Source organism: Lolium perenne, chromosome 2 (assembly GCF_019359855.2).
Source record: "Lolium perenne isolate Kyuss_39 chromosome 2, Kyuss_2.0, whole genome shotgun sequence".
In the NCBI taxonomy this organism is placed as follows: Eukaryota; Viridiplantae; Streptophyta; class Magnoliopsida; order Poales; family Poaceae; genus Lolium; species Lolium perenne.
In genome coordinates, this window is record NC_067245.2 from 230399962 (window position 1) to 230472050 (window position 72089).

General features: G+C 42.9%; 1 protein-coding gene and 2 long non-coding RNA genes across 4 annotated transcripts; 1 reads left to right on the top strand and 2 right to left on the bottom strand.

Moving 5' to 3' along the window:
• Positions 1-4060: 4060 nt before the first annotated feature.
• Positions 4061-5760, bottom strand: LOC127330487 (uncharacterized). Its single transcript, XR_007869298.2, has 3 exons — positions 5433-5760; positions 5285-5333; positions 4061-5071 (listed from the first exon to the last, which is right to left on the bottom strand). It is a non-coding gene; the product is annotated as an uncharacterized lncRNA (long non-coding RNA).
• Positions 5761-7481: 1721 nt separating this feature from the next.
• On the bottom strand, positions 7482-13625 carry LOC127335169 (uncharacterized). 2 transcript variants are annotated; one of them, XR_007872630.2, is made up of 9 exons: positions 13485-13625; positions 12928-13098; positions 12505-12618; positions 11981-12046; positions 11845-11905; positions 10581-10646; positions 9697-9745; positions 8714-8940; positions 7482-8101 (listed from the first exon to the last, which is right to left on the bottom strand). It is a non-coding gene; the product is annotated as an uncharacterized lncRNA (long non-coding RNA). The 2 variants fall into 2 exon arrangements; XR_011752438.1 differs by having other exon boundaries at positions 12505-12629.
• A 534-nt stretch (positions 13626-14159) lies between these two features.
• Positions 14160-15560, top strand: LOC127335168 (uncharacterized). Its single transcript, XM_051361762.2, has one exon. The coding sequence runs from the start codon at positions 14697-14699 to the stop codon at positions 15558-15560; it is 864 nt and encodes a 287-aa protein (XP_051217722.2). The 5' UTR covers positions 14160-14696.
• The last annotated feature ends 56529 nt before the right edge of the window (positions 15561-72089 follow it).

Below are 72089 nucleotides of genomic sequence, written 5' to 3' on the forward strand. Positions count from 1 at the left end.
CTTCGAAGTTGATACTGGACCATGTGAGCAATGGAAAGCTCAAAAAATTCTAATCATTTCCTTTCACTTATGTAGCTCAAAGCTTCATAAAGCCATTTATCTTCCTTCATGCAGCTCAATGCCTGTTCTCGCGGAAGCATACACATAATGTGGGAAGGATCGTTCCATGTAGAAATTCCATGTAGAAACTGAAGAAAGGAGGAATTTTGACAAATTAAAAAAAAACTAATGATGATAAGGACGGTATAAGTTGGTTCCTAAGTTCAGAAGAAGCGGGGTTTAGTACCTTTATTGTAAAATTTTAGTTAAATATGTTATGTTCGTAAGCATGGCAAAGTTAAAATAGAAACCCCACTTTTTCTGAAGTTAGTCAAAACGCTATAAGGCACTAAGTCCTGCTCCCTTAGAAGTTAGTTAAAAAATTAGTTTCTTATGTGTACATGTTTATGAAGGAAAAATATAAGAAACGCTGATCCTTGTGAAGTTTAAACAGATGTTCTGGTCCATCATGTTTATATAAGCATTTGCTACATTGTTTATGATTTCGTGTGCTTTATCCTAATTTCATTCTACTGACTTTATTTTGTAAAACTTAAGAAACATATTATCTTTTTACACCTTATTTTATCGTTGTTATTTAAAGTGTAAATTTGTGAGATTTTTACGGGGCCGTGCGCCAAGGCGCACATCTAAATCTAGTGTAAAGAGAGGGAGGAGGTCGAGGCAGGATGGACGGATGTTCTGCCGCAACCGCAAGCAAGCGCGGTGAGTTTTGTTGGAACTTGGGACGTGACATTTCTTAATGCCATGGTCCGGGGCCCACAGCAGTGAATGAAACAGAAACACGGTCTGCATCTCGCGCTGCTAAAAATGATAGTACTAGTACAGTATAGTACACTCTGTTTCGAAATGTAAGCTAAATCAGCTTTTAAAAGGGATAAGGATTTTGTGCACACGAGAGTCAGTGCTCCTTCACTTTTGAATTTTTGAAAATTTCAGATTTTCATATTTCTCTGCTTTCAAGAATTATGATATTAAATATGTAGATAGATGTGTATACGAGGATTGGAATCAAAAAATACGTTATATTTTGAGAGATGCAGAAATTTGTCTTTTTTGTATTTTCCAAAATACAAAGTATTTTTAATGGGACCTTTTTGACTACACTCCTCGTGTCTAAATGTATCAAAATATTTAATGCCATAATTTTTAAAAACATAAAAGAGCGAGGTTTTAAAAAAAATTAAAAATCCAAAAGTCCAAGGAGCACTGGTGCTCATGTGCACGTGGTACTTTCCGTTTTAAAAGTTGCTTATATTTTGAAATAGAGGTAGTATTACTACAGGTAACGACGAAATTACTAAAATTCAAGTTTGAACGAGAAAGCCGTTTTTTTTCCTTGTGAAACGAGGCAAAAGACTTGTCATTTTCATTAATAAAGCAGAAGTACAGAAATTGGCCAGTTTATTAGCGGGAAACCGGCCGAAAACCGAAACAAGTGCCCCTGTGACCGTCATGGAGCACGACCATCGCGGGGACACAGAGCCACGCTGTCGACCCACACAAGATACACGGGCCATCGAAGTGAGAAGTCGTCGTGGCTAACCTTCAACGTCATCGTCATCACTCTTCAGCGACTCCGACTTCACCGAAGAACCAATCACCAAGACCTCGCCGAAGCGGCACCGTGGAGCTCAAGCCGGCCAACACCAAACAAGCGACTCCTCGCGAAGAACCAAGCAGCTCTGACTCAGATGAGGAGCTCCGAAGAGGATAGGCGCAAGACCTGCGCCGAGGAAGATCATCGCCACAAGGCCACCATGCAGGTCATCGTACGCTGCTCAAATGAAGACTCGACAAAACATAGCAGCTCCGACTCCACCGCAAGTGAAGCACAAGACGATGAAACTCACACATCACTCAACACCGCCATAGTTGCCACACAAGCCACCACATGGAACTCACACATCGTCGGCAACCCGCCGCGATGCCGTGCAAGTCCAGTCTCAGGAAAGCACGCTGGGGAACAAAGTCTTCAAGAAGACGCCCCCAAGAGGGACGCGACGTGGGTCGACGCCATCGTCCGGCCCTGCATAGCATGGCCTAGGCTTTCACCCGAAAATTGTGCCCCGGGTGCGGAGGAAGTCGAAGGCTCCATGACGGCCCCCAAGAGGATAGCGACATCTGCAGCTGCCGCGTCGTGAGCTTTCGCTCGGAGCAGCCGAACCTCCACACTCCCACGTTGCCGAACGGAGATGAGGGAGACCCACAGCGCCGCAGGCCTGCGAACCACTGGCCCAAGCACCTCCCGCGTGGCGACGACGCACACCACGTAGGACCACCAACCTCACCGCCGGCAGGAGCCGACGGGCCAGATCGAACCGAGCCCGCCACGGTCAAATCTGACACCTCATGACACCGCCGCGATGAAGCAACCAGCAGCCGGTTGACCACCGCCCGCAGAGGAGGAAGAAGCAGGGGAGAGGGACTGCCACCCCGCCCACCCTCGCCGGACAGTAGCAGGGAGCCGCCGTCGACGCCGCCACATTTGGGAGGAGCCGGAGCTCCGCCCGCCGCCGCGCTGCTTGTACCACCGAGGATGCGAAGGGGAACGCCAAGCTAGGCTGCCGCCATGCCGGCCAGAGCCACCGAGGACGAGCCTCCCACCACCGTGGGCTCCTACCGCAAGCCTAGGCCATCGCGCGCGAGAGGAGCCCTGCCACCGCCTTCCTCTAGCGCGGGCTTCACCCGGTGGACTCCTCCATCGGCGGAGGGAGGGAGGGAGCAGGGGTAGGGGGCCACCGCCGACGTGCTAAGGTTCTCCCGAGTCGCCCTGGGAGGACGACGCAGGGGTCGTGGCTCTCCAGGGTTTGATCGGGTGAAAACAGTGCTCGTACATTATTACCTTCCTGGATACGTCACTTTGGATAACCTTTTTGGGAATCTAGGTGTCGTCAAGCTCATGCTGCTGTGAGCCTCTGGTCGCTTCGGCTTGGTCATTTTTCCTTTCACTAGATGACCCGGTGCGCCCCGGCGCGAAGGAGAAAAGAGGAACCGGTGGAATTCACGTGTACATTCTACACAAATTTAGCAAATGTTCAATAATATTGCCTTGCAGGCAACAACATTTTGTACAAACTCAGGAGGCAGAGGTGGAAGTATAGCAACAACATTTTGTACAAACTCAGGAGGCAGAGGTGGAAGTATCCAATTCAAACTTGAATTTATTGCATGAAAACTCATATTTACAACACAAATTACTACCGGATGGTCTCATTATGTACAAACTCAGGAGGCGGTAGCCAAGAAAACCTCACTTAAACCCTATCCCATCCTTGAGCTTGGTCTTGGGCAAGACAGGTTCTCTATTGACTGAAAGCAGCTTCCTATTCATGTCCATTCGTTAACAAGTGCAAGCAGCCATGCATGCTCCAGTAGCAATCCTCACTATCTTCACATATGGCCAGTAAACAATGTCTAGCGCATAAAGAGATTGGTCTGGTAAGAGATCTTGAGCTGAAAAGATGGAACGACAAAAAAAACCGCTGCATGTGATCAAAAAGTTCACTGCAAAGACATTGTATGAAAAATGGATACAAACATATAAAGGGAAGGTGAAGCACCATAATAGCATGGTTCTAAGTGCCACAGCTACTGCACATGTGTTTTTTCATCGCACATCATCTCATGAAACTGAAAGCCGATGGGACATCAGTCATTATAATGGAACCTCATACAATACCTATGTCATAGTGTAGGCTTGCTCCAACTCAGAGTTCAGCAAAGATATCACAATTGGTGTGCCTTGACATGACAAAGGAAATAGAAATATGAAGTTAAGGAGCTTAATTAGGTAACACCATTGAACTGCCAAAGAGGAAATCAACCTATCAATAGAGTAGAAGGATTCAAACAAAGACTTTGCTATACCCTAAGATATATATAAGAAACAAAGACTTTGCTCTATCCTATTAGACTGAGTTTCTGGAAATTATAGTGCATCATCTAGACAACGTAGTGATGCTTTGTCTATGGAGATTCGGACTAATAGGGCTGATCAAACAATGCACGCCATGAACAAATAGCAAATCAGATTAGGAGTATACCCAACATGACAATGTCCTTGCGTAAATATTGGACGCGTCTGGGACACGTTTTGCCGAAGAATTATCCCACATGGAAACAATAGAAGAATGCCCGGCGCAATGATAAACAAGATAAGGATGCGGTAAAGAATACCACCACCACTTTACTATTAGAAGAAAAAAAAAGACCTATCGGGACAGTATACACTATTTATAGAGTAAAAACCCAACAAATTTGTACGAAGATTCCTTTAGCTTTTCACTTTGGTTACACAATATAAATAAGCACAAAGATGATGCATTACAAAAATTAGTAGGGGAGTGAAAGTAGGCTGAAGATACTCATGTCCATGCCCAAAGGTATAGTAAACTGAATTATTACAGTAATACCTTGCTTTCACTCATGCTCACGTCTGTCTCAGAGAAATATCCAAACACTGAACTCCTAATCATAAAAACCATGCATACATAGGGCAATGACCATCTACTTTACTCACCCAAGGACACGGGAGACGAGCAGGGCAAAAATCTGCAGGCAAGAATTCATGGCACCACTGTCCTGACCACGCCAGCACGAACACTAACTACAGCCATCCTCGCACCAACAGGTGTACGAACAAACTGGATTAAGCAGTAGCAAATACATGTGAGATGCTCACAAAATTATCTAGACAGTGAGCTGGTAGAGATAAACGGCAAATTACATGTGAGAGAGCAAGATGCATCTATATTCATCACAAGCTGAAAGGATCAAACAGAGGTGGGAAATGATCACCTAGTGTACTCATCAAGGGAGATGGGAAACGAGCAGAACAAGAAGCTGCAGGCAAGAATCCATGGCACCGCCGTCCTAACCGCGGCAGAACAAACATCAGCTGCAGCCATCCTCGCACCACAAGGAGCTATCCCTTCCTCCTCCACCGGGGCTTGGCAGTCAGCTGCGGTGGCACCGTGGTCTTCATGCTAATTTGTACATGTCTCGCAAACTGGGCAAAATAAAGCCAGTGCAAAGAATAAAACATCCCATCTCCAAGACTCCACTCATCCTGAAAATACTCTTCTCATAAACTAAATGAACACAAGTTCTCAACAGATCTGATTATCTCTGATTTGTTAATTACATTTCTATTGTTGTGTACTGGTAGCTCTACACTATATTTCTCTAGATGATTTTAGTAAATTCAGAAGCAAGGGCATACCCAAGATGGTCCTCAACACAGGAATCTCAACAAAGCCGTCCAGGGCAACCTAACCATCCCGACATATTAGCATCATACAAAAATAATCAAGCACCTTGGTAGTTACTCTCATCTAGGAAGCAAGATAAAACGAGAAAGATAAGTATACCAGTTGAGATCGAGCAAGCATGGGGGCTGGTAGCAGTAGGAGTTGGCGGTGCGGACGCGATGCCCATCTATCTCCTCTCCCCCTCCGCTTCCGACGAGGGATCCGGCGGCGAGGATGGCGTGGCCGCAAGTGACTGCAGTGTGCCGCCTGCAGAAGTCCGCTGCCACGGCATCCGCCTCCTCTGCCACCACCGCCCCTGGACGGCTCGGCGGCCGCCGTCCTCGACACGCCGTTCTCTATGCATCTGCGCCGCCTCCATCGTCGGGAGCGCTGGGAACCTGAGTGACGAGCCGTGGCCTCTACCCGCCTTTGTCCCCTGCCTCCTCTGGACGCGAGCCCCGGCACATGCTGCTTCCACCCTCCTCTCTACACCGTGCAATAGCTGGGGAGGGGGGGGGGGGAACAAGAGGGGCGGCGGATTGGAGAAGCAGGGCGGCCGATTGGGGGAGACGAGAGAAGAGAAGGCATGGGAACCGCTCATGCACCGGGGAGACGCAAGAAAGCAGCCTCTGTGCCTCTGTTCGACGGGCCCCGCAAACGTCTAGCCCCAGTCGTCAGCCAACCACCAAGAGATGCACAACGTGAGAAAAAATTCGACTGCATCCGACGGCCCAGGTGAAAAGTGGGAGTAACCATTTACTGTGGCTGGGCAAATGAACGAATCGGATGAAAACCCCCCTTCAGATGCCCTGGGAGGCCGAGTTGCCCAGGCTCCTTTATAGGAGTAACTAGATGACCCGTTGCGCTATCGCGCAAATGGCAGAATCAAAGCATAATTTAAACTATAAGATTTAGCTTATTTTAGTATTAAAAATTAGCTTAGAAACCATTTCATTGAGATGCTGCAGTAAGTTATGACAATTTAGTATGATTTTTCGCGCTACTTTTTCCAGCTTCTAACACACACTAAAAGAAGTATGAAAGGATAATTACTTATTCCAAAAAAGAATGCTTATACTTATTGTGAGCAGGAAGACAAAAAGTTTGGTTCAAGATTCTAAGTCACTTAACCGATATCACATAAACCAAAAACTATTACAAATGTTTGCCCTTTCCACCACTATTTCCGGATGATACTTGCTGTGTCTTCGTGCAAAGCCAAAAGTGAGACGCCAATGCTGTGCCTCAGCCTAAAGGTAGAAGCGAAACAAAAATGTGACATTCATCCTATATGGTAATTTAGGGACGACGGTATAAGTAGATTAGTTCTGTGTTTATTGGCTTTAGGGTCATAACAACTCTCTCTATCGAAGAGGTTGGAGCATGACGGCTAATATGATCTACTTCGCCTCGATTTTATCCTTTGTATGGGCTTACATCATGAGCCACTAACCATGTGCTTCCAGAGCGAGAAATGCCTAAACCAGTTCTATGCTTATGGGCTTTTGGGTTATAGATGACCCGTTGCATCCCGGCGCAAAGACAAAACCCGAGCCAGAATTGAAGCCATATGTCTTGACAGTAAGTGAATACATGGTGGTGATCAACAAGAAACAGAAGCAAAGAAACCGACAGTAAATAAACATGTTTTTTTGTTGCACACCAGATTGATCAGAAAATCGCCAATATCAATACACTTCATACAACAAATACAACAAACATGAACGGAATCAAACCCATATTGCAATAATATGTTTAGCTCTACTCTTTTCCTGACGATTACAGAGCAGGCATGCATGCTGCACTATCTGCGTGCTTCAGCTGCTTGGTCAAATTAAAACGATGTATTGAGGAAGACAGAAATACAGTAAGAGTGCTTAGCAAATAACACTTTGACCATGTTTAACAAATACTCTGATGGCATCTAAGCTAAATAGATAATATAGCCCAGGAGCTAAAGAATAGTACATGTCAATAAGGCAAATGGGTTAAACGAAAATTAGGATTTTGGCATTCTAAATCCAGACCATCCATATCAAATGTGTGTTCAATCAATGCAACGACAAAATCCAACTGAAGCATCTAATGTTAACTGAATGGGCAATTATGAAAGTATATGCATATAAAACTTAGTATAAGCATATAAAACTTAATGTGCATAACTGGACAGTAGGGAGTCATATGATCAAATTATAAGCTATGCAGAAATTTCATATTAAGAGCAACAATATATTCAAGTATGACGGCATCAATCCCTGAATCAGATATATTTCCAAATGCGAATAAAGATCAGGCTTGGTGCAGAATATCTCATATACTCAATCTACAGTTTTGAGAACAAAATTGTATAATGTGTACAGATGAAAACTCAAAAGTATGATTGAGCAATCAACATGATATATTTGCTCACATTCCAGGCAGTAGAGAAGAAAAGAAGATGCAAGGAAATTTTTTAAATTTCAAAACTCCATACATGTCATGGCTAATTTAGTCTCATGATAGTCATTATATTGATAAATTACGTTTTACTTTTTCAATCAGCAATTGTGTGCATGGTACAAAAATATATTCGTAGTAAAAGGATCCAAGAGTTCTAAAGCAAAACCACTTTGGTGGACACATGATTGTATGGCTCCTAGCAACACAAATAGCCCAAAAGCGGACATTAACAGTGCAGGGATAGCATGATGAACATGCAATTGGATACGTCAGTGGGCTTTGTTGTACCATGACCTGTGTTTCGACTCGGCAGATATCACCTAGGCCTTCTCACAGCATGCCGCTTCCATCTTGATGCCAAAGGTAAGAACAAGAAGAGAAAACAGAGTTACATCAAAACGTCAATACAAATGTATGCATGCACTACTTGGAGGAGCATTAAATAATAGCCTCAAGAGAAGATGGTCTATACGTATGAACATTTAACTTCACTTTTTTAGCATGTCCTGGTCTCATTGACAGATCAGAGTTTTATATGAAAGAAGAGCCCAAGGAAGCTTTAGTAGTTTGAGCTCGTCGGTGCATGAAAAAGGAACGATTGAAAATATGAGATGTCTAGATGCAACAGCGTTAAGGCAGTTGCATCGACTGACGTAGTATGCCGTCGCATGGACCGCGGCGTAGGGAACTCACATGTATGTTGTCTAAGAACATGTAGTGTGCATGTCGTGGAACCGCCAAGCACCCATATCGGTGCTAGCCCATGAACTCTAAACCTGTAACATAAATCATGACCATGCATGCCATGTTGATACCTATTGCAAACAATCTTTTCTCATGTAAGGCAATTTTTAGTTTAGCAAGCGGACTGAAAGAAGACCAGCTGGAAAAGTATGCAACCCAAAACATGTCCGAAAGAAAGGTACAATATCTTGTCTCAGTGAAATGCGCCTAGAATGTACCTGTTTTCGGAAATAAGTGTCATCTGTGGACGGCTGCTGCAGCTCTCAAAGGTGACGCTGGTGCTCTTTTAACCGAGGCAAACCAAATAAGCCAACATAGGGTGCATCTTCACAGTTCTTCACCAATGTTCTTCAATAACATAATTTTATAAGCCAGATCATCTAAGAAATAGACGCCTTCCTGATAGCATCCCCCTGGTCCAATCTCATCAGCATATACCTCAATCCTAGGGAAGAAAGACAAAATCATTTATCTGATGTATATTAGCTAATCAGCATCACTGAAAATATCTGAAAACAGAATCTCGTAAACAGTGTAACCAGTACCAAAGAACTATTTTATATTTTGTACATGAACATAATGTAAGCAATAATAAAATTTCACCACATATAGAGAAGGTTCTACAACAATACAAACGTTGACAATATAGATTTTAATACAACAGATAAACCACATTAAGCACTACAATAGGCAATCCTATTGTTCCATAACTGCATATCTAAATATGCATTATGTATCTCTCCTCTACAGCTTTCATTAGGTTGTTGCAATTATGCTATTTGCAAGAGACGTTCAGAAATGCAAATGGAATGCTTAATTATGAGGTCAGGCATCGGAGAGAAAAGTGAAAAAAAAAACAACCACATGGCACAATACATAGGGAGGCTGAACTGAGGAAAGATCAGTATACACAACAAAACATATTAAAAAATGCAAAATCAAGAGCATACAACAGGAATGTAGGATGATTAATTTGCAACACACGAATGTGGATGCTATTGTTTCCCCAATCAAGCTGGAAGCCTTTCTCGGTGTCACGTTCATATGTTCAAGAAGTGCCAAATACTGAAGAGAAAATAGAGATACGAACTGAAATATGATTCCATGTTTGTATAAGTTCAACTTACTATTAAGCAAAACATTTGTATAAGTTTACCAAACCCAGTGTACACTTCTGATATCTAAAACAAAGGCCACATACCAGCAAGGCATTCCACCGACCACCAGCTCCACACCCTCGACGTGACAAACTGCACAATGAAAGCAAAATTCCATGTATCAAACACTTAGGGTGTATCACTGCAAAGTTGAAGTTCGAAGGGGTAACCAATAATTAATTGAGGTAAACTTGCACAGAATGGACATCTTTTTAGGGATATAAATTCTTGACAATTTATTGGTTAGATCAAACTGGCAACCTGTAGGTTTCTGATTTTGGCCTATGCAAACCTCTAGATGGTAGTAGCTATCCAGAGGGAAATAACACCAATTCATCAGCAAACGAGGATAAGCAATTAAGTATTATGCTATTCACATGCTAACACAACAGGCAAACCTGTAAAGATAGCAAAGTGTCAACCATCCCACTATGTGAAAAAGTGCATTGGTTATTCCATAATTTGACGCTTTAAGGTTTAGAGCCTTCCAGTGATGCGGCAAGTGATCTTACGGTGCATAACAATTAAGTGTAATAAGCATTGGAGCTCCTGGCAAAGGCGTCAGAGCTCTAACCCAGATCTGAATACATCACATCACAGGCTCAGGCTCAGGCTCACCATTAACCACACTACTTCAAACAGAACAAATCAAGTATAATGGGAGTAGCCTATCATAGGGTTTAACCGAATCCCAATGTGAAATATTTGCTTGTTTAAATTCCAAACTATATATTCTTTACAGTAGCATGAATCTTGAGATAAAGAAATATATGAAATAGTGAAATGCAAATGAGTTCAAACATTCATGTTACTGTCAACACAAATCTTCAGCATAACCAGATCTGGAAACTTGACCCACTCGGTAGGCATTGCCGACACATCCAGAACCAAACTTTATAAAAAAGGGCAAGAGAAATGCATAAAGTACCTTCTAGCTTCGTAAATAGCTCTCCTACAAAAATCAGGACTTGAGCTGAAAGTTCTTTTCTAACTCCTGCAGTGGAACAAGGACTAAATGGATCACTAACAGGGTGAACTTATCTTTAGCTAACACTGGTCACAACATGTACTGATTTGGTTATCAAGTCAATATAAAACAATATTATACTGAAAATTGATGCAGATCAACCTCTACATGGAAGGAAAAGAAAATGATTCATCAATCATACAAGAACCATGAAATATACTATTGCCAGGAAAGGAAAAGAAAATGATTCCTGACAAAACAAACTTAAGAACCAGGTATAGTAGCACGTGTTATCTCATTCCCACAGAAGCATCCAGGATAAGTACATGCATGCAGAAAACAGAGTACTGCACCATGAATCTTCTTTTCCTCTTCTCAATTTCCCAATCCAACATCTAGAAAAATCATTCACTTCATAAGCCTAAACATCTGGAGATAACTAAAACTGAAATCACTCTCCTATTTTGCATCTGAAAAGAACACTTGAGAAAGAAAATGGCATTTGCTATGCCGGGCATATTATGGAAGAATTTGCAACTCAAATAGAGGAAAGAACTCATCATTACAAATATTCAGATTCTTGATGTTCTGAATAGTGCATGCATCATCCACAGCTCTCTTTGGTTTATACATGTCAAAGATTACTGAACCAACAAAGCAACTTCAAGTCCGTTAAGGTAAAAATCAAGCAATCAAATTGCTTCTATTGGTATGCCAGTTGCCGGTGGACTAACCGTGAGTCCACAACTTAGCAAAATAGTCTCTGATTGGAACTAAGCAATCTATTTAATCCCCTAGCTTCCACCTGATCAGCTATTCTGGTAAGTAATATCTTGTTATTTATATATCTGAGCTACCCGGCAAAATAGTTTAAACCATGCATTCAAAATCTGTAGGTGTACCATTTTTCTTACAAAAGTATCACCATATGCAGCAATTGGAATGCCACCAAAAAGCTACGGCCATGTACTGCAATTAATAACTTTTTACAATCAGAATCAAAATGGAACAGCTTGAGTAAATAATGCATACATCCCCAAATCTCAGTACCTTAATTTCAAAGACTAATTACAACTATCGTAAATTCATCACCAGACCGGCAGATGATAGAGACGGGAGAAACAAATCGGTAATGCAACAGACATTCACTGAATTCAAGAATATAGAACACACCCGGAAACAATTATGTCGAATAAAACAAACATGAGGACAATCTATGACTCACCATGCAAAAAATGATCTTATTGGCAATGGATGTGGCTCCATGTCCAAAACTTATATGTAATCTGCACTTACTTCATATAAGAGGATGTGGCTCCAAAGCTAAATAAATTTATCGCCTGGCATATTCTTGATCATACCTTGCATCCCGTCATCAACAAAGCTGCGAGGTACCTCCATACCTTTAGGATGCTAGTCTACCCAACCTTGCCATTTAGAACAGAATCAAAATTAATTATTGCAAGTCAGTACATAAAAGATAAAACCATGCAAACACCCAACGATTTTTTGTTGTCCTCTCTCTCTCCGATGCAACGGACATCAGCTACATACACCATAGAGCAAATTTTAGCAACAATACATATGACATATCCTTCATTACTTCTTAAACAAAAAACTGAAAAATGAATTGGTTCTCACAAAAAAAAATCAGTTTAGCTACGATGCACCCGTTGCAAATGCTTTTGCAGAACTTAAACATGGGACTATGGGAGCTGAACTATTTTTTACTTTTACTTAAAATTTAGATTCAGCTACCACCGAGTCACTTGAGCATAAAGAATATATGCATATCTTCAGAATATAAAGGATACATGCTAAATCTGGAAAACAAGAAGCAAACTAAATATCTGACAGACAAATGAGCAAAGACAACATCAATTACCTCGCGGCTGAAATTATAATTAGGTCGCACATTTACGTGTAGGAATATTACATCTCTTCTTATTTCTCCAATCCCATGTACTGAACACCTTCTTATCCATCCGCTCTCGATGCTCTGAAAGAAAACTAAATCATGATTTGCATCAGCATAACAGAATGTTTTTAGTACATGGTAAATCTGTAATGCATAACCAATCTACTTAACTCCAGGAAATAGGGCAACTGGCTACCCATATTCAGTGGGAAGGAACTGTGGGAAGCAAAGAAATATACAGTGCAGAAACTACTTCAGCACAGTTTGCCATTTTCCAACTTGCAACACTACAGATAATCCCTTGTTTTCTATTCTCAAGTAACGCTATTAAGCACTTGGAACCTGCATATATTACATATGATTTGTTGATCATCTGTTAAGCCATATTACCTTCATGGAAAAATAAGTACCCAAACTTTCACTTCTTGTTTCCCCTTACTTCAGTATATGCAGATGAAAGTCAATAAAAGCCAACGACCTGCTTCTTGTTTCTCGGTACTTCAATATATGCGGATGAGAACACCCAATAATAAAAATTCCAAATTTGGCTGAAACGCATTGCTGTAGGTGAGAACAAATATTTTCAGTGAGCTCTAACGTATTGCAGCAAATAAAATAAACATATAGATACTTGGGTAGAAGTTTAAAAGCAATTTGAGAGTATTTAACCTGCACATATATAGACAAACTTCACATAACATAACATGCTCCAAACTTAACTCTAGGAAATAGGGAAATTGGCTACCCATATTCAGTGGGACCAAGAAATATACAGTGCAGAAACTACTTCAGTACAGTTTGCCATTTTCCAACTTGCAACACTACAGATAATCCCTTGTTTTCTATTCTCAAGTAACACTATTAAGCACTTGGAATAGCTTCCCTTCAATGCAAAGGTTCTTAAATTTCAAGCCACAGGTGGAACGCTCATGACTTCATTTATTTACCAGGATGGAGCTGTATTTGTGTTTCTTCCCAGAAAGAATACCAAGAAAACCACTCAACCTGCTCCGTTCAGTACCATTCCTGTGGTTTGATTCCGATCTGTGCTACTTCCCTTAGCACCCCAACCCCTACACATTGTTCTGATTTCACCGTGAATTCAAGAACCAGACCAACAAAAAGAGATATAAGTCGGGCAATGAGAACCAAATTTATCCATGATAACTAAATGGTCATCGAGTATCAAAACCTCTGTTAGCTAACCATGGTATTTTCATGGCTGGAGGGGACGCAATGAACTTATCTTTGGTTTGTTTGGGAGGCAAGATGCTGGTGCAGAGAGGGTGATGAGGAGAAACGGCGAAGAGGGCCACAGGGCTCTGAAACCTAGCAAGATAACCATCTTGTCCTGGAGCTGCAGCAACACAGGTGTGATCAGAATCTGCAAACCATATTTTCTTTATGCCCAAGTTTTGGAGCAGATCTGACGATTTGGCTTACAAAAATAAGAGGATGTGCTGCTACCAACAAGAGGAACTAATGGTTCATCATCGCCGGCCTCCTCCCCTCGGGCTGTGGAGTGCATGAATCCACCTCTTCTCTTGCTTTCTCTGCTTGAAGCAAACCATGTAGAGAGGTTGGACGAGGATAATGATGAGGAGAAAGCACGAGAGGACTTACGACGGGTGTGGGCTGCTGACGGTGAGGGTGCTGAACCCTGTGGTCCTGCTGCCCCGCCGTCGCGTGGTCTTCCTCGGCTGGGAGCTCTCGCGCTCAGCCACCTGCAGCTCGGTGGCGGCGGCGTTGCCCAGCCACCGGTCACCACCTGAGGCCGCCGTCGTCCACCAACAGCGGTTGCCGTCGCCCCCCGCAACCACCGTCCGCTGTCCGCTGCACCAACCCGTCGCGCCTCCTCCTACCTGCTTCCCCACGTCGCCCCTTTTCTTCCCGACAAAGGATCCATACCTGACGCTCGTTGTGCCTCGCAACCGTGCGGATCCATACCTGGCGCTCGTTGTGCCTCGCAACCGTGCGGCGGAAGTCGACGAGCAACGCGAGGCGGCGGTGCTCCTCCCCTCCTCGTCCAGCGGGCCGGGGATCTCGAGCCCTGCCGGCTGTGGATGAAATTCTCAAGGCGGCGCGCCGCCACCACTCTCCGCGCCGCCGCTGCCTCCGTGTGCTCCTGTGCATCGCCTTGATCTCGAGACCCGCCGGCTATGGACGGGCTTCTCAAGATGGCACGCCGCCACTATCCGCCCTCGCTCTTTCTCTCTCAAGCACAGTCACACGCGCTGCCCGCCCGCCCGCGCCTTCAGATCCTTATCTCCTTCCTGCTCTCTGCTCTGGGGGCATTTGCTGCCTACTCGCGCGCCGATGGGGTCTGGGGAACAGCGGGTGGAGCTGGATTCCGCAGACACCCGGACGTGATCCGGCCATGGGGTAGACCCACTGCTCGCATGGACGCCTCCCGTGCTGCCGCTGCTCCTGCCGGCGGCGGGCGGCCGTGGGGCGACGGCGGCGGAGGAGGACGGGCCGCCGAGGACGACGAGGGCGGCGAGGTGAGCCTGCGGGAGTGGCTGGACCGGCCGGGCCGCGCGGTGGAGGCGCCCGAGTGCCTGCACGTCTTCCGCCAGGTCGCCGAGGCCGTCCCCGTGGCCCACGCGCAGGGCGTCGCCGTCGGAAGCGCGCGCCCTTCTTGCTTCGTCGTCTCACCGCCCTTCGCCCGCGTCGCCTTCATCGAGTCCGCCTCCGGATCAGACGCCTCGGGCTCCGACGCGTCAGAGGAGGACGGCGCAGACCACAACGACGCCAACGACCAAGACGCACAGCCGCCGCGGCGACCTAACAAAAACGGCGCCGCCCAGGCCCGGGACGGCCAACACAAGGGCTTCCCGCTCAAGAGCGTGCTGGCCATGGAGCTCAACTGGTACACTAGGCCGACGCCCGCCTCCGTGCGGTCTTGTGCACCGCCTCCTCCTGACCGCCACCGTGGCCGTGCTCGCCATCCCGGAGAGAGGCAGTGCGGGAAGAGGAGAAGAGGCGGCGCAGCGCCGCCATTCGGGGGAGGAAGGAGACGGTAAACGGGGATTGGGGGAGGAAATGAGGGTCGCGGATTGGGTAGCGAGGAGGGGGCGATCTAGGGTTTCACCGTGGAGAGGAGAATGAAGGCGACCGAGCGAGTGGGCGTGCCTCCCTCTCATCGTTGGGCCCCGCACGTAGCCGGTCCTACACGTCATTGACTCTTTCAGAAGCTGAACAAGTGAGAAAATTTTTACTACATCCGACGGCTGAGGTAGAAAGTGGGATCTGAAATTTACTGTGCATTGCCAAATGAACGAACCAGATGCATTTGCCCCTCTCAGACCCCCTAGATGGCTGGGTAGTCTAGGGACATTTATAGAAGAAATGTTTCCTTTTCTTTAACTGTGTGCATTTTTGATGTTGTAGAGTATATGTGTATTTGGTATCATCTTAAATCTTCACAAAAAAAAAAGGTACCATCTTAAATTCTTAATATTATTATGTTTCTTTTTAAAAAAACATACAACATTGTTTTTCGTTCGATTCACTATGTCTTTGATTGCGAAGAGGCTAGCGAATAGATTAAGTAATTAACGATGAACGAGAAGGAACCTTCGGGAGGCCACACAGCGTGCCACATATGTTATTGGTCCTCCTCATCCGGTCTACTGATGTGGTCTTTGTTGTAACTTGCATGACATGCCCTACAGTACACATGCACAAGAGTACTCCAACTGACTGGTCAACAAGAAAAAAAAGTACCCCAACTGACTGAAAGCTTTGTTGTAGGCTTGTAGCGTGGCGGTTTAACCAACTTTGCCAGATCCCGTGTCCAAAGCAGCCAAGCATCCATGCTTGCGACTTGCGAAGATTGGATCTCACCTTATTTGTGCAATTTTTGGCCCGATGCAGCAGGCAGGCGATTACCTGTCCCGAGACAAGGAAAGATCGATCGCAAAAACATGCAGATCGATCGATTAGCATGACAAGGAAAGATCGATCGCAAAAACATGAAGATCGATTAGCATATCAACTTTGCCGATCAATTTATGGTGTTATGGTAAATCAAGACACAGGCATACGTATCACCTAGTAGTGAGTAAGCTGGTAAAGTCGTTTTTAAGGGGAAACTCCACTCCACAACTAGTTGTGGGTGCACCCATTCTTTTTGTGACACTTTCAAGTTTTCAAAAAAATTAAACTAAAATTCTAGACATATATTGTGTTGTATCTTGTGCATCTGTGAAGTTTCATCCAAAAATATGACAATATGTGATCTACACAAAAAAGAACAAATGGTGTGTAAATAGTATGTGACACTATTTATGTATGTCTTCTCTTTTTTACACGGGTCACATATTGATATATTTTCGACCGAAACTTTACAGATGCACACGATACAACATAATGTATGTCCAGAATTTTAGTTTACATTTTTTGGAAACTTAGAAGTGTCACCAAAAAATGTGGTGCACTCGCAACTAGTTGCGGAATATCTCCATTCGTTTTTAAGGGAAAGAAAGTCTATTTTGAACGCCGGATTCATAGTGTTGGACAAATCGAACTTTGGACTCGAAATCCCTGTCGTTGGCAGACTATAAACTATTGACTTCTTGTCTAGGTCAAATCTTTGGGTCGTTTTAGGTTTAAAAAGGTGACATGGCAATGGTTAACCAAGTTTTTGTCGGTGGATGGGCCATATAACGGTTGGGGTTAATCATTTCGCTATTCGAATTAAAACATAGAGGGACAAAGTTGGGGAACAAAATTAGGGTTCGCGGAAAAGTGGGCGAGCCGGTGGAAAAGGGGATTTGGGGCGGCGATATGTGGCAACGGTAGAAGGGGGATGTTGTGGACTTGTGGTCGTCCGGCGCCTCTTCCGTTCCCAACTTCCGACGATCAAGAAGGAGAGGAATGAAAGTAATGTCTCTCGTGCCCTAAATTACTTGTCTGATCACACCAGTTTCATCAGGTATCAGTACATCCGTGTCTGATATTCAGCACATTCAGCGGAAGTGATGACAACTTCTGGTTTTTTGTAGCTCAATTCAACGATATTGTCCTCAAAGTCACTCCTGATGCTGCTTTAATCAATATCTTGCTCTCCATAGTACTTCATACACATCAACTACTTCTCCAACACAAATATAACATGTCCAACTAACATCGAAAAAATACCAAAGCATCAATAAGTTCTTTCTTACAATTTCACTCGCACCCAGGATTTAACCAAAACAAACATACCATGCACACCAATATAAGAAAAAAAACACTATTTGGAACCGAGTTAGTGGCAAAATCGCGCAGATAATCCGACCTTTTTCGTCATCGAGAACCGCCAAAATTTCTCGCACTGAATCCTAACCATACTGGCACAACTACACGATAAACCTACAACGACCGGAGGAGGAGAGCGTCGCCATGATATTTGCTACCCCATCGATCAACCGCCGTCACCATGGCCGTCGCCAGAGAAGCTTGTGAAATGTTAGGGAACGCGAATGAGATGAGCTGGACTGACATGCCTTGATAGGGGACCCAATCTTCTGCATGATCGTGCGGTGCCACTGATCCAGGTCACTCCTTAGCGCATTGACATCCCCTTTTTGGGGCATCGTGAGGGTTTGATGAGATTAAACGGTCTAGTGTGTGAGTGTGTAACACTCCGTGCACCAACGGACAGGCTGTTACCCTTGGCAGCGCTTTAGGATCTCTAGACTGGCACGCTTAACCACAATTTTTTTGGAGATGAGCTTTCAAAAAAGAAGATGCAACCTATTCGTATGAGTATTTTAGCAATCATATTGAGTTTTGGGCACACACCGACCGGGATTTTGAGGTCATGGCTGGATTTGTCTACCGTATGCTAGTTTAAGGTTGAAGATAAAGTTTTTCTATTTTATTCCCTCCGTGCACTAGTGTATGATGTTATAGATATTTTTAAATAGACTAGATATAAATTAAAATGACTGAACCTACGCACTAAAAGTAGACTAGATACAAATAAAAATGAATGAACTTATAAATGGAGGGAGCATAACAACGACATGTGCACTAAGAAAGATAGATACATGCACAAGGCAGAGTGCACTCGCCTGCATCCTCAGATGGTTCAGGCGATGGGTCGAGTTGCGCTTAGGCCGGTCCATAGATTTCAGGGACCCTAGGGCGAAATAACATCAATGGCTCTTTTTTCACGGTAGAGAAGTTTTCTTGAGGCGGCGGGGGGGGGCATATGCCCCCCTACTCTAGAAATTGTCTTAAGATATTTATTTATGCTAAATTTTTATTTTTTACTTAAAGTTTAAGCATGATTGGTGTTCTAAAAAATATTATTCGGCAAGTGAAATATTAGGGTAATCAATAATAAACTAAATAATTTATACATTTGAAAAATATATGGTCTTCGTAATCTTTGTAAAGACGTTTGAACTATTTATTTCTATTGACCCCCCGAACTATATACCATGCTATTGAATTGGAAATAGGAGGTGATGGTAGGTTATTTTGTATTTTCAGCTTTAGCCTTTCATGTTCGAAACTATTACCACAGTTGCCACCGTCAAAGTAAAAGTAGCGGCTCGGTTCGTTGTTCCCGTTGAGTAGAAAAAATAATCTCAATCGTGCCCATCCCAAGCGAGCGGCTCCGCTTGTGGAGCTCGAGCAGGCCGCCGGGCGCGAACGCCTCCTCTGCTTTTTGGGCAAACGCCTCAGCTGCTGTGAGCGTGATTTAGAGCATCTCCACTCGTGCCCCCGTCGAGGCCCCCGGCGAGCGTTTTTTCCATCCGGACGGTGTAATTCGGCCCAGTCGCGTCCCCGGTTCCTCGTTTTCGTCCGGATTTGGCCCTTCATCCATCCGGCGAGCCCACGCCACCCCCGGCCCCCCGGGGAGCGCTCGGGGACTCCGGACGAGTGAAAAGCGGGGAAGGGCCCGATCTGTCGGTGACTCGACGCACGAACCCCACCGCCACGTCGCTCAAAATCTCCCCCACCCCTCGTATCTCTCTCGCCGCCGGCACCACCCCGCCGGTTTGTTGCCCAGATTCCGCCGCCCCTCCTTCCCCACCTGCCTATATTCCGCCGTCTTTGGACGACGGCCTATCTGGCTGCTCTTCCGCCGGCCTGTTTTCCGGCCTGCTTGCTCCTCGTCGCTCGCGGCTCGGGTTGCCTCGACCACGCCCGTCAGGTGTTCGTCCATTTGCCTCGCCGGCCATGGACTCGGACGAAGAGGAAGAGGAGCAAAATTGTGAAATTGTGTGCTTCATTTGTTTCAGCACTTGTTAAACATTGTACTGATTATCGCCGAATTTGTTTCAGCAATTTTCGTACTCTTGTTTGCCGAACTTGTTAAATTTATGTTGAATTTGTTTGAAATATGTCAAATGGTCGAGGTTGGGGGTTTCCTGCCGGGGGGACGGCTGGAACTTCGGCGCTCCCCACGCCAAATCTTCATCCAATCCGGACGAAAATTTCGCCGGATTTGGGCGTGGGGAGCGCCAACGAGTGGGGATGCTCTTACTTAGAGCAGGTCTAACAGACCCCGTAAAAGGGGCAAACCCGTATAATAACCGCCGATTTAAGGGTTTCGGCTTTACCCGGCCATCTAGCACGCCCCGTAAAAACGGCCCCCGCATCATTTTTTGCTGTTTTGGATTACGGGGCGGGTCGTCACCCCCTACTTGTGCGGGGTGGGAGCGGGGATAGTGGGCGAAACCAGTATCGCCCACTCCACTGCGCGCGAAGCATTTCGCTGAAGCCAACCGCCGCCGCCGCCGACCGATCTCCTCCCCTGCGCCCTTCCCGGCCGGATCCCGCTGCCATGGATCGTCCGCAAGAGCCGCCTACCGCCGGCGATGCATCTCCTCCGGCTGCGGTGGTCGATGTCCCCGTCGGAGCTGCGCCGAACACCGGCGTGGTGTCGGCCATGATCTCCGCCACCATCCCATCAAAGAGGAAGAGGATTCCGAAGCAATTATTCGAAGCTCCTGCGGCGGCGGCAGCTTCGCCGGCCGCCGCTTCATCGAGCGAAGCCCCGCCGGCTGCCAAGAAGGCGGGCCGGATGAAGACCAAGGCGGTCGGGCCGAGGGGCGCCGCGCCGGCCAAGGTGCGGACAAAGGCAATCAGCCGCATCGGCCTCGCGCCTCCACCGCCCTCCAAGGCCACGCCCTCTCCTCCCTCCGTTCCGTCCGATGCGCCGCCCGTGCCACCGCCATCCACCATGGACGTAGACAAGGTGTTCGATGTTGAGTCCACAACATCCTACTTGGACATGCTCAACGGTTCCGCGGTGAATTTGGACGCCGGTATCGATGCATTCGATGCCGAGTGCAACGTCGAAGAGATTGATGAGGAGGAGGAGGATGAGGGTGACGAGGAGGAGGTTGTTGAGGTTGATCCGGCTGCCGCCGGTTCTACGTCGACGCCGAAGCCACGCACGGCGAACTACAGCGAGATCGAAGACGCCATCTTGGTCCGTGCTTGGAGCAAGGTGGGGATGGATGCGTGCACCGGAGTGGACCAAGGCGGCAAGCGCTATTGGCAGCGCATTGAGGATCTGTACCACCAGCTGAAGCCTCGCACGAAGAGCATGGCGGACAGATCCTACCGCTCCCTTGAAGGCCGATGGAAGATCATCAAGCCGGCTTGTTCTCGTTGGAGTGCTGCCATGGATCAAGTGGCCGACAACCCCCCTAGTGGATGCGTGCCGGAGGACTATGTAAGTTTTCCTTGTGTTGATGATGTGGAAACATCACAAGCTATCCATATTATGTGTTGATGATGTGGAAACATCTCCTCATACTATTGTTGTGCAACCCAAGTATGCTCAACAACGGTACAATGACATGGCCGGCTCGAAGAATAAGGAATTTCAATTTCAACATTGCTTTTCCATCCTTCAACATCTTCCTAAGTGGAAGTTGTGGGACAACGAGCCAAAGTGCAAGAAGGAGACACTTCTCACCATGGATGATGAAGCGGAGGACATGAGTGGGAGAAACACCGGCAAGCCCGAGGGCAACAAGAAGGCCAAGGAGAGGGTCAAGGTAGAACTTGAAGCAGCTAGCTTCCGGGAGAAGTTGGATCAACTCATGAAGTCCAAGGAGGCATTGACGATGAAGACGTTGGAGACCAAGCTCCTCATCACCGACAAGAAGAGTGAGGTGAAGCTTGCCAAGATGCAAGCAAGGAGGGAAGATGCCAAGTTGAAGGCCGAGCTTGACATGAAGATGATCGCAGCCAAAGAAGCCAAGGCCATGAAGGAGCTCTTGGCCGAGGAGAGGGAAATCATGATGATGCGCACCGACGGCATGGACGAGGATCAGCTGGCGTGGTGGAGAGAGACCAAGGCGGACATCATTGCGAGGAAGAAGGCTGCGCGTCAAGCTCGTGCTCAAGGTGATGAGTCTCCGGCGAGCGGTGGCGCCGGTGGCGATGGATCCGTTGATGGTTGATCACATTTGGGAACTTCCGTGGCTTGAACATTGCCTATGATCGCGTTGTGATGTTAAAACTATGAATTATGCATCACATATTTTGGATGTGCTATGTTTGATGTGAAATTGTTGTGCAAATTGCTGTCTAAAACCCTGTTTTGAGGGGCCGGAGTTACGGGGTGGGGATACGGGTTCTGCTAGCTCGTCCGAGTTTTCGGCCGGTGAAAACCGGATACAGGACCCTCTACTCGCGTTTTACGGGGCGAAAAAATACGGGGCCTGTTAGACATGCTCTTAGTATAGGTGCTTTGTATTGCCTGCACATATCTGTGTAGCAGGAGAACAACGTTGGCGGCAAGCGCGGCCATGTATGCCCCGGCGGCAAGCACGGCACCGACCGACGCGTTCGAGATGAGCCCGTCCATCTTCCGCGACCTCTGTCTCGCGCGTGCAGCGCTGCCCGGCCTGCGAGCCAACTGCACCGACACCGCCACTCCGGCTGCATGCATTGGCAAGAGCAGGTGGAAAATGTTGAAACCGGCGGCGATCGTACACATGCCAGTCTGTGTACCGTGTACGCGCGTGTGTGTTGCACGGGTGAGGCACGAATACATGCCAGTCTGTGTTTCGAAAAAAAAATACTCCTTATCCTTGTCTTTGTCCTTGTGATATGTGACCTGATCGGCGCTGAGCGTGACGGCACGGGACGCGGTATTGGCGGCGGGACGCTCGAGCGATTGATGTCCCGTCCGTGACTCCGTGGATTAGGTTCGTCTCTCTCACCGGAAGCATCTGGCTCGCAACAAGCCAACAGCATACACAGCTGTGCTCATGCAGGTGTACGCGTGTATCCAGTTCCATTACCGTCAGTGCGTCTTCTTTCGAGGGTGGCTTTTCTAGCTAGCTCTAGGTAGGCACGCGCAAACGCAAGAGGAATACAAAGGGCGTGTTTGGAAGCTGCACCTAGTTTGGCTCCAGATTAGGCCATGTATGACTAGTCTAAAATTCGTTTTTTTTGCGAAATACTCAAATACTAGAGTATAAACGTATAGTTCACGCATATGACATACACTTACTCCCATGAACGCACATACACATACCTACCACTCCGAACTTTTTTATGAGCCTAAATTTAGGAAACTGATCCGTCAAATCTTAAGATTAACGAAGTCATCATAAATGCCTTGGCCTGGTAGACAAGCAAACCACAACTATTCCGTTGCAGATGAGGCCAAGTTCACTCTTAACTTTTTCTATATGGTAATCTTGTCCTCACCTTTTCCCTATCATAGATAGCACGCACCACCGTCCACAAAATTGGACATAAATCCTACCAAAACGGCGCATGAAAAAATCACCATGCATCGCCAATGATGAATAACGGTGGCCACGGCGGTTACACCGCCTACGTGCAAGACAAGGCTAAATGCGACACCATAAATCTTCTAGCATGTCACAATAAGGTCAACAACAATGCTGGCTACACCTACATGACGGGCCTTTCACACGACTGCTACTGATCATAACAAGAACGATGCCGTGGATTACCACCCTTACCTAACCACCACTACTAATACCGCTCTCCTAAGGTTGGCCAACACCTGTTACACTAAAGGGATGAAGTGACACATGTAAGAACTTACAATATACTAATTAAGTAGATCTATCTGTCTACATCTAGTGAAACAAAAAAAAAACTTACAACATTAGGGTTTTGCGAAATGATGAGTGAAGCTACTTCAAAAAGGACATTTTAAACGATCGAACATGTGCAATCGATTTGGTGAAATTCGTTTAAAACATGTACATGAAGTTGAAAATTTACATCTAACAAAATTCAAAACATGGTTTTAAATCGAAACATGGTTGTGTAGATTAGAAGGATGCATCGAAGGGGATTGGGACGGAAGGAGATTAGAGGAGACTAAGCGGAAGCAACCCCATCTACCACACCTAAAAGGTTACATCGCTGGAGGAGAGAACGAGGGCAGCCCGCAGAAATACGTGATTCGATCATGCATCCAATACGTAAGCCAACTCCTTTTATCCTAAACCCTAAACCTTAAGTCCTAAAACTAAACCTCAGCCGCCAATTCCCTCTCACCGAACAAGGATGTCCGACCTAACAAAAAGTCTCCCAAAGGAGGCTGACAAGGTTTTCTGCCTTGTGGATGGAGAAATTACTCAACAGACACGCTTCAGGGCACCGTGACATATCACCGTTGTGTCCCGTAGACTATCTGCCGAATGTTGAGCATTCACGCGCATAGGCCCAAAAAGGGGTCGCGATCCGTATACAGCTGTGTGGCACGTACGAGCAATGCACGTCGGACGTATAGCTCTAGTGCAGACCACGTAGCGACGTACAACCGGGGGCCGGGATAGCGAGCGGCATGTACAGTTTTTGACAAAGCTCAGCGACCCTAATAATTTTCCTGGGACGGAATATAAATGAGACTTCAGGGGACCAACTGAATACGTACATAGCACATGTGCAGACAAACTGTCATCTACAGGCAAACTTGCCTACTATCGTACTGCATGCGGCCACAAACAGGTCCATCAGTTTACTGATTATATCGATCAGGAGGCTGAAGATAAGAGATACTCCCTCCGGTCGTTCATAACCTTACCTATAGCTAGCGTCGACGTACTAAATCGGACTAGAGGGACTAGGTGGTAGGATTCCTGGAGGGTTTCGGGAGAAGCAGCTGGGCTACGCACAAACCTCGCCAAAAGGGCGGCCCACCTGATCCGCTGCTCACCTGAGGCTGCGGGCCAAGTTGCCTGGGGGCTGGACTGGACCCCCTATGTCTCCCTTCTAGCGAGTTGGAACGTCGCCTCGCTAACGTTCCTTCGCCCGGATGGGCCTGGCCCAGGGCGACCAGTGTCAGCCGACGTGAGCCAGTGTAAGAAAGGAAGCTAGCTTTCAAAATAAAAATCAATCAGCGACCAGCTTTAAAAAAAGTAGGAAACGGTCAGCTAACCAACACTAGTATGCCTATACAAATAAAATGGTTCAATATAAAAACTCTTTAAGAAATAAAAAAGGTTCACCAGAAAAAGTTCCAAATTTGAACTTGTTCAGTAGGTAAAAAATGTTTCCAACAATTGTTCCCAACTCAAAAAAGTTTCTAAAAAATTATGATTTCAAAAATTGTTCACAGGTTAAAAATTATTCATAAGGTAATACATTTCTAAAAACATCATGATTTCGAAAAAATGTCCGTGGGTTTAAAAATGTTCACGAGCTCAAAAATGTTAACGAGTTAATAAACTTTATAAAAAACATGATTTCTAAAAATTGTTATTGGATTCAAAAATATTTCCGAGTTTGAAAATGGCGACAAGTTAATGAAGTTTCTGAAAAAAGCATGATTTTGAAGAAAAAAAGTCTGTGTGTTCAAAAATGTTCACAAGTTAAAAAAGTTTCTAAAAAAATCAATATTTTGAAAAAGTTATTGATAACGCGTGAAACACACGTCCGTTGGGAAAACCCCAAGAGGAAGGTGTGATGCGTACATCATCAAGTTTTCCCTCAGTAAGAAACCAAGGTTATCGAACCAGTAGGAGATGAAGGCCACGTGAAGGTTGTTGGTGGAGGAGTGTTGTGCGGCGCAACACCAGGGATTCCGGCGCCAACGTGGAACCTGCACAACACAACCAAAATACTTTGCCCCAACTTACCAGTGAGGTTGTCAATCTCACCGGCTTGCTGTAAACAAAGGATTAAACGTATGGTGTGGAGAATTATGTTTGTTTGTGAAGAACAACAGAGAACAGAGATTGCAGTAGATTGTATTTCAGATGTAAAAGAATGGACCGGGGTCCACAGTTCACTAGTGGTGTCTCTCCAATAAGAAATAGCATATTGGGTGGACAAATTACAGTTGGGCAATTGACAAATAGAGATGCACATACATATCATAATGACTACTATGAGATTTAATCAGGGCATTACGACAAAGTACATAGACCGCTATCCAGCATGCATCTATGCCTAAAAAGTCCACCTTCGGGGTTAGCATCCGCACCCCTTCCAGTATTAAGTTGCAAACAACAGACAATTGCATTAAGTATGGTGCGTAATGTAATTAACACAAATATCCTTAGACAAAGCATTGATGTTTTATCCCTAGTGGCAACAACACATCCACAACCTTAGAACTTTCTGTCACTGTCCCAGATTCAATGGAGGCATGAACCCACTATCGAGCATAAATACTCCCTCTTGGAGTCACAAGTATCAACTTGACCAGAGCCTCTACTAGCAACGGAGAGCATGCAAGAACATAAACAACACATATATGATAGATTGATAATCAACTTGACATAGTATTCAATATTCATCGGATCCCAACAAACACAACATGTAGCATTACAAATAGATGATCTTGATCATGATAGGCAGCTCACAAGATCTAACATGATAGCACAATGAGGAGAAGACAACCATCTAACTACTGCTATGGACCCATAGTCCAAGGATGAACTACTCACACATCAATCCGGAGGCGGGCATGGTGATGTAGAGCCCTCCGGTGATGATTCCCCTCTCCGGCAGGGTGCCGGAGGCGATCTCCTGAATCCCCCGAGATGGGATTGGCGGCGGCGGCGTCTCTGGAACTTTTTCCGTATTGTGGCTCTCGATAATAGGGTTTTCGCGACGGAGAGTTTAAGTAGGCGGAATGGCAGAGTCGGGGGGCGCTCAAGGGGCCCACACCATAGGGCGGCGCGGGCCCCTCCTTGGCCGCGCCGCCTTGTGGTGTCGCCACCTAGTGGCCCCACTTCGTATATCTGATGACCCACAAGTATAGGGGGTGTATCATAGTATTTGCGATAAGTAAGAATGTCGATCCCAACGAGGAGCAGAAGGTGTTAACAAGCAGTTTCGATGAAGGATTCCCTGTAAATGCTCATAGACAAGTATTCGGGGGGTTTTGATGTAACAGTTGAATTAAGTACGAGTAAGTAAAGTGCGAGAGTAACAATTGCAGCGAGTGGCCCAATCCTTTTTAGCACAAAGGACAAGCCGGTTTGTTTACTTATAATGACCAAACGTTCTCGAGGACACACGGGATTTTAGTCTAGTGCTTTCGCTACATACAGCTAAATAATCTTCATTGTTATGATAAGTGTTGTGTGGGTGAACCTATGCTAATGTACCGCCCTTCCTAGGACTAATACATACTTGTGATTATACCCCTTGCAAGCATCCGCAACTACAAGAAAGTAATTAAGAATAAATCTAACCACAGCCTTAAACTCTGAGATCCTGCTATCCCTCCTGCATCGATATACCAACGGGGGTTTAGGTTTCTGTCACTCCGGCAACCCCGCAATTGGCAAACGAATACAAGATGCATTCCCCTAGGCCCATAAATGGTGAAGTGTCATGTAGTCGACGTTCACATGACACCACTAGAAGAATAACACTACAACTTAAATATCATACCATTGAATATTACTCAACCATAGTTCACTACTAACATTTAGACTTCACCCATGTCCTCAAGAACTAAACGAACTACTCACAAGACATCATATGGAACATGATCAGAGGTGATATGATGATGAATAACAATCTGAACATAAACTTGGTTCAATGGTTTCACTCAATAGCATCAACAACAAGTAGAAATCGATACCGGGAGAGTTTCCCCTATCAAACAATCGAGATCAAACCCAAATTGCTACAGCGGTGACGGTGTCCAGCGGTGGAGACGGCGGTGATGATGGTGGAGATGATGATGATGGTGATGGAGATGATGTCCAGCTCGATGACGGTGACGATGGCGTCGATTTCCCCCTCCGGGAGGGAATTTCCCCGGCGGATTCCTGCCCGCCGGAGAGCTCTTTTCTCTCTGGTGTTCTCCGCCCCGCAGAGGCAGCTGTAACTCTTCGTGAGGTACCCTCTATGGCTTAGGTTTTCGGGACGAAGGGTTTCGCGAAGAAAAGGAGGCGAAAGGGGCTGTGGGGCCCCCACACCACATGGTGGCGCGGCCAGGCCATGGGCCGCGCCGCCCTATGGTGTGGGCCCACCTTGGGTCCAGCTGGCTCCTCCTTCTGGCTTCCTTCGTCATCTTGAAAAATAGGATTTTTGGTATAATTTCCTTCCACAGTTGATCTTCCGAAATATTGCGTTCTGACGGTGCTTTTTCCAGCAGAATCCTGGCTCCGGTGCTTGATCCTCCAATAATGATAAAACATGCAAAATAGATGAAATAACATAAGTATTGTGTCCCAATATGAAATATATCAATGAATAACAGCAAATTATGATACAAAATAGTGATGCAAATTGGACGTATCAACTCCCCCCAAGCTTAGACTTCGCTTGTCCCCAAGCAAAACTGAACTCGGTAAACAGGACCACATGTTTATGGAGTGAAGAGTCGATAAATAAAATACGGACAAGAAGCATCATATTCAGTCACACAAGACATTATAGTAAACAACTTCCTCATATAACTCAACTTGAAACAAGTATAAAGTAATCACAAATAAAGGTGCATAAGAAATCATAGTTGGTGATGGCAAACTTCGTTCTTGGTCAGAGAACAATTAACAGATTATACTTATCTCATTGAGCAGCGCTCTCATGTTAAAGTTTATAAGGCACAACTTGCATACTCAATCATAATGGTCTCCTCATAATCATTGATAACTTGCAAAGCTATATTCATTCAGATAAAACTTGTACTAAACAAGGAAAAGTAAAAGACATGATGAAGCAAATCACAATATAATGGTTTGATCACAACTACTCAAATGCTTGCTTGAGATGGAGGGAAATAGGTTTACTAACTCAACATAAAGTAAAAGACAGGCCCTTCGCAGAGGGAAGCAGAGATTAAATCATGTGCTAGAGCTTTTTAAGTTTTGAAATCATATAAAGAGAACAAAAGTAACATTTTGAGAGGTGTTTGTTGTTGTCAACGACTGGTAGCGGGTACTCTAACCCCCTTGCCAGGCAACCTCCAAAGAGCGGCTCCCATATTATTTTCATTTTATGTGGCACTCCTTCCAACCTTTCTTTCACAAACCATGGCTAACCGAATCCTCGGGTGCACATAACAATCTCATACCATGAAGGAGTGCCTTTTTATTTTGGTTTTATTATGATGATGACACTCCCCCCAACCTTTGCTTACACAAGCCATGGCTAACCGAATCCTTCGGGTGCCGTCCATCAATCACATACCATGGAGGAGTGTCTATTTAGTTTAATTAATTTGGGACTGGGAATCCCATTGCCAGCTCTTTTTGCAAAATTATTGGATAAGCGGATGAAGCCGCTAGTCCATTGGTGAAAGTTGTCCAACAAGATTGAAAGATAAAACACCACATACTTCCTCATGAGCTATAAAACATTGACACAAATAAGAGATACTAAGTTTTGAATTGTTTAAAGGTAGCACATGAAGTATTTACTTGGAATGGCGGAAAATACCATGTAGTAGGTAGGTATGGTGGACACAAATGACATAGGTTTGGGCTAAGGTTTGGATGCACGAGAAGTATTCCCTCTCAGTACAGGTTTTTGGCTAGCAAGGTTAATTAGCAAGCATAAGAGTTGAGGGAAACAAACAAATATACATGTGATAGAAACAATCATGCATCTTCCTTGTAAGCACAAACAATTTTAACTTCAGAATAATAAGCTATGAGCTAACAAGAAAGAAAGACAATGAAACAACTACATGTATTTCTCTTTTCTACTTAAACCTCAAAGTGTTGTTGCTATTGACCAATGCTAAGTTTGCCAAAACCAAATAGATTTATTCAATGCTCCCAAAGTGATACCAATACTAATGACAAGATAAATCATATAATAGAGATTGCAAACTAAAATAAAATGTGCAATATGTAAATGATAAGACTTCTCATTAATATTCCATATCGATAACTCACACCAAGGGATACATAGACAACCAACTAAAGGAGAGATACTTCCAAACTGCAACCCATCTTATATGATAACTTCCCTACTCATGATATGACACTACTTGACAGTAAAAAGTAAAAGGTAGTGATGATATGATACCGCGGCACTCCCCCAAGTTTGGAACAAACCAAGGGATGCCAATACCGATGATGAGTTACTCCTTCGGCGATGGTGGTGATGAACTCCTCCCGCGCTTCTTACAGATCTCCTTCAGCTTCAGTTTCTCAGCTTGGCAATTCTGCACTAAGACTCGAAGAGATTCATTTTTATCTGAAGTTGGCGATGATGACCTTGTGATGTGAATCGAGTGGTATTCCAGCATTCTTCGGAGACGGCAATTCTCCTCCTGGAGTATCTCCACTTCTCTTCTTAGAGCCCGATATTGATCACAAAACTCATCGGTAGTTCGTAGAGCTTCTTCCAACACAGGGAAGGAGTCGAGGCTAAGAGCAGGTGGTAAAGGTCCCTGCAAGTTATGAGAAAAAGAACGACGAGTGTCAACAGATCCCACCAAGATTTGCTTGCTCCCAATGGCTTGCTGCTCTTGTCTTGATGGCACCCTCTTCACTTCTTCCTCCGAAAGCCCCTTGCCCTTGTTGTTGGAGGCCATGGTGCTTCTAGACCGAAAACAGATCCTGGCAGAAACAGCTCGAAACAAAACACGTCGAGAAAACGATATACGGACCTCCAGGGGTCCGGGGGATTATATAGCAAAAATTTTCACGACAAACGGAAAGTACCAGATCGAACCAGAGTCGGAAAGGGGCGACGAGGCGGCCAAACCATAGGTCGGCGCGGGCCCAGGTCAGGCCGCGCCGGCCTATGGTGGTACGCCCTCGTGCGTCCTTTCCACTCCGTTTCGAACTCGTAATTTTTCATATTTTCCAAAAACAGCAAAAATATTGTTCGGAAAGTAAATTGCGAACTTTTCATTACCAGTACTGTTACCTATTCAAAGTCGAGTTCTGGCGGACTGTCAATTTGCCCTTTAATGAAAGCCTCCGGTGTTTCCACTTGAATAATATCAACATCAACATTATAAGAATCACCTGAGATATAATGCTTGAGTCTTTATCCATTCACCACTTGCGTGGCATTGCCTTGGAGAGAGCTAATTTTAATTGCTCCTGAACGATACACCTCCTCGACAACATATGGTCCTTCCCATTTCGAGAGTAATTTCCCTGCAAAAAGTCTGAGACGAGACCGATACAATAGGACTTTATCCCCAACATTAAACTCTCTTTTGATAATCCTCCTATCATGCCATTTTTTAACTTTCTCTTTAAAGAGTTTAGCATTTTCATAAGCTTCACTTCTCCATTCATCTAAAGAACTTAATTGCAACAACCTCTTATCACCAGCTAGTTTAGGATCTTTATTTAGTTCTCTAACAGCCCAATAAGCTTTGTGCTCTAGTTCTAAAGGTAAATGACAAGCTTTCCCATAAACCATTTTATAAGGTGACATTCCCATGGGATTTTTATAAGCAGTTCTATAAGCCCATAGTGCATCCTTCAATTTACTAGCCCAATTCTTTCTAGTTTTATTAACGGTATTTCCCAAAATAGATTTAATCTCTCTATTTGATAATTCTACTTGACCACTAGTTTGAGGATGATAAGCGGAAGCAATTCTATGATTAATACCATACCTAGCAAGAGTTTTTCTAAAACCTCCATGAATAAAATGAGAACCTCCATCAGTCATAATATATCTAGGCACTCCAAATCTAGGAAAAATAATGTCTAAAAGCATTCTTAAAGAGGTCTCACCATCAACACTTTTTGTAGGTATGGCTTCCACCCATTTAGTAACATAATCAACAGCAACAAGTATATGAGTGTTACCTTCTGAAGACGGAAAAGGTCCCATAAAGTCAAATTCCCAACTATCAAACGGTTCAATAACAAGAGTATAATTCATAGGCATTTCATTACGTCTGGAGATATTACCAACCCTTTGGCATTCATCACAAGATAAAATAAACTTTCTCGCATCCTTGAAGAGAGTTGGCCAATAAAAACCTGATTGTAGAACCTTTTGCGCGGTTCTTTCTCCGGCGTGATGTCCTCCATAAGCACTACCATGACATTTACTCAATATCTCTTGTTCATATTCGGGAACACATCTTCGCATAATACCATCCACTCCTTCTTTATATAAGTGTGGGTCATCCCAGAAATAATGCCTCAAGTCATAAAAGAATTTCCTCCTTTGCTGAGCTGAAAAGGTTGGAGGCAAGTACTTGGAAACAATAAAGTTAGCATAATCAGCATACCAAGGACTGTCTCGCGAGCTCACCTTTATTACAGCCAATTGTTCATTTGGAAAACTATCATTAACATGAACAGGATCATAAGCAATATTTTCCAATCTAGACAAATTATCGAACGGGATTATCAAGCACCTTTCCTATCTACAATATGTAAATCAAATTCTTGCAAAAGAAGTACCCATCTAATAAGCCTCGGCTTAGCATCTTTCTTTGTCATAAGGTATCTAATTGCAGCATGATCAGTATGAATCGTAACTTTTGAATCAACAATATAAGATCTAAATTTATCACAAGCAAAGACTACAGCTAATAATTCTTTTTCAGTTGTAGCATAATTTCTTTGAGCAGCATCAAGAGTTTTACTAGCATAATGAATAACATTCAGTTTTTTATCTACTCGCTATCCAAGAACAGCGCCTACAGCAAAATCACTAGCATCACACATAATTTCAAATGGTAAGTTCCAATCAGGAGGTTCAACTATAGGAGCAGTTGTTAAGGCTTTCTTAAGAGTCTCAAAAGCTTCCTTACAATCGTCATCAAAAACAAAAGGTACGTCTTTTTGAAGAAGATTAGTAAGAGGCTTTGAAATCTTGGAGAAATCTTTAATAAATCTCCTATAAAACCCAGCATGACCAAGAACACTACGAATACCTTTAACATCCCTCGGATAGGGCATCTTCTCAATTGCTTCAACTTTGGCTCTATCAACTTCAATACCTCTCTCAGAAATTTTATGTCCCAATACAATTCCTTCATTAACCATAAAGTGGCATTTCTCCCAATTAAGAACAAGGTTAGTTTCTTCACATTTCTGCAAAACTTTATCAAGGTTTCGCAAGCAACTATCAAAAGAATTCCCATAGACGGAAAAATCATCCATGAATACCTCTACAATACTCTCGCAAAAACCATGAAAAATAGCAGACATGCATCTTTAAAAAGTAGCAGGAGCATTACATAAACCAAAAGGCATGCGTCTATAAGCATAAGTTCCATAGGGACAAGTAAAAGTGGTTTTCTCTTGATCTTTAGTTTTAACAGCAATTTGTGAAAACCCAGAATAACCATCAAGAAAGCAAAAATGAGTATTTTTAGACAATCTTTCTAGCATTTGATCAATAAATGGTAAAGGGTAATGATCTTTCTTAGTAACTTTATTAACTTTTCGAAAATCAATGCACATTCTATATCCTACAACTACTCTTTGAGGGATGAGCTCATCATTATCATTAGGCACAACAGTCATTCCTCCTTTCTTGGGAACGCAATGCACAGGACCAACCCATCTACTATCAGCAATAGGATATATAATACCAGCTTCGAGAAGTCTTAATACCTCATTCCTTACCACTTCCTTCATCTTCGGAATTAGACGACGCTGATGTTCAACAACAGGCTTTGCATCATCTTCCATATTAATAGCATGTTGGCAAATAGAAGGAGAAATCCCCTTCAAATCATCAAGAGTGTAGCCAATAGCGCCTCGGTGTTTCTTCAATATTTCCAATAGCCTTTCTTCTTCAAACTCTGTAAGCTTAGAACTAATAATAACAGGATATATTTTCTTATCATCAATATGAGCATATTTAAGATTATCAGGCAAAGGCTTTAATTCAAAAACAGGATCTTCCTTTGGTGGCGGTGTTATACCCAAATCTTCCACCGGTAAATCATGCTTGAGAATAGGTTGGCGGAGAAAAATTTCCTCAAGCTCATCTCTTTCTTTCCTAAAAACTTCACTCTCGCTATCCTCCAAATGTTGCTGCAAAGGATTATTAGGAACAAGAACAATAGATGCACACTGCTCCATTTTAAAATCATCACTAGGCAAATCAGCTTTATAAGGGGTTTTGGTAAATTTAGAGAAGTTAAACTCATAAGATTCACCAGCAAATTTAGTCAAAATTTTCTCTTTCTTGCAATCTATAATAGCTCCACAAGTATTTAGAAAAGGTCTACCAAAAATGATAGGACAATAATCACTAGCAGCAGAACCAAGTACCAAAAAGTCAACAGGATATTTAATCTTACCACATAAAACTTCCACATCTCGAACAATACCAATTGGAGAAATAGTTTCTCTATTAGCCAGCTGAATAACCACATCAATATCTTCAAGTTCACAAGAATCAATTTCGTGCATAATCTCCGTGTAAAGCTCATAAGGAATAGCACTAACACTTGCACCAATATCACATAATCCATAATAGCAATGATCACCAATTCTAACAGATAGCATAGGAACACTAACTTGTTTGGGTTTATTAGGATGTGAAACAATATTAGAAGCATCTTCACAGAAAATAATATGACCATCCTCCACATTTTCAGTCACAAGATCTTTAACTATTGCAACAGCAGGTTCAACTTTTATTTGTTCTTCAGGTTCTACAGGTTTCTTTTCACTTTTATGAACCGCACTATTTATAACAGAGTACTCCTTCATTTTAGCAGGGAAAGGAGTTTTTTCAATATAAGCTTCAGGAATAACATGATCAGCAATTTCAACTACAACGCATTTATTAATAGATGAATCAATTTTATCTTTATAAGGTTCATGATACTTATCAAAATTCTTCTTTGGCAATTCATAATGAGAGGCAAAAGCTTTATAAAGATTTGCAGCAACTTGAGAATCAAGACCATATGTAGCACTCATATTACGAAATTTATCAGTATCCATAAAAGCTTCAATGCATTTATAATCATAAATTATACCTGATTCTCTATCCTTGTCGTTCTCCCAACCTTCAGTATTTTCTTGGATCCGATCAAGAAGGTCCCTCTTAAACTCTTCTTTGTTGCGTGTAAATGATCCAGAACAAGAAGTATCCAGCAAGGTCTTGTCTTGAAAAGAAAGTCTTGCATAGAAATTATCAATAATAACATTACCAGGAAGCTCATGAATGGGGCATTTGAGCATTAAAGACTTCAATCTCCCCCAAGCTTGGGCAATACTCTCTCCATCATGAGGCCAAAAATTATATATGCGATTCCGATCCTTGTGAATTTCACTTGGAGGATAGAACTTCGAATAAAACCGGGGCACAATATCATTCCATTCAAGAGAATCCCCATTATCCAGTAATTTATACCAATGCGCCGCCTTACCAGACAACGATAAAGAGAATAGTTTCTTCCTCACTTCATCCATAGCAATACCTGCACACTTGAATAAACCGCATAATTCATGCAAGAACATTAAATGATCTCCAGGGTGGACAGTTCCATCCCCTTCATAGCGGTTATCCATAACACGTTCAATAATTTTCATAGGTATTTTATATGGTATCACTTCCTCACCTGGTGCCTCATCCACTACCGTTGCAGTAGTAGTAGATTTCCCAAATAGAAATTGAAGAGAAGATCTCTCCATAATGACTTATAGCAGCAGGCAGAAATAAAATCAGCACAAACAGTGAAGGTTTCCTTACCAATTCCACTTACCAATAGCGCTTCACTCCCCGGCAACGGCGCCAGAAAATAGTCTTGATGACCCACAAGTATAGGGGGTGTATCGTAGTATTTTCGATAAGTAAGAATGTCGATCCCAACGAGGAGCAGAAGGTGTTGACAAGCAGTTTCGATGAAGGATTCCCTGTAAATGCTCACAGACAAGTATTCGGGGGGTTTTGATGTAACAGTTGAATTAAGTACGAGTAAGTAAAGTGCGAGAGTAACAATTGCAGCGAGTGGCCCAATCCTTTTTAGCACAAAGGACAAGCCGGTTTGTTTACTTATAATGACCAAACGTTCTCGAGGACACACGGGATTTTAGTCTAGTGCTTTCGCTACATACGGCTAAATAATCTTCATTGTTATGATAAGTGTTGTGTGGGTGAACCTATGCTAATGTACCGCCCTTCCTAGGACTAATACATACTTGTGATTATACCCCTTGCAAGCATCCGCAACTACAAGAAAGTAATTAAGAATAAATCTAACCACAGCCTTAAACTCTGAGATCCTGCTATCCCTCCTGCATCGATATACCAACGGGGGTTTAGGTTTCTGTCACTCCGGCAACCCCGCAATTGGCAAACGAATACAAGATGCATTCCCCTAGGCCCATAAATGGTGAAGTGTCATGTAGTCCACGTTCACATGACACCACTAGAAGAATAACACCACAACTTAAATATCATACCATTGAATATTACTCAACCATAGTTCACTACTAACATTTAGACTTCACCCATGTCCTCAAGAACTAAACGAACTACTCACAAGACATCATATGGAACATGATCAGAGGTGATATGATGATGAATAACAATCTGAACATAAACTTGGTTCAATGGTTTCACTCAATAGCATCAACAACAAGTAGAAATCGATACCAGGAGAGTTTCCCCTATCAAACAATCGAGATCAAACCCAAATTGCTACGGCGGTGACGGTGTCCAGCGGTGGAGACGGCGGTGATGATGGTGGAGATGATGATGATGATGGTGATGGAGATGATGTCCAGCTCGATGACGGTGACGATGGCGTCGATTTCCCCCTCCGGGAGGGAATTTCCCCAGCGGATTCCTGCCCGCCGGAGAGCTCTTTTCTCTCTGGTGTTCTCCGCCCCGCAGAGGCGGCTGTAACTCTTCGTGAGGTACCCTCTATGGCTTAGGTTTTCGGGACGAAGGGTTTCGCGAAGAAAAGGAGGCGAAAGGGGCTGTGGGGCCCCCACACCACATGGTGGCGCGGCCAGGCCATGGGCCGCGCCGCCCTATGGTGTGGGCCCACCTTGGGTCCAGCTGGCTCCTCCTTCTGGCTTCCTTCGTCATCTTGAAAAATAGGATTTTTGGTATAATTTCCTTCCACAGTTGATCTTCCGAAATATTGCGTTCTGATGGTGCTTTTTCCAGCAGAATCCTGGCTCCGGTGCTTGATCCTCCAATAATGATAAAACATGCAAAATAGATGAAATAACATAAGTATTGTGTCCCAATATGAAATATATCAATGAATAACAACAAATTATGATAAAAAATAGTGATGCAAATTGGACGTATCAATATCCTTTGGTCTTCTGGAAGCTCCGTGAAAAAATAAGACCCTGGGCGTTCGTTTCATCCAATTCCGAGAATATTTCCTGTGTAGGATTTCTGAAACCAAAAACAGCACAAAATAGGAACTGACGCTTCGGCATCTCGTTAATAGGTTAGTGCCGGAAAATGTATATAAATGATGTAAAGTGTGTATAAAACATGTGAGTATTGTCATAAAACTAGCATGGAACATAAGAAATTATAGATACGTTTGAGACGTATCAAGCATCCCCAAGCTTAGTTTCTACTCGCTCTCGAGTAGGTAAACGATAACAAGGATAATTTCTGAAGTGACATGCTGCTATCATAATCTTGATCAATACTATTGTAAAGCATATGAGATGAATGAAGTGATTCGAAGCAATGGTAAAGACAATGATTAAACAACTGAATCATATAACAAAGACTTTTCATGAATAGTACTTTCAAGACAAACATCAATAAGACTTGCATAGGAGTTAACTCATAAAGCAATAAATTCTTAGTAGAAAGTTTTGAAGCAACACAAAGGAAGATATAAGTTTCAGCGGTTGCTTTCAACTTTAACATGTATATCTCATGGATAATTGTCAACTCAAAGTAATATGATGAATGCATATAAGCAAGTATGTAGGAATCAATGCACATAGTTGACACAAGTGTTTGCTTCTAAGATAGAAAGAAGTAGGTAAACTGACTCAACATAAAGTAGAAGAATGGCCCTTCGCAGAGGGAAGCATGGATTACTATTTTTGTGCTAGAGCTTTTATTTTGAAAACATAGAAACAATTTTGTCAACGGTAGTAATAATTCATATGTGTTATGCATAAGACATCCTATAAGTTGCAAGCCTCATGCATAGAATACCAATAATGCTCTCACCTTGTCCTAATTAGCTTGGATGTACATGGATTATCATTGCATTACATATGTTTCAACCAAGTGTCACAAAGGGGTACCTCTATGCCGCCTGTACAAAGGTCCAAGGAGATAAATCGCATTTGATTTCTCGTTTTTGATAGATCTCAACTAAGGACATCTATACCGGGACAACATAGAAAACAGATAATGGACTCCTCTTTAATGCATAAGCATTCAACAACAGATAATATTCTCATAAGAGATTGAGGATTAATGTCCAAACTGAAACTTCCACCATGATTCATGGCTTTAGTTAGCGGCCCAATGTTCTTCTCTAACAATATGCATACTCAAACCATTTAATCATGATAAATCGCCCTTACTTCAGACAAGACGAACATGCATAGCAACTCACATGATATTCAACAAAGGTGTGATAGTTGATGGCGTCCCCAGAAACATGGTTACCGCTCAACAAGCAACTTATAAGAAATAAGATATACATAACAACATATTCAATACCACAATAGTTTTTAAGCTATTTTCCCATGAGCTATGTATTGCAAAGACAAGGATGAAATTTTAAAGGTAGCACTCAAGTAATTTACTTTGGAATGGCAGAGAAATACCACATAGTAGGTAGGTATGGTGGACACAAATGGCATGGGTTTTGGCTCAAGGTTTTGGATACACGAGAAGTATTCCCTCTCAGTAGAAGGCTTTGGTTAGCAAGGTTGTTTGAAGCAAACACAAGTATGAACCGGTACAACAAAACTTACATAAGAACATATTGCAAGCATTATAAGACTCTACACTGTCTTCCTTGTTGTTCAAACACTTCACCAGAAAATATCTAGACTTTAGAGAGACCAATCATGCAAACCAAATTTTAACAAGCTCTATGGTAGTTCTTCATTAATAGGTGCAAAGTACATGATGCAAGAGCTTAAACATGATCTATTTGAGCACAACAATTTCCAAGTATCAAATTATTCAAGACAATATACCAATTACCACATGAAGCATTTTCTGTTTCCAACCATATAACAATGAACGAAGCAGTTTCAACCTTCGCCATAAACATTAAAAGTAATGCTAAGAACACCAGTGTTCATATGAAACAGCGGAGCGTGACTTTCTCCCACACAAAGAATGCTAGGATCCGATTTTATTCAAACAAAAACAAAAACAAAAACAAACAGACGCTCCAAGTAAAGCACATAAGATGTGACTGAATAAAAATATAGTTTCACTAGAGGTGACCTGATAAGTTGTCGATGAAGAAGGGGATGCCTTGGGCATCCCCAAGCTTAGATGCTTGAGTCTTCTTGAAATATGCAGGGATGAACCACGGGGGCATCCCCAAGCTTAGACTTTTCACTCCTCTTGATCACATTGTATCATCCTCCTCTCTTGATCCTTGAAAACTTCCTCCACACCAAACTCAAAACAAACTCATTAGAGGGTTAGTGCATAATCAAAAATTCACATATTCAGAGGTGACATAATCATTCTTAACACTTCTGGACATTGCCCAAAGCTACTGAAAGTTAATGGAACAAAGAAATCCATTCAACATAGCAAAAGAGGCAATGCAAAATAAAAGGCAGAATCTGTCAAAACAGAACAGTCCGTAAAGACGAATTTTTTTAGAGGCACTTAACAGGCTCAGATGAAAAAGCTCAAATTGAATGAAAGTTGTGTACATATCTAAGGATCACGCATGTAAATTGACAGATTTTTCTGAGTTACCTACAGAGAGTTCTACTCAAATTTGTGACAGCAAGAAATCTGTTTCTGCGCAGCAATCAAAATCTAGTATCAACCTTACTATCAAAGACTTTACTTGGCACAACAATGCAATAAAATAAAGATAAGGAGAGGTTGCTACAGTAGTAACAACTTCCAAGACTCAAATATAAAACAAAAGTGCAGAAGTAAAATAATGGTTGTCTCCCATAAGCGCTTTTCTTTAACGCCTTTCAGCTCGGCGCACAAAGTGTGAATCAAGTATTATCGAGAGATGAAGCATCAACATCATAATTTGTTCTAATAATAGAATCAAAAGGTAACTTCATTCTCTTTCTAGGGAAGTGTTCCATACCTTTCTTAAGAGGAAATTGATACTTAATATTCCCTTCCTTCATATCAATAATAGCACCAACAGTTCGAAGAAAAGGTCTTCCCAAAATAATGGGACAAGATGCATTGCATTCAATATCCAAGACAACAAAATCAACAATGACAAGGTTATTGTTAACCGTAATGCGAACATTATCAATCCTCCCCAAAGGTTTCTTTGTAGAATTATCAGCAAGATTAACATCCAAATAACAATTTTTCAATGGTGGCAAGTCAAGCATATTATAGAGTTTCTTAGGCATAACATAAATACTTGCACCAAGATCACATAAAGCATTACAATCAAAATCATTGACCTTAATCTTAATGATGGGCTCCCAACCATCTTCCAACTTCCTAGGAATAGAAGTTTCAAATTTTAATTTCTCTTCTCTAGCTTTTATAAGAGCATTTGTAATATGTTTTGTAAAGGCCAAATTTATAGCACTAGCATTAGGACTTCTAGCAAGTTTTTGTAAGAACTTAATAACTTCAGAGATATGACAATCATCAAAATCTAAACCATTATGATCTACAGCAATGGGATCATTGTCCCCAATATTTTGAAAAATTTCAGCAGTTTTATCACAAGCAGTTTTAGCAGTTTCAGGAAGTTTTGCACGCTTTGCATTAGGAGTAGAAACATTGCCAACACCAATTATTTTACCATTGATAGTAGTAGGTTTAGCAACATGTGAAGCATCAACATTACTAGTGGTGGTAATAGCCCAAACTTTAGCTACATTATTCTCTTTAGCAAATTTTTCTTCTCTTTCCCACCTAGCATGCAATTCAGCCATCAATCTAATATTTTCATTAATTCTAACTTGGATAGCGTTTGCTGTAGTAACAATTTTGTTATCATTATCCTCAGGTTTAGCAGCCATTTTATTAATTAAGGAAGATTGTGACTCAGACATGTATGAGATTCGGTTTTCAGCATTTGAAAGCTTAGTTTGCAAACCAGAAATCTCCATATTCAAATTTTCAAGTTGATTCCCTATATTTTTCAACAAGGCAGATTGTTCATTCATAGTTTTAGTAAACAATTGATTTTTCTCATATTGTGATTGCATAAAGCTCTTAGTAGCTCTTTCAATTTCTAGCATCTTTTCCTCATTAGGCAAAACAGATCTACCACAAGAATTACCATAAGGATTACCACTAGCAGGATATGGCCTATAGTTGTTACCAGAATTATTCCTATAAGCATTGCTGCTGAAATTATTACTTTTAATGAAATTCACATCAACATTCTCTTCTTGAGCAACCAATGAAGCTAAAGGAACATTATTAGGATCAACATTAGATCTACCATTCACAAGCATAGCCATAATATCATCAATCTTATCACTCAAGGAGGAGGTTTCTTCAACAGAATTTACCTTCTTACCTTGTGGAGTCTTTTCCGCAGAGTTATTTATCATCATATCATCAAGAAGCTTTGTTGCGGCGCCTAAGGTGATGGACATAAAAGTACCTCCAGCAGCTGAATCCAATAAGTTCCGCGAAGAAAAATTCAGTCCTGCATAAAAGGTTTGGATGATCATCCAAGTAGTTAGTCCATGGGTAGGGCAATTCTTTACCAAAGATTTCATTCTTTCCCATGCTTGAGCAACATGTTCATTATCCAATTGCTTAAAATTCATTATGGTACTTCTCAAAGATATAATTTTAGCAGGAGGATAATATCTACCAATGAAAGCATCTTTACATTTAGTCCATGAATCAATACTATTCTTAGGCAAAGATAGCAACCAATCTTTAGCTCTTCCTCTTAAGGAGAAAGGAAAAAATTTCAGTTTTATAATGTCTCCATCTACATCCTTATACTTTTGCATTTCACAAAGTTCAACAAAATTATTAAGATGGGCAGCAGCATCATCAGAACTAACACCAGAAAATTGCTCTCTCATAACAAGATTTAGTAAAGCAGGTTTAATTTCATAGAATTCTGCTGTAGTAGCAGGTGGAGCAATAGGTGTGCATAGAAAATCATTATTATTTGTGCTAGTGAAGTCACACAACTTAGTATTCTCAGGAGTACCCATTTTAGCAGCAATAAAAACAAGTAAAGCAAACTAAATTAAGTAAAGTAAAACAAGTAACTAATTTTTTGTGTTTTTAATATAGGGAAAGCAAACAAAACAGAAAATAAAATAAAGTAAAGCAAGACAATAACAAAGTAAAGAGATTGGATGTGAGAGACTCCCCTTGCAGCGTGTCTTGATCTCCCCGGCAACGGCGCCAGAAAAAGAGCTTGATAACGCGTGAAGCACACGTCCGTTGGGAACCCCAAGAGGAAGGTGTGATGCGTACATCAGCAAGTTTTCCCTCAGTAAGAAACCAAGGTTATCGAACCAGTAGGAGATGAAGGCCATGTGAAGGTTGTTGGTGGAGGAGTGTTGTGCGGCGCAACACCAGGGATTCCGGCGCCAACGTGGAACCTGCACAACACAACCAAAATACTTTGCCCCAACTTAACAGTGAGGTTGTCAATCTCATCGGCTTGCTGTAAACAAAGGATTAAACGTATGGTGTGGAGAATTATGTTTGTTTGTGAAGAACAACAGAGAACAGAGATTGCAGTAGATTGTATTTCAGATGTAAAAAAATGGACCGGGGTCCACAGTTCACTAGTGGTGTCTCTCCAATAAGAAATAGCATGTTGGGTGAACAAATTACAGTTAGGCAATTGACAATTAGAGATGCACATACATATCATGATGACTACTATGAGATTTAATCAGGGCATTACGACAAAGTACATAGACCGCTATCGAGCATGCATCTATGCCTAAAAAGTCCACCTTCGGGTTAGCATCCGCACCCCTTCCAGTATTAAGTTGCAAACAACAGACAATTGCATTAAGTATGGTGCGTAATGTAATCAACACAAATATCCTTAGACAAAGCATTGATGTTTTATCCCTAGTGGCAACAGCACATCCACAACCTTAGAACTTTCTGTCACTGTCCCAGATTCAATGGAGGCATGAACCCACTATCGAGCATAAATACTCCCTCTTGGAGTTACAAGTATCAACTTGGCCAGAGCCTCTACTAGCAACAGAGAGCATGCAAGAACATAAACAACACATATATGATAGATTGATAATCAACTTGACATAGTATTCAATATTCATCGGATCCCAATAAACACAACATGTAGCATTACAAATAGATGATCTTGTTATCACCAGAATTTGACCGAGTCAGAGGTGGGCCGCGATCAAGATGGGCTTGAAGAATATACATGGAAGAATATACGTGAATCGGCCTTATATGCAAAGTTTGGGCTAGTTTGCCCGTGTATCTGTAATATAGTAGGATACGTGTCGATTAGATAGAGTTTGGCTCGTGCCCGGTTGGGATTATTCCCACGTTAGAAAGTCTACGGACTATAAATATGTATCTAGGGTTTATGAAATAAACAACAATCACGTTCACCACAAACCAATCTAGGCGCATCGCCAACTCCCTTGTCTCGAGGGTTTCTTCCGGGTAAGCATCATGCTGCCTAGATCGCATCTCACGATCTAGGCAGTACAAGTTTATTCGTTGCTCATGCGTTGCTCGTACTGAAGCCTTTTTGATGGCGAGCAACGTAGTTATCTTAGATGTGTTAGGGTTAGCATTGTTCTTCGTATCATATGCTGTCGTAGTGCAACCCTGAGACGTCTAGCCGCCCTTACGCCTATCTTAGGTGTAGGGGCGGCACCCCGCTTGATCATTATTTAGTAGATCCGATCCGTTATGGTTGCTCCTTGTTCTTCAAAGATTAGTTTAATATCTGCATGGTTAGGCCTTACAAAGGGTTGAAGGATCCAGTGGCGCGTAGGGTGTAGTTTGCTAGCCCTAGACAGGATGTTCCGGGGATCAACTTCGTGTTGGTTTTTAGGCCTTGTCTAGGATTGGTTTACGATCACCGTGCGCGGCCGCCAGGCTCAATCACGAGTAGGATGTTCCGATTATGTGGTGAAAACCCCAAATCGTAGTAGATCGTTTTAGCTTTATTCTGATCAAGCAGGACCACCATATATTCATACACCTCGTGCGAATCATGGGTGGATCGGCTCTTTGAGCCGATTCACAGGACAACCTGAGAGCCGATCGAGGCTCGTATTTAATGTTTACGTGTATGCCATGCAGGAAACTAAGCGAGGCACATCCATCACCTTCCTGACCAGGTATAGGTTAGGTGGCACGCCCTTGCACCAGCATCGGACGTGCGTGCCGAGTCTTTGCGGGCCGTCGCTCAGAGGGACCAGGGCCAGCCGCAGTCCTGGGAGCCTCCCGGCTCTACTGTGTTGCCCGTCGCTGCTCGCCGGTGGGTTTCTGACCGCAACACATTCTGGCACGCCCGGTGGGACAATCGTCGACATCAACCGCATCGCCATCTACATCTGAGATGGCGGAAGGCACCCCAGTCACGTACGAGGATTTGACCGAGGAGCTCAAGAAGAAGTATGACGAGGTCAAAGCGATCCTCGAAGCCGACCTCATCGGCTCTTTTCACAGAACCCGCTCACATGGCGTCAGGTGGAAAGGGTTCTCACCTGAAGGCGCGCTCGATGGAGTGGACCTGTCCGACCCGTCAGAAGAACGTACCAGGTCCCTGCGTCAGGAGATTAACTTCATGGTAGCTCACTCGCTGCACCGCCATTCTGAGAGCCTGGTGAACACTTTGGAGCGTGTCGCTCTTCGGGTGATCCAGGAAATCATGAGGCATCAGTACTCTCCGTCAGGACCAGCTCTCGGGACTTACCAAGGGGAGATGCTACTCCAGTCCCGTCCACCACTGCCATTCGCGTTGGTAGCACCAGAAGTGCCGAATTCACCGGCATACGTCATCTACAAGATCGGTGGTGACCCTGGTGACTACCAGTTCTTGCATTAGGCGCCTAAGGAGATCCCTCACGGATACATGTGCACATACGTGCCGGACTGCAGTAACTGGGCACTCACAAACCAGGCTGCAACAGCAGGGACTTCTGGAACAACAGGAGGGAATTCGGGAACAGATCTTGAGAAGCAGACGTGGCTAGCTAAGTATGCCGCCCCGACAAACCTCCAGAGCTCAGCTCCTGCAGTTGGCTCAGAGCTGGAAAAGCAAGCATGGCTGGCTAAGTATGCCACTCCGGTGAATCTTCAGAGTTCTACTCCTACAGCCAGCACCGCGGATCAGATCAGTACAATCCTGAGAGACCAATTCGGCATGGTGCCGAAAAGGAGGATGATACGTCTCCGACGTATCGATAATTTCTTATGTTCCATGCCACATTATTGATGTTATCTACATGTTTTATGCACACTTTATGTCATATTCGTGCATTTTCTGGAACTAACCTATTAACAAGATGCCGAAGTGCCAGTTGCTGTTTTCTGCTGTTTTTGGTTTCAGAAATCCTAGTAAGGAAATATTCTCGGAATTGGACGAAATCAACGCCCAGGGTCCTATTTTGCCACGAAGCTTCTAGAAGTCCGAAGAGGAGATGAAGTGGGGCCACGAGGGGGCCACACCCTAGGGCGGCGCGGCCCCCCCCTTGGCCGCGCGGCCCTGTGGTGTGGGGCCCTCGTGCCGCCTCTTGACCTGCCCTTCCGCCTACTTAAAGCCTCCGTTGCGAAACCCCCAGTACCGAGAGCCACGATACGGAAAACCTTCCAGAGACGCCGCCGCCGCCGATCCCATCTCGGGGGATCCAGGAGATCGCCTCCGGCACCCTGCCGGAGAGGGGAATCATCTCCCGGAGGACTCTACGCCGCCATGGTCGCCTCCGGAGTGATGTGTGAGTAGTCTACCCCTGGACTATGGGTCCATAGCAGTAGCTAGATGGTTGTCTTCTCCCCATTGTGCTTCATTGTCGGATCTTGTGAGCTGCCTAACATGATCAAGATCATCTATCTGTAATTCTATATGTTGCGTTTGTTGGGATCCGATGAATAGAGAATACTTGTTATGTTGATTATCAAAGTTATGTCTATGTGTTGTTTATGATCTTGCATGCTCTCCGTTACTAGTAGATGCTCTGGCCAAGTAGATGCTTGTAACTCCAAGAGGGAGTATTTATGCTCGATAGTGGGTTCATGCCTGCATTGACACCTGGGACAGTGACAGAAAGTTCTAAGGTTGTGTTGTGCTGTTGCCACTAGGGATAAAACATTGATGCTATCTCTAAGGATGTAGTTGTTGATTACATTACGCACCATACTTAATGCAATTGTCTGTTGCTTTGCAACTTAATACTAGAGGGGGTTCGGATGATAACCTGAAGGTGGACTTTTTAGGCATAGATGCAGTTGGATGGCGGTCTATGTACTTTGTCGTAATGCCCAATTAAATCTCACTATACTCATCATAATATGTATGTGCATGGTCATGCCCTCTTTATTTGTCAATTGCCCAACTATAATTTGTTCACCCAACATGCTGTTTATCTTATGGGAGAGACACCTCTAGTGAACTGTGGACCCCGGTCCAATTCTCTATAATGAAATAAAATCTACTTGCAATATTGTTCTACTGCTTTCTGCAAACAATCATCTTCCACACAATACGGTTAATCCTTTGTTACAGCAAGCCGGTGAGATTGACAACCTCACTGTTTCGTTGGGGCAAAGTACTTTGGTTGTGTTGTGCAGGTTCCACGTTGGCGCCGGAATCCCTGGTGTTGCGCCGCACTACATCCCGCCGCCATCAACCTTCAACGTGCTTCTTGGCTCCTCCTGGTTCGATAAACCTTGGTTTCTTTCTGAGGGAAAACTTGCTGCTGTGCGCATCATACCTTCCTCTTGGGGTTCCCAACGAACGTGTGAGTTACACGCCATCAAGCTCTTTTTCTGGCGCCGTTGCCGGGGAGATCAAGACACGCTGCAAGGGGAGTCTCCACTTCTCAATCTCTTTACTTTGTTTTTGTCTTGCTTAGTTTTATTTACTACTTTGTTTGCTGCACTAAATCAAAATACAAAAAAATTAGTTGCTAGTTTTACTTTATTTGCTATCTTGTTTGCTATATCAAAAACACAAAAAAATTAGTTACTTGCATTTACTTTATCTAGTTTGCTTTATCTACTATTGCTAAAATGAGTAATCCTGAAGTTGAAGTTCGTTCGTTTAAGCAACAAGGGGGAGAATGTTTAAGAGATGCTTGGTATAGAATTAGTAATGCCCATAATAGGTGCACTAAGAAACACTCCACCACTATTTTACTCAGGAATTTTTATGTTGGTATCTCTAGCTGGAATAGGTATGTTCTTGATTGTCTCGCAGGAGGTAACTTCTTAAGTACTCCTGCATTAGAAGCTAGCTGCATTATTGAGAGTCTATTTGGAATACCTGTTGATGAAGTTAAAACTGAAATCTCTCTTGAAGATGTTATAAAAAAATTGGAAACCATAGAGAAAAATTTTCCAAGTGTTGAAACTAAATTGGAAATGTTACTTGATAAAACTGATGAACTTGATAAATCCTTAGGAGGAATTGATGAAAGAATTAGTGTCCTAGGAACTTGTGTTGTCCATGATGATCAAATTAATAGGATTGATGAACTTGAAAAAGCTATGGGAACCTTGGGTTCAACATTTTCTTCTCTTAAATATAAGGAGAAAGCTTATGTGGGTAAGGAGCAAAAGTTTATGTATGTCTCTAAAGTGCCTAAACCAAAGAAATATTACTATAGGCCTAAAATTGATAAAGCCCTTAGTACCACCACGGATGGGGGAGCTTGTGATAACGATACACCATCTCTCGATAATACTTGATACACACTTTCTGCGCCTAGCTAAAAGGCGTTAAAGAAAAGCGCTTATGGGAGACAACCCATGTTTTTACCTACAACACTCTGTTTTTATTTTGTGTCTTGGAAGTTGTTTACTACTGTAGCAACCTCTCCTTATCTTAGTTTAGTGTTTTGTTGTGCCAAGTAAAGTCGTTGATAGAAAAGTTCATACTAGATTTGGATTACTGCGCAGAAACAGATTTCTTTGCTGTCACGAATCTGGGCTGTTTTCCCTGTAGGTAACTCAGAAAATTATGCCAATTTACGTGAGTAATCCTCAGATATGTACGCAACTTTCATTCAATTTGAGCATTTTCATTTGAGCAAGTCTGGTGCCTCGATAAAATTCGTCAATACGAACTGTTCTGTTTTTGACAGATTCTGCCTTTTATTTCGCATTGCCTCTTTTGCTATGTTGGATGAATTTCTTTGATCCATTAATGTCCAGTAGCTTTATGCAATGTCCAGAAGTGTTAAGAATGATTGTGTCACCTCTGAACATGTTAATTTTTATTGTCGCTAACCCTCTAATGAGTTGTTCTAAGTTTGGTGTGGAGGAAGTTTTCAAGGATCAAGAGAGGAGTATGATGTAACATGATCAAGGAGAGTGAAAGCTCTAAGCTTGGGGATGCCCCGGTGGTTCACCCCTGCATATTCTAAGAAGACTCAACCGTCTAAGCTTGGGGATGCCCAAGGCATCCCCTTCTTCATCGACAACATTATCAGGTTCCTCCCCTGAAACTATATTTTTATTCCATCACATCTTATGTGCTTTGCTTGGAGCGTCGGTTTTTTTTTTTTTGTTTTGTTTGAATAAAATGGATCCTAGCATTCACTTTATGGGAGAGAGACACACTCCGCTGTAGCATATGGACAAGTATGTCCTTAGTTTCTACTCATAGTATTCATGGCGAAGTTTCTTCTTCGTTAAATTGTTATATGGTTGGAATTGGAAAATGATACATGTAGTAATTGCTATAAATGTCTTGGGTAATGTGATACTTGGCAATTGTTGTGCTCATGTTTAAGATCTTGCATCATATGCTTTGTACCCATTAATGAAGAAATACATAGAGCATGCTAAAATTTGGTTTGCATATTTGGTTTCTCTAAGGTCTAGATAATTTCTAGTATTGAGTTTGAACAACAAGGAAGACGGTGTAGAGTCTTATAATGTTTTCAATATGTCTTTTATGTGAGTTTTGCTGCACCGGTTCATCCTTGTGTTTGTTTCAAATAAGCCTTGCTAGCCTAAACCTTGTATCGAGAGGGAATACTTCTCATGCATCCAAAATACTTGAGCCAACCACTATGCCATTTGTGTCCACCATACCTACCTACTACATGGTATTTCCCGCCATTCCAAAGTAAATTGCTTGAGTGCTACCTTTAAAATTCCATCATTCACCTTTGCAATATATAGCTCATGGGACAAATAGCTTAAAAACTATTGTGGTATTGAATATGTAATTATGCACTTTATCTCTTATTAAGTTGCTTGTTGTGCGATAACCATGTTTACTGGGGACGCCATCAACTACTCTTTGTTGAATTTCATGTGAGTTGCTATGCATGTTCATCTTGTCTGAAGTAAGAGCGATATACCACCTTATGGTTAAGCATGCATATTGTTAGAGAAGAACATTGGGCCGCTAACTAAAGCCATGATCCATGGTGGAAGTTTCAGTTTTGGACATATATCTTCAATCTCATATGAGAAAATTATTAATTGTTGTTACATGCTTATGCATAAAAGAGGAGTCCATTATCTGTTGTCTATGTTGTCCCGGTATGGATGTCTAAGTTGAGAATAATCAATAGCGAGAAATCCAATGCGAGCTTTCTCCTTAGACCTTTGTACAGGCGGCATAGAGGTACCCCTTTGTGACACTTGGTTAAAACATGTGCATTGCGATGATCCGGTAGTCCAAGCTAATTAGGACAAGGTGCGGGCACTATTAGTACACTATGCATGAGGCTTGCAACTTGTAAGATATAATTTACATGATACATATGCTTTATTACTACCGTTGACAAAATTGTTTCATGTTTTCAAAATCAAAGCTCTAGCACAAATATAGCAATCGATGCTTTTCCTCTATGGAGGACCATTCTTTTACTTTCAATGTTGAGTCAGTTCACCTATTTCTCTCCACCTCAAGAAGCAAACACTTGTGTGAACTGTGCATTGATTCCTACATACTTGCTTATTGCACTTATTATATTACTCTATGTTGACAATATCCATGAGATATACGTGTTATGAGTTGAAAGCAACCGCTGAAACTTAATCTTCCTTTGTGTTGCTTCAATGCCTTTACTATGAATTATTGCTTTATGAGTTAACTCTTATGCAAGACTTATTGATGCTTGTCTTGAAGTGCTATTCATGAAAAGTCTTTGCTTTATGATTCACTTGTTTACTCATGTCATATACATTGTTTTGATCGCTGCATTCACTACATATGCTTTACAAATAGTATGATCAAGGTTATGATGGCATGTCACTCCAGAAATTATCTGTGTTATCGTTTTACCTGCTCGGGACGAGCAGAACTAAGCTTGGGGATGCTGATACGTCTCCGACGTATCGATAATTTCTTATGTTCCATGCCACATTATTGATGTTATCTACATGTTTTATGCACAATTTATGTCATATTCGTGCATTTTCTGGAACTAACCTATTAACAAGATGCCAAAATGCCAGTTGCTGTTTTCTGCTGTTTTTGGTTTCTGAAATCCTAGTAAGGAAATATTCTCGGAATTGGACGAAATCAACGCCCAGGGTCCTATTTTGCCACGAAGCTTCCAGAAGTCCGAAGAGGAGACGAAGTGGGGCCACGAGGGGGCCACACCCTAGGGCGGCGCGGCCCCCCCTTGGCCGCGCGGCCCTGTGGTGTGGGGCCCTCGTGCCGCCTCTTGACCTGCCCTTCCGCCTACTTAAAGCCTCCGTTGCGAAACCCCCAGTACCGAGAGCCACGATACGGAAAACCTTCCAGAGACGCCGCCGATCCCATCTCGGGGGATCCAGGAGATCGCCTCCGGCACCCTGCCGGAGAGGGGAATCATCTCCCGGAGGACTCTACGCCGCCATGGTCGCCTCCGGAGTGATGTGTGAGTAGTCTACCCCTGGACTATGGGTCCATAGCAGTAGCTAGATGGTTGTCTTCTCCCCATTGTGCTTCATTGTCGGATCTTGTGAGCTGCCTAACATGATCAAGATCATCTATCTGTAATTCTATATGTTGCGTTTGTTGGGATCCGATGAATAGAGAATACTTGTTATGTTGATTATCAAAGTTATGTCTATGTGTTGTTTATGATCTTGCATGCTCTCCGTTACTAGTAGATGCTCTGGCCAAGTAGATGCTTGTAACTCCAAGAGGGAGTATTTATGCTCGATAGTGGGTTCATGCCTGCATTGACACAGGACAAGTGATGAAAGTTCTAAGGTTGTGTTGTGCTGTTGCCACTAGGGATAAAACATTGATGCTATGTCTAAGGATGTAGTTGTTGATTACATTACGCACCATACTTAATGCAATTGTTTGTTGCTTTGCAACTTAATACTGGAGGGGGTTCGGATGATAACCTGAAGGTGGACTTTTTAGGCATAGATGCAGTTGGATGGCGGTCTATGTACTTTGTCGTAATGCCCAATTAAATCTCACTATACTCATCATAATATGTATGTGCATGGTCATGCCCTCTTTATTTGTCAATTGCCCAACTGTAATTTGTTCACCCAACATGCTGTTTATCTTATGGGAGAGACACCTCTAGTGAACTGTGGACCCCGGTCCAATTCTCTACACTGAAATACAATCTACTGCAATACTTGTTCTACTGTTTTCTGCAAATAATCATCTTCCACACAATACGGTTAATCCTTTGTTACAGCAAGCCGGTGAGATTGACAACCTCACTGTTTCGTTGGGGCAAAGTACTTTGGTTGTGTTGTGCAGGTTCCACGTTGGCGCCGGAATCCCTGGTGTTACGCCGCACTACATCCCGCCGCCATCAACCTTCAACGTGCTTCTTGGCTCCTCCTGGTTCGATAAACCTTGGTTTCTTTCTGAGGGAAAACTTGCTGCTGTGCGCATCATACCTTCCTCTTGGGGTTCCCAACGAACGTGTGAGTTACACGCCATCAGAGGACAATCGGCTATTCCAAGCCGTACCCCAACGAGTACGAGTTGATCCCGCTACCACCCAAATATCGGCTCCCTGATTTTTCCAAATTTAATGGATCCGATGGTTCCAGCTCCATCGAACATGTGAGCCGATATTTGGCACAGCTGGGCACGATCTCAGCATCAGATCCACTACGTGTGAGGTTCTTCGCACAGTCCCTCACAGGATCGGCTTTCGGGTGGTACACTTCGTTGCCACCAGACTCGATCCGGACTTGGAAGCAGTTGGAAGAATAGTTCCACATGCAGTATCACTTAGAGGCTTCCGAGTCTGGCATTGCCGATCTAGCACAAGTACGTCAGAAGCGTGGAGAAACCGTGGCAGAATACATCCAGCGCTTCAGAACTGTTAGGAACCGATGTTATTCGGCTCGTGTGACTGAAAAAGAAGCAGTCGAGTTGGCAGTGGTGGGCCTTGCATCACCAATCAAGGATATGGCCTCCCAAGCAGACTACCCTTCACTGGCGCACATGGTTCAGAAACTGTCGTTATATGAACGGCGCCACTCAGACTTGTACCAGGACAAATTCAAGCGTGCGGTAGTCCTGGTTGAGATAGAAGAAGATGAAGGGTCTGCGGGAGATCAAGAGGTAGCAGTGGCTGAATGGGCTCGGGGGGCAACCCCCATATCCTGCAAATGGGTTAAGCCACCAGGTCCGCCCAGAGGGTTTGATTTTGACGTAACTAAAACTGAGCAAATTTTTGATCTCTTACTTAAGGAGAAGCAGTTGAAGTTACCCGAAGGCCTCAAAATCCCCACGGTACAGGAGCTGAACGGAAAGCCATACTACAAATGGCATAACTCGTTCTCCCATACCACCAACGACTGCAGGGTGTGGCGTCAGCAGGTCCAAATGGCGATAGAACAAGGACGTCTAATTTTCAACCAGTACGCCATGAAAGTCGACACGCACCCCTTCCCCGCCGTTAACATGGTGGAGTGCGCTTACCCTGAAGGGTGCCAGCCAGGATTCTCGTTCAACATCAACATGGTAGGGCCTGGACACCACTCTGGTAAGGACGGAGACGAGGGCAGCTGCTCTCGTAGCAAGGACACAGAGGAAGCCGTTCCACGCGATCGGCTCCGTCACGATGGCAAGCGTTACATCACAGAGGGAGAAGTAAGGAATGTGAGATATCAGCGACCTCTCTCTGATCACCTCCTCAACAAGTATGTGAGTCAATATGACCAACGCCGACGGCCCAACGACGATGATAAAAGAGATCGCCTGGCTAGGGACGCCAGGAGACACCGTCGGCATGATCGCGACGAGGAGAGATATGAGCGCCATGCCAAGGAAAGGTCAAGAGAGCAAGACGACGAAGATAGGCACTGGGACTGTCCCTTCTTCAGACACTGCTGGGATTCAGGAATGAGCCGATTGCCTACAATCGGCAACTGCCCAGAATGTAGACAGAAGAGGAAGGATGCAGCTAACGTGTCCGTGTTCCAACGTCTAGGGCCTCTCCCGCCTCGGAACAAGCACGCTGAGTCCCCTCGGGTGGAAGATCTCGAGGAGTTGGAAGACGATGATGGAGAAGAAGAAGACAGGTACCACCGGCCAAGGTGGTGCCCTGATGGACTCAGCCGTTCCCAAAAGCGTAGGGTTCAGCGACTGCGTGGCTTGGAGGAAGCCGAAAGGTTATACCTGCACACGCTAAGGAAGGCGCGGCCTGGTCTGGCCGCGAAAATTCAACGAACCCTGGATGAAGAGGGTCGACCACAAAAAATGGAGTGGCGCCCCAAGCAAAGGAAAGCCGATGATGAAACATCGGCTGGCACGAATATGGTGTTCATCCTTCCGACGGAACTTGACTGCAGCCCACGGCCAGTTATCTTTGAGAAGCCACGGGAAAGAAGCTACAGACATCTGAAGGCCCTGTACTTGCGAGGTTGTATCGATGGGAGGCCTGTCAACAAGATGCTGGTGGACACCGGAGCGGCGGTTGATGACCCACAAGTATAGGGGATCGCAACAGTCTTCGAGGGAAGTAAAACCCAATTTATTGATTCGACACAAGGGGAGACAAAGAACACTTGGAAGCCTTAACAGCGGAGTTGTCAATTCAGCTGCACCTGGAAACAGACTTGCTCGCAAGAGTTTATCAGTAGTAACAGTTTTATCGTAGTAGCAGTAGTGAAATAACAGCAGCAGAGTAATAGAGACAGCAGTAGTGATTTTAGTAAACAGCAGGATTAAAATACTGTAGGCACGGGGACGGATGAACGGGCGTTGCATGGATGAGAGAAACTCATGTAACAATCATAGCAGGGCATTTGCAGATAATAATAAAACGGTGTCCAAGTACAAAGCAATCAATAGGCATGTGTTCCATATATAGTCGTGCGTGCTCGCAATGAGAAACTTGCACAACATCTTTTGTCCTACCAGCCGGTGGCAGCCGGGCCTCAAGGGAAACTACTGGATATTAAGGTACTCCTTTTAATAGAGTACCGGAGCAAAGCATTAACACTCCGTGAACACATGTGATCCTCACATCGCTACCATTCCCTCCGGTTGTCCCGATTTCTGTCACTTCGGGGCCATCGGTTCCGGACAGCGACATGTGTATACAACTTATAGGTAAGACCATAAACAATGATTATCTTGATGAAACAATAACATGTTCAGATCTGAGATCATGGCACTCGGGCCCTAGTGACAAGCATTAAGCATAACAAGTTGCAACAATATCATCAAAGTACCAATTACGGACACTAGGCACTATGCCCTAACAATCTTATGCTATTACATGACCAATCTCATCCAATCCCTACCATCCCCTTCAGCCTACAGCGGGGGAATTACTCACACATGGATGGGGGAAACATGGCTGGTTGATGTAGAGGCGTTGGCGGTGATGGCGGCGATGATCTCCTCCAATTCCCCGTCCGGCGGAGTGCCGAACGGAGACTTCGGCTCCCGCGACGGAGTTTCGCGATGTGGCGGCGTTACGGAGGGTTTCTGGCGACTTCGACTTCTCCCGTGCGTTTTTAGGTCGAGGCCGATAAATAGTCCGAAGGAGGGCGTCGGAGGCCGGCCGAGGGGCCACACCACAGGCCGCGCGGGCCCCCCGGGCCGCGCCGCCCTATGGTGTGGGGCCTCGGGCCTCCACCGACTTGTCCTTCGGCTCCGTCGATTTTACGGGAAAATAGGGCCTTCTGCATAAATTCCGAGGATTTTCCCGAAAGTTGGATTTCTGCACAAAAACGAGACACCAGAACAGTTCTGCTGAAAACAGCGTTAGTCCGTGTTAGTTGTATCCAAAATACACAAATTAGAGGCAAAACAATAGCAAAAGTGTTCGGGAAAGTAGATACGTTTTGGACGTATCAACTCCCCCCAAGCTTAGCTTATTGCTTGTCCTCAAGCAATTCAGTTAACAACTGAGCGATAAAAGAACTTTCAAGAACACATTTGCTCATATGATGTATATATTCTCATGCTATGGCTAATACTTAAGCAGTTCATAATGAGATACATGCAAATAAGATCATCTAACAGCTATATCAATCATGGAGAGGTACCAACAATTAATAATAAGCATCATGAATCATGTATATAAGCAGGATTGCAATGTTCATAAGAGAGTATGATAAAGTGGTATCTCGCTTGCCTGTATTTGATCGGCAAAACATAAATGCCCGGGCACCTCTGGAGTTCATAGAAAAACTAGAAGTAGTGATTATCAAAGATAAAAGCATCAAAGTTATACCACAATCAATCATATTTTGAGACAAGCATATTATACTAAGAATGACAGTTGTGCTCTCAAGATAGTGCTCAAAGAAATAATGGAGACACAACATAAAAGTAAAAGATTGACCCTTCGCAGAGGGAAGCAGGGATTAACATGCGCTAGAGCTTTTCATTTTTGAAATCAGGAGTAAAATCATTTTGAGAGGTGTTTGTTATTGTCAACGAATGGTAATGGGTACACTAACTACCTCACCAACCGGACTTTCAAGAGCGGCTCCCATGAATTATTGCATATTTATTTGGCACTCCTTCCAACCTTTCTTGCACAAACCATGGCTAACCGAATCCTCGGGTGCCTGCCAACAATCTCATACCATGAAGGAGTGCCTTTTTATTTTATTTTTATTATGATGATGACACTCCCCCCAACCTTTGCTTACACAAGCCATGGCTGACCGAATCCTTCGGGTGCCGTCCAACAATCACAAACCATGGAGGAGTGTCTATTTAAGTTAATTAATTCGGGACTGGGAATCCCATTGCCAGCTCTTTTTGCAAAATTATTGGATAAGCGGATGTGCCACTAGTCCATATGAGAGTCCGTCAAAAGTAAATGACAAGGTTGAAAGCTAAACACCACATACTTCCTCATGAGCTATGAAACATAAACACAAATTGAGAAGCATTTTGAAGGTTTTAAAGGTAGCGCACGAGAATTTACTTGGAATGGTTTGAAATGCCATGCATAGGTATTTATGGTGGACACTTTTGGAACAACTTGGTTTTCATGTGTTTGGAAGCACGAGCAGCGTTCCCGCTCAGTACAAGTGAAGGCTAGCAATAGACTAGGGAGCGACAAATCAAGAGAGCAGTAACTGTCATAATCATGCTTGCGGCAAAATAAATTAACAGAGGCATAAAAGTGATACAAGAACTCTGAAGCAATATAGATCATCGAGGCTTAATTGACTTTTTGTTCAGTCATATGCATGCGTGAGCATGTGCCAAGTCGATATAAATGAATTATTCAGAGGAGGATACCACAATGCCATACTTACTTATGAATAAAACAATGCAAGCAAACATCCATGACATGCTACTCATATTAATAAATTGGAGCTAAACATGAGAGATCATGAACTACTAGACTTTCTCAAATAACATATACCTCACATGAACCAACTAAGCATGCTCACATGGATGAGTATATGTACAAAAATGAAAACAAATAGAGTTCATACCAGCCTCTCACCATAATCCAATTGTCGTAGATCGTCATTATTGCCTTTTCACTTGTGCAGCTTGGATAATATAAAATGAAAACCATGCTCCAGCCACCGAAGACCATTGAACTCATAAATAACTTTACAAAACCAAAGAAGAACAGCAAATATTTTTGGTGTTTTCAAATTTGAGAACAAGAACAAGAGGAAACAAACAAACAAAGCAAAATCTTTTTGGGATTTCTTATAGCAAACTAGAAATAGCAAATAAAGCGAAACAAATGCAAGAAACCAAAGCAAACAAATGGTGAAGAGAAACAACAGAAATATTTTTGGTCTTTTTGTGTTTTGGGAAAGAAACAAAGCAAAAACAAGGAATAGCAAACTAAAAGAAACACAGAAAAGCGAAATGGCAGAAATCTGCCAAAACCTGACAGCAGTACAGAAATCGATTTGTACAAAAATCTTACATTGCTCAGCTCGAAAAGTGTTCAACTAATGAAAGTTAGATAACAACCTGGGGAACCTGCACAAAAATTGGCAGCTCAAAATAACGCTCTGGTTGTGCGCACGAATTTTTCTAGTAACAGTCCAGAATCTGTTTTCAGGCAGCACTTCCCCAAATATCATCTTCCTCTCATTAGAAAACCACTCAAACGAACAAAACAAATATGTACAAGTATCCAGCAACCATAATATGCAAAGAATGAGTGATGCCGGTATACCTCCCCCCAAGCTTAGGCTTTTGGCCTAAGTGGAGTTCAACCCCAACGAGGATCGTTGTTCCTTGCCGGTGGGTAATTCATGGAGTAGTCATAGTAAAGTTCCTGTGCAGAAGAAAAGCGTGGAGGATCCACATGTCCAACATGTTGATGCGAGGAACTTGCTGCATCGGATGATGAGTCGAGGTGCTCCTCGACCTCCGTGTCGTCTCTTGCATGTTGACCTCCTCTCTCTATGTGTGCATCCAGTGCACCTTCTGTGACCGACCAATCTCCCCTGGAATCAAGGTTAGACAGAACAGGCGCAGGCAATCTTACAAATTTCTCAGTTTTCTTAGTTATTCTCCAGACTTTCTTATAAAATGTCATCTTGTAAAACAGGTTACCCAAGTTGGAGGAATCAGAAACGAATTCATGTTTAATCATAGAGGCTATGTCAAGTTTTTCTATGGGGAATGGAATATCAAAATGATGAGGTTCTACATTATGAAAAGCTAGTAAATGAGAGGCGATGAGACCTCCACAAATTCCACCTTTCTCACGGTTAGTAGCAAGTCTATAAGCTATCAATGCCCCCAAATTATAAGTCCTACTACTTTGCAGTGCTGCAGCTAGAAAAGCTAAATCCGGGATAGAAAGTTTACCACCAATCTTTTTAGCAAGAACGCATTTGGTAATAAAATAAGCAAAGTAGCGGATAGCCGGGAGCTGAATGCTAGTGATTTTACCACTATCCTCTGAGAAACTCCTTCCATAGCAAATCATCTTGAAGAGGTCCAAGAGTTCTTGCGGCGATCCCCTTATCTTCTCGCATGACCCCCATTGCGGTACTCTAATTGCTGCACAAAAATCACTGAATGGCAAGTTGACAGCTTTATTGTAAATTTTATACTGGACCGTAGGGTTAGATCGCGACCAATTGAACTTAAAGTCCTGCACAAAAGACATAGTTAATTTTGCATATTGTCTTGGCTCTCCTTCAACAAAGTCACTCAGCCCTGCACGAGAAATTAGGCTTCGAACATCTTCAAATATTCCCGCGCTCCTCATGAAATCCGCACACGGGTAGTAAGAGGGGTATACTCCCTCTTCACGATTGACTCTCATAACTTGTTGGACTTCCAATTCTTGCTGGTTCAAGTGATATCTATTCCACTCCATTTTCTGAAATTTCAACAAACAATATAAAAATTTGATTTGGTGACATATAATTGAGGGAAACTACCATAGGAACTTGCTAGAGTACTAATCATGCATCAAAACTAGTTTCTACCACTTAGAACAAGCATGCAAGCTCACTAAACATGTTACCTACAGCAGCAAAATATTCAAGATATACTCAACCAAACAAAATTCTACTTGGATGGGTGGAGGAGTCACATACCAAGGAGCAAATGTGCCAAATTTCAGCAAGAAATCTGGGCTGAGCAAAGAGATCGAGAAATCTGGAGCTTTGGAGCAAAAACGCGAGTGAGAGAAAGCTGGTTCGAGTTTTTTCGGGAGAGAGAAGATGCTGGGAGAAAGAGATGGCAAAGTGGGGCAAGGAGGGGCCCACACCACAGGGTGGCGCGCCCACCTCCTTGGCCGCGCCGGCCTGTGGTGTGGCACCCTCTGGTGCCCCACAGGTCATCCTCTGGTGCTCCCAGGTGCCTCGTCGAAAAATAGGACCAATAGTATAATTTTTGTGAATTTTTGAAAACTTTGAAAAATGCACAATTCTGGGTATTTAGTTTATTATTACTGGCCAGGAAATTTTTTGAAATCTCCAATTAACTAAGGAACTTTGCAAATTAAAAGTGCTACAGCAACTAGAGCAAGTGGAGGAAGAAAGAGATGTTGTTTACCCCCTCTATGCATGTAAAAGGTATTCGTTAACAAGGTTGATCAAGTCTCGTCACCAAATAAATTTTACATAGCATAAGAAGAAATAAACCTCAAATCAATCATGTTACCTTGAATTGTATTGATATGGATCCAATCACGAGAGTTTGATATTCTTCTTTAGGCTCATATATAGGACAATCAATAGTTCCCACTTTGATAGTTCTCACATTAGAAATAGTATTAACTCCACACGCTTTCTCAATCCTCTTGGGAAAATAAACGGTATGCTCCCTATCATCAACATTGAAAGTAACCTTTCCTTTATTGCAATCAATAACAGCCCCTGTGGTGTTAAGAAAAGGTCTACCAAGAATAATAGACATATTATCATCTTCAGGCATTTCCAACACAACAAAATCAGTTAATATCAAGCAGTTAGTAGTAACTTGAACAGGAACATCCTCACATATACCAATAGGAATAGCAGTAGATTTATCAGCCATTTGCAAAGATATGTCAGTAGGTATCAACTTGTCTAAGTAAAGTCTCTTATAAAGAGAAAAAGGCATAACACTAACACCGGCTCCCAAATCACATAGAGCAGTTTTAACATAATTATTCTTAATAGAACAAGGAATAGTAGGTATACCTGGGTCGCCCAACTTCTTTGGAACTTTGCCATTGAAAGAGTAATTAGCAAGCATAGTGGAAATTTCCTCATTAGGAATTTTCCTTTTGTTAGTAACAATATCTTTCATATACTTTGAATAAGGAGGCAATTTAATAGCATCAGTCAAAGGGATTTGCAAGAATAAAGGTTTCATCCAATCACAAAATTTATTATAATGTTCTTCTTCCTTTGATTTTAGTTTCTTAGCAGGAAAAGGCATTTGCTTTTGAACCCAAGGTTCTCTTTCATTACCATGTTTCTCAGCAATAAAGTCTTCTTTAGTGTACTTTTTATTTTTAGCATGCTTTTCAGGTTCTTCTTCAACCTCTTCTTTATCAGGAGTATCATTATTATCATTATCTTTATCATGTTCATTACCACTTTCAGTTTCAGCATCAGAAATAGAAATACTATTAGGATCATTAGCAGGTTCAGAGGATTCTACAACATTTTTATGTTTCTTTTTCTTTTTCTTAGATGGAGCACTAGGTTCAATGCGTTGAGAATCTTGTTCAATTCTTTTGGGATGCCCTTCAGGATATAGAGGATCCTGGGTAGAGACACCACCTCTAGTTGTTACTTCATAAGCATGTTTTTCTTTAGAATTATTCCCTAATAAGTCATTTTGCACTTTAGTGAGTTGATCAATTTGAGTTTGAATCATATGAAAATGTTTAACAAGCATCTTAACATCATTGGAGGTTCTCTCCACAATATCATGCAATTCACTAATAGCTCGAGAATTTTCCATTAAATGATTCTCTACTCTCATATTAAAATTTTCTTGCTTAACAATATAATTATCAAACTCATCTAAGCATTGTGCAGGAGGTTTCGAATACGGAATATCTTCCCTAGTAAATCGTTGAAGGGAGTTTACCTCAATCATGGATGAAGGGGGAATTATCTCACATATATCTTCTATGGGAGGAAGATTCTTCACATCTTCAGGTTTAATACCTTTCTCCTTGAGAGACTTCTTGGCTTCCCTCATATCTTCATCATTCAATTTAATTAAACCCCTCTTCTTTAATATTGGCGTTGGAGTTGGTTCAGGCGTAGTCCAATCATCATGATTCCGGCTTATTTTAGCCAATAATTCTTCAGCGTCGTCTGGAGTTCTTTTCCTGAAAACACAACCAGCACAACTATCCAGGTATGCCCTAGACTCAATGGTTAGTCCGCTATAAAATATATCAAGTAAATCATGCTTTTCCAAATCATGATCAGGCCGAGCTCTAATAAGAGAGCAAAATCTCGCCCAAGCCTCAGGCAATTTCTCTCCATCCTCCTGGTCAAAATTATAAATTCTCTGCAAAGCAATATGTTGAGCACTAGCAGGAAAGTATTTACGGAAGAAAACATCAAGCAATTCTTTTGGACTTTTAATAGAATTAGGTGGAAAACTATTATACCAAGTTTTAGCGTCATCCTTTAATGAGAATGGAAAGATTTTAGCAACAAAGTAAGTATGCATCTTGACATCATCAGAAAACAAGCTACTTAGAGTAGATAACTCAGTCATGTGTTCAACAGCACTTTCTTTTTCAGTACCACAAAAGGGTGTTTTCTCAACAATAGCTATATGAGATAGATCAAGAGAAAAATCATAATCTTTATCCTTAATGTTTATGGGAGATGTGGCAAACTTAGGATCAGGAGACAGTTTATATCTAACAGCATGTTCTGCAACCAACTTTTTAATTTTTCTTGCATCAGTAGTAGCATTGCATTTTTCAATAAAATCATCATTAAGCTCCACATAATCTTCATCAGGATCATCACTAAAATAATCAAGTTCAGGTGAATTAACAGGTGTAGTAGCATTAGGAGTTTCAGTATTTTCAATTTGTCTAGACCTAGCAATTGTAGCATCTAGAAAAGATCCCAATGAACCACTATCATCAAGCACAGCAGAAATATTATCAATATTATGAGAGTTTTCAGATTCAGCAGAAGTACCCGCATGTGAAGCATGTGGCGGTGAAACAAGTTTATCAATCACAGATGGTGAATCAAGTGTAGCGGAGGTACTCAGGATTGTACCTTTTCTTGTAGTGGATGGTAATATGGCGATCTTAGTATCGCGAGGTTTACCCATGATGGAGAATTTGCAGCGAACAATATTAATCCAAGTTAACTTCCAAATAAAGCTATGCTCCCCGGCAACGGCGCCAGAAAATAGTCTTGATGACCCACAAGTATAGGGGATCGCAACAGTCTTCGAGGGAAGTAAAACCCAATTTATTGATTCGACACAAGGGGAGACAAAGAACACTTGGAAGCCTTAACAGCGGAGTTGTCAATTCAGCTGCACCTGGAAACAGACTTGCTCGCAAGAGTTTATCAGTAGTAACAATTTTATAGTAGTAGCAGTAGTGAAATAACAGCAGCAGAGTAACAGAGACAGCAGTAGTGATTTTAGTAAACAGCAGGATTAAAATACTGTAGGCACGGGGACGGATGAACGGGCGTTGCATGGATGAGAGAAACTCATGTAACAATCATAGCAGGGCATTTGCAGATAATAATAAAACGGTGTCCAAGTACAAAGCAATCAATAGGCATGTGTTCCATATATAGTCGTGCGTGCTCGCAATGAGAAACTTGCACAACATCTTTTGTCCTACCAGCCGGTGGCAGCCGGGCCTCAAGGGAAACTACTGGATATTAAGGTACTCCTTTTAATAGAGTACCAAAGCAAAGCATTAACACTCCGTGAACACATGTGATCCTCACATCGCTACCATTCCCTCCGGTTGTCCCGATTTCTGTCACTTCGGGGCCATCGGTTCCGGACAGCGACATGTGTATACAACTTATAGGTAAGACCATAAACAATGATTATCTTGATGAAACAATAACATGTTCAGATCTGAGATCATGGCACTCGGGCCCTAGTGACAAGCATTAAGCATAACAAGTTGCAACAATATCATCAAAGTACCAATTACGGACACTAGGCACTATGCCCTAACAATCTTATGCTATTACATGACCAATCTCATCCAATCCCTACCATCCCCTTCAGCCTACAGCGGGGGAATTACTCACACATGGATGGGGGAAACATGGCTGGTTGATGTAGAGGCGTTGGCGGTGATGGCGGCGATGATCTCCTCCAATTCCCCGTCCCGGCGGAGTGCCAGAACGGAGACTTCTGGCTCCCGCGAAGGAGTTTCGCGATGTGGCGGCGTTCTGGAGGGTTTCTGGCGACTTCGACTTCTCCCCGTGCGTTTTTAGGTCGAGGCCGATAAATAGTCCGAAGGAGGGCGTCGGAGGCCGGCCGAGGGGGCCACACCACAGGGCCGCGCGGGCCCCCCCTGGGCCGCGCCGCCCTATGGTGTGGGGCCCTTGGGCCTCCACCTGACTTGTCCTTCTGGCTCCGTCAGTTTTCTGGGAAAATAGGGCCTTCTGCATAAATTCCGAGGATTTTCCCAAAAGTTGGATTTCTGCACAAAAACGAGACACCAGAACAGTTCCGCTGAAAACAGCGTTAGTCCGTGTTAGTTGTATCCAAAATACACAAATTAGAGGCAAAACAATAGCAAAAGTGTTCGGGAAAGTAGATACGTTTTGGACGTATCAGCGGTCAACATTATGCTATACTCCATGCTACGTCGGTTGGGACGCTCTAGCTCGGATCTGATCAAGACCAACGTGACATTGAGCGATTTCAATGGCCGAGCGTCTGATGCACAAGGTGTTCTGAACGTGGATCTGACCGTAGGAAGGAAAACCATCCCTACGACGTTCTTTATTGTCGATAGCAAGAGCACCTATGCTGTCCTACTCGGAAGAGATTGGATCCATGCCAACTGTTGCATTCCATCCACGATGCACCAATGCGTAATACAATGGGATGGAGATGAGGTAGAGGTCGTCCAGGCAGATGACTCAGCCGAGATTTCAACGGCTGGCATGAACGCTTGGGAAACAGCAGTCCAAGAGCCACTCTCAGGCATCAATTTGGACGACTGCGAGCGCATCGACGTGACAAAGGATGGGGTTAGGCTGGTCTTATCCACCGGCCTGACCGTGTAGCAAGAACAAACCTATGGACAAACGTGGCGAGGCCGATCCTTGGGATCGGCCCCAAAGATCTATGGAGGGACATTGCAAAACCTTCATTGAGCGCTTCGATCAACATGGAGGCCGATTCCAGCAATCGGCCAAAATTATCCTCACCACACATTCTGCCTATGTTCAACGTCGATCTAATGGGCAGCGGTTTTACGTCGGCTGATGAGAGTCAACATTAGTCCTAACGGAGCCGACGTTCAAATACAGTGCCTTGGCTAACTACATAGCCGATATCTGCAGTTACCTGACAGATTCGGCTCGGGGGGGGGGGGCACCTAATCAGAGGGACATGTGCGATACATGTGCAGTGAAATATTGGGGGCCGATAGAAAAATCGGCCAGTAAAAAAAAATTCTCATGGTATACAGCCGATGCACGGGCATCTACTTTAGAGCTAAGAAACAAAGCCGATGTACAGCCATCGACTCTAGTACAATTACACAGGATCTACCAGCTGCGTGTTCAAGACGCGGATTTTTGCCAAGACGGTCTTCAGTTCAGCTTCAAGGCCTTCTGCTTCCGTGAGGGGGTGAACAATGAGAGCTGCCTCAGCTGCAAGGAGCCGATTTTGGTGCCCGAACCTTCTCTTCGAGGACTTCCAACCCTTTGCGCCAATTCAGCAGTACTGTCAGAAGCATCAGTTTTGGCATGCAAGGCAGCCTCTTTCTCATTAAGCTGTTGGTGTTTCGTCTGCAACATCGGCTTTCAACGGAGGAAGGGGCGATCGATGGGGGCAAGTTTGGCTGGCTCGGCATGGTGGCTGTCTCAAAAATTATCTGAGTTCAAAGCCCTTTGTCTGATCTGTGCATCCTCACCGATATTCTCGCCTTGGCTGAGGCTCGGGGGGCAGATGGCCTCTGTTTGAGAAGCCGATTGGAGTGTCATCGGCTGATCCTTCGTCGCAACCTTCTTCAAAAAATGGTGAATTCTTGCAGAAGAGGAGGAGGACTGGGTGGAAAGACCCGATGAGGCAGAGGAGGAAGAAGACATGGTGGCACAGGAGGGCTTTTGGGAGTGCTAATGCGAAGGGGGTGAAGAAGCAAATTGTTTGGAGCGGTTAAATAAAAGGGGATATGGTGGAAATTCAATGCCATAGCAGTTTCCGAGGAAGTGGTGCCCAACAAAAAAAAAATTTGCCAGGACACGCGGAAGTGGAAGAGGCAAAGCATCATGATGAAGGATACTGCGACGGTTCTGCCACGACATGACCCGACGAAGAAAATGTAGGATAACGTTGCATAGAAAACAAAAATTTTCCTACGGCGAACACGCAATCCAAGCCAAGATGCAATCTAGAAGACGGTAGCAACGAGGGGGTATCGAGTCTCACCCTTGAAGAGATTCCAAAGCCTACAAGATGAGGCTCTTGTTGCTGCGGTAGACGATCACTTGCCGCTTGCAAAAGCGCGTAGAAGATCTTGATCACGATCGGTTCCGGCGCCACGAACGGGCAGCACCTCCGTACTCGGTCACACGTTCGGTTGTTGATGAAGACGACGTCCACCTCCCCGTTCCAGCGGGCAGCGGAAGTAGTAGCTCCTCTTGAATCCGACAGCACGACGGCGTGGTGTCGGTGGCGGTGTAGAAGTCCGGCGGAGCTTCGCTAAGCTACGCGGGCAATATGAAGTGGAGGAGCAAAGCTAGGGTTTGGGAGGGGGTGGCCGGCCACTCAAGGGGGGCGGCCAAGCTATGGTCTTGGGGTGGTCTGCCCCCTCCCTTGGCCCCTCATTATATAGGTGGATCCCAAGTGTTGGTGTCCAAGTCTTCGAATAAGACCCGAAACCAAAACCTTCCATAGGAGGGGGAAACCTAGCCCAACTAGGACTCCCACCCAAAGGTGGGATTCCCACCTCCCATGTGGGGGGGTGGCCGGCCCCCTATGGTGGAGTCCACTTGGGACTCCACCCCCACTAGGGCTGGCCGGCCATGGAGGTGGAGTCCCTTGTGGACTCCACCTTCCTTGGTGGTTTCTTCCGGACTTTTCTAGAACCTTCTAGAACCTTCCATAGAACCTTCCGCGACATTTTATTTCACATAAAATGACATCCTATATATGAATCTTATTCTCCGGACCATTCCGGAACTCCTCGTGATGTCCGGATCTCATCCGGGACTCGAACAAATATTCGAACTCCATTCCATAATTCAAGTACTACCATTTCAACATCCAACTTTAAGTGTGTCACCCTACGGTTCGAGAACTATGTGGACATGGTTGAGTACTCACTCCGACCAATAACCAATAGCGGGATCTGGAGATCCATAATGGCTCCCACATATTCAACGATGACTTTAGTGATCGAATGAACCATTCACATACATTACCAATTCCCTTTGTCTCGCGATATTTTACTTGTCCGAGGTTTGATCTTCGGTATCACTCTATACCTTGTTCAACCTCGTCTCCTGACAAGTACTCTTTACTCGTACCGTGGTATGTGGTCTCTTATGAACTCATTCATATGCTTGCAAGACATTAGACGACATTCCACCGAGAGGGCCCAGAGTATATCTATCCGTCATCGGGATGGACAAATCCCACTGTTGATCCATATGCCTCAACTCATACTTTCCGGATACTTAATCCCACCTTTATAGCCACCCATTTACGCAGTGGTGTTTGGTGTAATCAAAGTACCTTTCCGGTATAAGTGATTTACATGATCTCATGGTCATAAGGACTAGGTAACTATGTATCGAAAGCTTATAGCAAATAACTTAATGACGAGATCTTATGCTACGCTTAATTGGGTGTGTCCATTACATCATTCATATAATGACATAACCTTGTTATTAATAACATCCAATGTTCATGATCACGAAACCATGATCATCTATTAATCAACAAGCTAGTTATACAAGAGGCTTACTAGGGACTCTTTGTTGTTCACATAACACACATGTATCAATGTTTCGGTTAATACAATTATAGCATGGTATGTAAACATTATCATAAACACGAAGATATATTATAATAACCATTTTATTATTGCCTCTTGGGCATATCTCCAACAGTCTCCCACTTGCACTAGAGTCAATAATCTAGTTTACATTTGTAAAGATATAACACCTTGGTCTTCTGGTGTTTTATCATGTATTGCTCACGAGAGAGGTTTTTAGTCAATGGATCTGACATGCTCAGAACCGTATGTATTTTGTAATTCATTTGCGTCTTAACGCATCACTCATTTCCAAATGAGTCGGCATTAAATATGTTTGGTCTTCTGGTGGAACCTTAATTCCGCGGTCTGAAATATGTCACTAATATTGTCACACACAATATAGCTTCAAAGTTCTGACTCTGTCGGAAATACACCAGGTTCTCAAAGAACCTCTTGACTTAACATCCTTTGTCATTGTCAAAACAATGACATACTCTGCCTTCTTTTGTAGATTCCGTAACAATATTTAGAACTCTTCTAAATCTAGCATAGACAACTTCTAGCTCATTATGCTACCTTTTAAACAACACTTAGTCTAATTTGAGATTGAAATTATATTTTATATGTGACAAAACCAATATCGGTGTAACACCTTACAGCGATTTGTTTGTCATTTCTTCATACAAAAAAAAATATATATATCCTTAGTTCTTCTAAAGTACTCAAGGATATTCTTACTGTTGTCCAATGATCATCATATGAATCATTCTGGTATATGCTCATAACACTTTATAGCACATGATATCTGATTGTGTACATATTATTCGTGATCTAAAATCACTCATGTGTTTTTACTCATCGAGTGTCATATACACTCAAGTCTTGTTAAAACTTCACATGACAAGAACATTTTCTTAATATTTCTATATTGAACTACTTCAATATCCATCATATGTACTTTGACTTAAACTTATTTATGTGTTTCAATCTATCTTCATAGATCTTGACACTAAATTTGTTTTAGTCCATATCCTTTCATTGAAGTTAATTCTCAATGAAACCTTTTAATCAAGTATATAATTACATCATTTATAACCAACTATATGTCACCTACATAAAGTATTATAAATGTGTCTTAGCGCTCCCACTTAATTTCTTGCAAATGCAAGCCTCTTCATTGTTTCTGATGAAATCAAAAACTCTTTGACTATTTCATCTAGTGAAGATTCAAACTCCGCTATACTTACTTCATCAAATTGAAGTTTGTATACCTATCTAGTATTCCACGGACCAGCAAAACTCTTGGTTGTATCTTGTATACACCTTTAATACACACTTCTGATAAGTAATGTATTTTGCCATCCTACTAACATATCTCATAAAGGAAATATGTAGTGATTACTAGAATAATCCATATAGACTTTAAGCATTGCTACGGAAGATCTAATCTTGTCGTAGTCAACTCTTTGAACTTTGTCGTAAACAACTTTTCGACAAGTTAAGCTTCTTCAAGGATATTTCATCCAAGTCCATCAATTTTATAGATCTATTTACTCTCAAAAAGTATTCATCTATCTTGGATTTCATGGCGTATAGCCATTTTAACGGAGTCAGGGCCCATCATAACTTCTTTGTTTGTAGTTAGTTTATCATTGTTCATAATCAATCCTTTGACCACAAATCATTTATTTGATCACAAAGTAAACCATACCTACAAGGTTCAATATGTACTTCGATCTCCATGGCTAAAACACTTTGTAGTCATGGGAGCCATGATCGTCGTGGCCGCTTCCGAAACCAATTCCGATGCTGCGCTACTCTGATCATTATGCTCAGGTTCATAAACCTTATCAAATTATATTGTCCTCCCACTCAAATACTTCATTAGAAACAATTTCTCGGAAATAAGAAACATTGACAAACACTTTTGTCTTTGTCTTGTGAGAAGAATTCCCAATCAATTCTCTGGGATAACCAACAAAGACATTCATCCGATTTTGGTTGTAAACTCTTAGACCAAAATTTAAAGAAAGGACTATTAAGGTTTATACCCATACCATAACTCGTATGGTGTCATTTCAACGGATCATGATGATGCTCTATTTAGTGTAAAAGCGGTAGTCACTAAAGCATAATCCACAAAAATATAATGGCATCAATATTTTTTCTCATCATTGATCCAACAAAGTTTGGATATATCTCTTGGATACTTCATCATCACTATGATACTCCAAGAAACATAAGTTGTAGAACAATTTCATAACTCTCTTAGATGTTTGCTAAAACTCGTAATTCAAATATTTTCACCATGATCCAATCATAGATATTTGACTTTTCTATTACGATGATTTCCACTTCATGTTGAAATTTATTTGAATCCTATTCAAATGTTTCAAACTTTTCCTTATTGAATATATCCACATATATACTCAATTCATTGTTTGAAGGTTTTCATGAAATAGAAGAATCTCCCGCACACAACTATGCCTAGTGAACCACATACATCATCATGTATATTTTCACAAAGTTAGTTGCCCGTTCAACTCTTGGCCTATGAACGGTATTTTAATCATTCTCTTTAGAAAAGATTTGCAAGTGCCAAATGATTCAAAAATCAAATGACTCCAAAAATCCATTTGCATGGAGTTCCTTCATGCGTTCCTTTCTAACATGACCTAAATGGCGGTTCCACAAATAAGTGGAATTCAAATCATTTGCCTTATGGCATTTTAGCGTCGAGTTTATGTATGTGTGTTTCACCATTAAGATTTATAATAACTTATCCATCGTACATGGAGTAATGTCATAATTTGAACAACTCATTGTTTTCATTTGACCAGAGCAAAATAACAATTATTAAGTTCTTTATTATAAATTCTAAGGGCTAGATAGAATGTCAACGACAAACATAATAACACTTTATTTTGTTCCAGACGTGCAATTCTATTATATTCCTTGTCAGTCACTTAGGCCATTGTATTCTTGTATTGCATTGTTTTGTATGACACTTCATACCAACCAATATGGTACTAATACCCAAGAATTTCATTGTGTGACTTAACTAGGAATACAACCATAACATGTATATCATTTATATACACCTGAGCTAGACTTTCTAGTCTTTTCTTTTCTTTTGCCAAAATATCTTTTGCAGTTTCTCTTTTAGCTTTCCTCATTATTCAGAAAAACACTTCAACATCATTAACTTCTAGGTTTGTTGGTCAAATACCAATAACCTTGAGGTTCTTACTTTGAAGTTGATCATCATATGACAAGTGTTTCCAGATTTCACTATTAGTAACTTTGTAATATGATGAACAATTTCACTCATAATTTTATCCATCATATCATGACGACTTTCCGAGACCATGTCTGTACATGCTAGGCTCGTAAAGTTTTAACCTTGGTATTTGCATGTGCAAATCTAGCTTGCACCCGTTTTATGCACACGTAGAATCTATCACACCCGATCATCACGTGATGCTTCGAAGCAGCGAGTCTTAGTAACGGTGCATATTTAAGGATGGTCACTTCATGGATATGCGAATATCGTTAGTGCCCCAATAGTTGGAGGATTGTGACGCCTTGCGTCTTCAACCTTCGTACATTCCCATAAAACTTATGAGTTTATGCAGTCTCACCAAACTTTATTCTATCATCTTGCAATAAGGTCTTAGATATCACATATATCTCATACCTTGATTATTTCTGAAAACTAAATTTTCAGCTCCTTACTTTTCAAACAGATTTGAATTTCAAGTTTCACGGAGACAAGATAACTTTAGGTACTAATTGAAACCATAGCTCTTTGAATCAACAATGTGAGGTTTACTAAAAGTTTGCAATAGGACTTAATCAATTCTTGATTCTTTAACAATACGGTACCAATCCGTAAAGTTTCTTGTCAGTTTTTAACAGTATTTCTATCTCAATTATAAGACTAGCGCATAGAAGTAAACGGATGCCAATACTACAAAATTAATTCAAAATACTACTCAGACTATGTTTATGATAATTAGTTCATGTTTTAATCTAATTACTAATGAACTCCCACTTAATACAACATCCCTCATAGTTGTTAAGTGGTACACGATCCAAATTCACTACACCAAACACCGATCATCACGTGAGATGATGTAGCTTCAATGGTGAACATCAACATGTTGATCATATCATCCATATGACTCGTGTTCAACCTTTCGGTTTCCGTTGTCCCGAGGCCATGTCCAGTACATGCTAGGCTCGTCAAGCAAACCCAAGTATTCTGCGTGTGCAACATGGCTTACACCCGTTGTATGTGAATCGTTGAATCTATCACATCCGATCATCACGAGATGCTTCGAAACGACGAACTGTTACAACGGTGCATACGAGGGAAGAACACTTTATTATCTTGATATTAATGTGAGGGATCATCTTATAATGCTACCGTCGCGATCTAAGCAAAATAAGATGCATAAAAAGGATTAACATCACATGCAGTTCATATGTGATATGATATGGCCCTTTTGTTCTTGCGCCTTTGATCTTCATCTCCAAAGCACGGATATGATCTCCATCATCTTCGGGCATGATCTCCATCATCGTCGGCGTAGCGTCAAGGTCAATGGCGCCGTCTTCATGATTGTCCTCCATGTAGCAACTATTACAACTACTTTGAAATACTACTCAACATGAAATTTAAAGACAACCATAAGGCTCCTGCCGGTTGCCACAATACAATAATGATCATCTCATACATATTCATCATCACATTATGGCCATATCACATCACCAAACCCTGCAAAAACAAGTTAGACGTCTCTAATTTGGTTTGCATATTTTACGTGGTTTAGGGTTATA

Coding starts and splice junctions, on each gene's coding strand:
- LOC127335168 (XM_051361762.2), top strand. CDS start 14,697: ATGGACGGGCTTCTCAAGATGGCACGCCGCCACTATCCGCCCTCGCTC.